General features: G+C 33.3%; 1 protein-coding gene across 1 annotated transcript; it reads left to right on the top strand.

The window, feature by feature from the left end:
- The first annotated feature begins 394 nt into the window (after positions 1 to 394).
- LOC149080218 (poly [ADP-ribose] polymerase 2-like) lies at positions 395 to 46,158 on the top strand. Its single transcript, XM_089239284.1, has 12 exons — positions 395 to 564; positions 9,275 to 9,815; positions 14,956 to 15,273; positions 19,973 to 20,069; positions 23,002 to 23,070; positions 23,227 to 23,311; positions 28,234 to 28,372; positions 34,873 to 34,936; positions 36,199 to 36,333; positions 37,340 to 37,663; positions 38,053 to 38,183; positions 45,654 to 46,158. Exons 1-12 carry the CDS (start codon positions 558 to 560, stop codon positions 45,808 to 45,810), a joined length of 2,067 nt encoding a protein of 688 aa, XP_089095410.1. The 5' UTR covers positions 395 to 557; the 3' UTR covers positions 45,811 to 46,158.
- The last annotated feature ends 11,178 nt before the right edge of the window (positions 46,159 to 57,336 follow it).

Below are 57,336 nucleotides of genomic sequence, written 5' to 3'. Positions count from 1 at the left end.
CTTTTTTTTCTTTTGATTCACTACAATTTAAAATGGAGCTTCATTTCCCTCGAAAGGCGGCTTTTCTGTGATTTTAGTACGAGTTGGCAACTTTGCTCACTTTTAGCATCATTTTTGGCAATAATTGGCAGTGTCCCGTATTTTCCTTATGTTGAATCCCAATTTCTCCAGAAAATATAGTCAGCTTAGAAACACTAGTCTAGACGCTAAAAAAAAGGGGGAAAATTCTGAAAATTTGATTGAAATACGGGTTATCATAGTAATAAGTTAATACCATGAGAACATTTTCATTCTTATGTAAATTAGTTTTTTTATAGACGCCTCAATGCAGATGTACAAGTCAACCTCCAACCACCAATCATAGTTCTTATAAGTGACATTGATATACACGGTTAAGGTTTCTGTGTTTTCGCGCGTATTTTACCTTGCGTCTTTGGATAAGATGATGTTAGTTCTGTAATTATATATATTGACAATTTTTGACGAATCTCTCTAGCACGTTTCAAAAGTGTAGTCATCGGTGAAGTTTTAAGAATCGCTCAGTACTTTCCTTCGTTATGTCAGGTGAATCTGTTTAGTACTTTATTTTTACCATAATTAATGCTTTTGATATTTTCAATCATACCTATCTTGAAATAAATGTTCAGGAGAGAATTTCTTCCACATTTTATTTCCTTTTTTATCCGATTTAAATGATCATGGGTAACATGAAAATGGTGTTAAACGTACAGTATAACCTCCTATAATTGATAATCCCGTAAAGACCTGTTTACACACGTTAAGTGAATTAGTGATTAACTAAATTTTAAGTTGGCAAGTTCTCAAAAAAAGTGATTACATGTTAAGTGGATTTAGTAAATGTTCATTAGATAATTTTTATACAAGGCTCACCTGGCGCACATGCATAGGTCTACTTGACCGAAAAAATAGAATCCGGTTTTTCACGTATTTACTTCTCAACTTGACAGCACGTGAACAAACCTTAACATCTGCATACATTTTAAAGTGTTTGGCAACTTAACTAAATTTTAACTACTAAACCCTACTTAACACGTGTAAAAAGGCCTTTAAGGCTGTGACATATCAGCTTGACAAGCATGCATGTTCAATTTTTTCCTACGAGCATGCACAATACTTGAATGGCTCCCATGGAAAATTTCCTGTGAGTTAGTACGTTACTGGTTGCAGGAGCTACGACCTGAAAAAACTTTTCCTCCCATTGAGTATGTTCTATAGATATTTGTTAGTTGGGTGTGGCTTTGTATGAAAATTATCCAATGAGCATTTACTAAATTACCTAATTAACTTGAATTTACCTAATAGCTTGACTTCTTCAAAATTTTTTTAACTAAATCACTTAATGCGTGTAAACGGGCTGTGAAGTATGAAGATCGATATGGGTACCTGCGTGTATTTCAATTTCGCTTGTACTAGCAAAATTGAAGTACATGCTTGTACAAGCATACAGAATCAAAATGAATCTTCAAACCATTTATATAAAATTCTCCTACAGACGCTCAAGCATGTATAAGAAAAAAATTAAACGTGCATGCTTGCAGTGAACATTCTAAGTTAGCAGACAATTGTTTCAATCCCCCATGGGTGTTCGTTATAGAAAAGTTCTCTATATAATTCATTGCATTGTTTCAGTATCTCCTAGCTAGACAGCACGTGATGGAAATAGCACAATTACAGTTGATCCCGTTTATAAAGTTTCCCAACTTGGTACAATTTATTTTCATTGTCTTGACTCTAATTCTCACTAAGATTTCTTGTTTAGTTTACTTACTAATGTTTTTTCATAGCTGTTTTTGAAAACGTTATAAGTGGAATCCTGCTGTATTTTTTCCGAAGTTAACTTAGTGCAAAAATGTTTTCAGCAATATTTGCAGGCTACGTGAAAACACCATTGAACCCCTTAGTATTAATTATAACTGCTCTTTTCGGGAAGAACTAGAAGTACCCTCCTGTAGTGACCCTAGGTTCTCGGAATAGTAAGCGTGCGTCAAGACAAACTTAAACAGGAATTTATTAGTAAAAATTAGACTAAGAATGTGTGCACTCTGGAGACAATCTTACTCTATTGTTTTTACACACCAATATCCTATTTATTTTCGAGTGTCCCCTTTCAATTCTTGCAATTTTTGTTCTCCTGAGGCTTATTCCTTCTTGGGCTCTCGAGCCTAATACTGTATTGTTATGTTGTAAGGTTTTAACTCGGAGATGCGCATACAGAACGCTACACCCCCATGTAAGATTGGATTTGCATATAAACATAAACTGAATTCTCTTGTTAGTTCTGTTCTTTAAGGAAACTGAACAGTATGGCACATACCTCAGTGATGGTCCAGCATCCAACTTCTCGGACGTCCCAACCGTCATCACCTTGAGGGTTTTGCACCAGTGCTCCTTGCAACCAAGCACCGTACCTTGGCTGAATGGCTTGCCAGTTTCTTTGGACCGGTAAATATCACATTTGTGAAGCTGTCCTAGGTCACCAGTGGCTGAGTACAGAGTTTCATGTATGTGGAACTGTAGGATGAAGCTTATGAAATACTTGATGTAAGAAACACATGCCGAGAGCTGGGAACCAGGACTCATTCCGCCTCAGAAAATGTGAGGCAGATGCGCGTACTAAATGTGTCCCGTCTCGTGGTGAATTGTGATGAAATCATCCTCGGTTGTGTCTGCGCACATCTTGATCCAGAAGTCCAATCCATCCAAGAGATCGTAGCCAGACGCCTGGCAAACCATATTCTCACCTTTTTTAGGTCTTTCGAATGTAGACTTCTTCCAGAATGCCTTCCTCGACTTCGGTCTCATCAAAATTAAAACCTCTTTGACCATTTCAGCACCGTCATATTTTTCGCTTTCAATGCCGGAGTAATATCTTCAAGAGGTCCATAGTCCCCATAGTTGGGTTCCACGTGTCCCTAAACATATGATCTGAAATGGGTCAGTGTTCTTGAATCTTGTCACTACCATAATAGTTCCTGAGCTTGCATTGGACTTAAACCTGGAGTTGCCTGTACAGGGGCTTCACCTGATCCCACAGCTTGGACATGGGTCTTCAAATATGCCACTCGTTGCTATCCCTCCACATGGTTCAGGCATCTTCAAAGTCATTAAAATTTGCGGTTTTGTTGCTGAGCTTCTCGATTTCCAGAAATGTTTCCTGACGGGCTTACTGGCGACATATATCAATATTTCTATAAGTAAGCCAACTCATCACAGTTGCAAGTTTCCGCCATGATCCTCCTTAAATCCAGTTCCATTTATAGATTGCACTTTTCTGATTTGCTTCTGTATTCGCCGCTGTGGTGGTCGAGTGGTTATAGTGACATGACGGACTCGCGATGCGAGGATCCGGGTTCGAACCCCACAGTGGTGGTCGGCTGAAATTGGTTTTGTGGTTCCCAGCTTCAAGGCGCGAATGCAAGCCGATCTCCCCGTTAAAGTCTCGCCACAGAGAGCAACAGGCCTACAACGCTACAAATATTCAATCATTACACTTCACTCACAATTTGAAGTATAGATGACAGCACTGAAATATCATACACAACACTAGCTACACACTCAGACTGTTAGGTACACTCACTTTGTTCCAGACTCTTCCACGAAGCTGGGCTGGAAGAGATCTCGGCAACGGGATTAGTCCGGTGGCAGAGACCCTGGCGTTCATTTATTCATGATTTGCTTCTGATATCGGTTGTATTGTGATGGCGAGTTTTTCCGACCGTCTTGCATATGAATTCGCAGATTTTGGTGATGCCTAAATTCTCAGTCATGTTAGTCAGTCACCAGTTCTACTTGTCTTTTATATTTGACACCTTGTCCTCTTCCTTTTTACCCATGAGCACGTCCTCCTCACTTCGTTTCTTCACAGGAGACTTGTGCTTTTCCCTTTCAGTGGGGGAAGGACAATTGCCCTTCGGTGTCTGTGGTATTGCAAAGTAATCCATATATGTTTGGTGGAATAATGCACTGTTCTAGCAAGAGTCAACAGGTTTACAAAAGTCTTTAGTGCTTCATTCAAACTAAAAAATAAAGAATTGAAGCTTCACCAGTGAAGCTTCAATTCTTTCTCCAAATGAACTCGTTAAGAGAATTTTTCCTTTCTTAATTATTAGTTTTGGTATGCAGTCAGAATGAATCACTAGAATTTGATAACCAGAATCCACTAAGCTGCTGATTTTTCTGTTATCTATGCAAATATCAGCATAATGTAAAGGGTTCAAATCCAGATTTGGTTCACTCAAATTAAATAATTCTGATCAAATTTCTGCGGTCAATACATTATCTTCTGGTTTCTCTTTTGTGTTAGCCTTATATCTTTGGTTACAATTTCAAATGAAATGATTCAATCCACAGAGATGTAACATTCCTTTTGGGGATTTTTCTCATATTAGTGTTTTCTGTCTTGTTCCAGCCTTTATCGCCATGGTATTTTCGAGTTGGTGGTTGATATGCCATTCCTGTTGATGGTCCTCCTCTATAACTGAAGTGCTGTTGCTGTAACAGTGACTTTTCTTCAAGGAAATTGTTCTGTCTCTTGCTGATGTCTGCCCTGACATTCTTGTAGTCATCTAACTTATCAGCGAGGATGTCCGATTGCTTGAATTGAGACCACATCAATAAAACGGTCTCTAATGGTACTTTCCATTTTATCTGATCTGTAATTATCAAATCAGACAGTTCATCAACAATGATAATCTAAAGGCCTTGGATCCATTCAGTGAAGAAGTTTGAGTTCATAAGCAAAATCACACCACATTGCTTCGGATTGTTTATTGTGCTTCATGAACATCTGTCGAAACATCTTGAGAATAACCTTATCTCTTCAGCAAAATAGATTTGACTTGGTTAGTCATCTGTTGTCTCTTCATTTTCTCTAGCTGTGACTTGTGCCACATCGTAAGGCAGGGTTGGTAAAAAACCCGGTTTTTTTTGGTTTAAATAGTATTAACATTGAATGATTTTTCAGAAATTTCATTTTTTTTAAACTTCTAATAATTAACTAAAATAAAATGTTTATTAATGTAATTCATACTATTCCCATACTAATTAATCAATAAATATTTCTTACATTTTAACAAAAACCCAACTTTTGCAATTTAATTATTTTTTGCTTAACTCAATAAATTACTGTGTTTGAAAATTCTTTTAATATTATTAATCATATAATATATAAAATTTTTTTTCTCCAGTTACTTTCAGTATGCTTAATTAGGAAGCTATTTTGTAAAAAGTAATAAAAATTAGGTGAATATAATGAAGCATAAATAATGCAGATTAATTAGCAATGATTTATACGATATACAGGGTGATTATAACTAAGGTTCTGATTTCAAAACACTGTAAAAAAAGAACGAATATCAAAATGACTTGAAAATTGACATGAATATTCCTTAAAAAATTCTATTTTATTTGGTAAAAGGGAAGAAATACTTAAAAATGTAAAATTAATGACATCATCTAACATGTGGGAAATTTGCTCGCAGAATGGAAACGATAGCCAGTCATGGCAAAATGATACCTTAGTTATAGTATTGCACGATTTCATAATTCATGGAAACATCACAAAAAAACGAAGTAATTGAACAAGTAACTACAACTTACTTAAGAAATGTTAAATATGTTGTCCAACCTGAAGTTGAAAGCACAAAAATTCTTGTTTAACAACAGAATCTGAATATGCCATGGTCATGATGTGGATGTGCTTGCAATTCAGCTTTATTAAACCAAACGTTAATAACTTAACCCCCCGTTAATATTCCTGAGGAACTTCTAACATATAGGGAATGTGCTGGAGATTGCAATTCACCAAAGTTTGTAATCTGACCACTGTTTATAACATTTTTAGGTACCCCCCACAGCCAGAAGTTGCAAAGGTTAAGATTCATCCTGTTATTGTCAAAATGGGTCTTCAGCAGCTGCTTTGCTGGTATTGCAATGTGCATCTTGATAGAAGTTCTATCCACGCACTGATGCTGTGGAAGTGCTGAAATGATGTGGCTGCACACAATAGATTAGACTTCTGGCCAAGTACAGAATCATCTACTTGCACTTTTTCCCCTTTTGCGAAAGAAACTTCCACTGCTTCAGGAGTATCCATGCAAATTTTCAAGTCATTCTGATCAGTACTTATTGTATAATTTGGAATGAAAACTTAAATTATAATCACCCTGTATATAGCTGATTATTATTTTTCATAAATCTGTTACTACTATACAGTAGAACCTTGATTAACTGGGCTTAACAGTGAAAGTATAAAAAAAAAACTATTGAATATTAAAACAGATGTATAGTAGATGTGCTACTTCTTATGGGAGAGAAAATGAAAATGTATGTGAGGTAATGTAACTACTAGTACACTAGTCTTTGTCCTTTAAGGACAGCTGGTGTCTTTTATTGGATTATAGGACCACCTGGATAGGAAAGAATGTATAACAATTTTGTTCATCCATCCCACAGGACGTAATGAGGGCAAAATTTCCTCATACGTAAAATAAATATGCATGCACGCACACACACATATCAAATTTTATAAAAGAATAAGCACATATATAAATTATGTTTTACATAAGCGTTTAAACATCCAATTCCCTACTGTTCACACAATTGTGTTTGCAATGCAATGAAATTGGCAAATTTTGTCCCCAAAGTAAACCAATTCTTTCTGAAATAGACAAAGCACAATATCCCAGAAGTTATGTAATGGGTGGTATTGGTGACAACCGTGTAGGTCAAGGTACAGTTTTCCATGGAAAAGATAACTAATATCTATAGTATATAGATTATATACTATAGATATTAGTTAATTAGGTCCAAATTTTAAAACACATGCCTGTGAGAAAAATTGTATCTGAACCATAAAGACATAACACCTTTTTTCTTTTTTACTATGACTATAATGCTATGACACTCTTCTATGGAGCTTCATAAATTTTACTTGCATTGTGACTGCAATCTGGTCTGCTAAAAAGTCAAAATTTGTATTTTCACTCTGAAATCTGCACAAATGAAAGTTGTGTGTTAAACTTTTGAATGTTTTGATAACACCTCAACCAATCGAAAGAAATGAGCTGCTTGTGTTTGGAGGAAAGGAAACAAATTTTTCAGCCGCGAGATGAACTTAATTGAAAGTTACTGACCAGGTGCATTGTAATCAAAGAGCAATACATTAAACAAATTATTTTTTAAACTTGGTGTTGGACTTCAGGTATAAAATTGTGACCACCTCTATGAAAATAGCAGATATCAAATAAGCCTTGGGATTCCATACTGAAATCCCGGCAAAGTTTTCATCTTCATGTACTGTAACCTCTCAAACATTGGTGTAATTTCATTTAAATGTTTTGATCAAATAAAACAATTTTTTACTTGATTATCACTTAATAATCTTCACTATCTCTGCAATAATCCAGTGATTATGCTTGAGTTTCTCAGAAATGTGCATTTTCCACAGAAAATCATGTAACACTGTAATCTCACAACTAAAGATAGTGTAAGTTGGGATATTACTGTGCAGTGAAACCTCACTATGGCGATGCTTGAGATACAACAATAAATCCCTCTACACTATTTTTTTTTCTTGATCCATAGAATATTATTATATCAAGGTACAAGATTTCACTGTATCGAGTTGGAGTTTTTGCCATAGGTGGAAAAAACCATTGTAAAAATAGTCCCGGCAAAAACAGATTCTTTCCTCATCTGTCTATGCATGCAAGATATTTTTATGCATTTATTTTTCCATTTATTATGTGAATTGGTAGGTTTTGACTAATTTTAGTTTAATAATAAATTTTTAGGGCTCGTAAGTTTTTGCTATAGCTAGAAAAATAGAGTAAAAACGTACTAACAAAATCAGGTTTTTTCTCGAGCATAAAACAAATTGATACTTCCCACATTTATGTCTAGTATCATTTAAAAAAAATAGAGGCAAAAGAATTGAATATTGTTATAATGACTCTGATTGTCCTGGAAGACAGGTGGTTATTGTATCGATAGGAGAAAATATAAGGATAGTCATTAAAAATTTTAAAAAGTTAGGACTTCCTACAGGTCATTCTAATGGAATGATTGCTATAACGTGGGGTCATTATAGCAAGCATTGACTTTGTCTCCATTTATGTATTTGTAAATGTTTATTTTTTTTTTACCAGACTGCATGATGCAACACTATAAAGTTGATTGTTGTAATGATTTCTAGTCCCAGTTAAAATCATTTGCTTTAATCTGAAGATACTGTAAGTGCTAATTTTTTCTGAAATATAAAATAAATGAGAAAACTGTTAATATAGATCTATTTATTAGTAAATATATACAGGCTCTCTCCCAAATTGTTTGCATATCAAGTATCTCTGTAACCGTTGACTTTTGAAACATGCTTTCAATTACAAAAAGTTTTCAAATGATGTGCAGTTACATAAAATCTCAATTTGTTCGAGGAGAAAATGCTCACCCCTTGTTTTCAGTTTTCCCAAAATGGCCACGGAAGAGTTGGGGGGGGGGGGATCATCCAATGCTCTTAGAGTACTCTTCATCATGAAACAAAAAAAAATTGTTTCATGATGCCATCTTAACATCATAGGCCCTGGGTAAACAGAATTTTCTGAGGGTTCCCCCCCCCCCCACCACCACCTAGCTATAAATACATTCCTGCCCATTCGCATACTTCAAAACTTTAACCAGATCAAATTGTCACAAGACCTCCCCAGCATTCAAGGCTCTCGAGCTGAGGGATCATATGCCTCGAGTGAAATTGATTCTCCCCACTTAAAAATACCTGCTTACCAATTTACACACTTATTCCTGAAAATTGTAAATGGATCTAATTGTTTTGGGTCATGCGTTAAGGTTAAAAGTAAAGGGGAAGGGCATCAAAATCACTCGTGTGCTTAGGGCCTTCATATAGGTTAATCCGGCCCTAGCCCTCTCCAAAGGGTCAACCTTGCATAGAAATAGAATCCCAAGGTTTGTACAACATCTGCCATTTTTGTAGAATTGTCATCAGTGACGTCTTAATGCAAGTGCACCAGAGCATGGCACTCTGGATGCTGTTAAGATGTCCCTGCGCTTGTGATTTCTTGAAGCTATCAAAAGTATTGAATATTCTTTTTCATTCGGTATGTTGGGCAGGAATAAATTAGTTTTTAATTGGAAAAACTTTTATCCAAAGACAGGTATTCCCCTCCTCTCATTTTGGTCGCCAATTCGTATTTGTATGTAAAATTGTTTCATTTTGGATTTTAATTGGTTTTCTTTACAGATATTGACAGTTCAAAAGCTGTTCTGTTGTGGCAGCATGAGTACCATTCAAAATGGATAACATATCCTGAAGATAAACAAGATGTCATAAACAAAGCCTTTAATAAGGGTTATAAAACTGTCACTTTGCCCGATAAAGATCCAAAGAGACAAATTGTTTTGAAGTTTGATAAGATGTTCCAAAAAAACAAAGTTTCTGGATGGGAGCAACGCATTCGATGTTGTGTATATGACAAAGGTTTTTATGTGTGGCAGTGGAAAGATGATGATGGCTATTACACATCTTATATCCCAGGTGTATCGGTAGAATTAGAGGCATGTTTCAAGCAAGGAAAAAATATAAAATTTTTTCTACATGATGACTATGAAGTTGATTTAAAGAAATTTTCTCAAACAAATAAAAACACTGGAGCTGTTAGAGATGTAAAGAGAGAAAAGATAACAGTTGAAATGACTCCAGGAATTAAAAATATTGCTCATTCATTTAAAGCATATTTAGAACAAAAATGTGAAACTGATTCCAGTAGTGAAAATGATCAGAGGTATGAATGGAAAATATTTATTTAGAATTTTGTATTTGTCAATTTTTCTCATAGTGTGTGTGTGTGTGTGTGTGTGTTCAATATGTGAAGTTGCTAGTCAATTTGGGGTGTTGTCCAGTATACCTGGTATCTAAGTATACTAATATGTTCTTAACAAATGGCTGTTGATGATTTTAAATTTTATAATTTGGTACTTAAATCTTTGTTCAAATCATCCATAAACTTATTCTAAATAAAATTTGAATCTCAAATGAATTGAGAAATATGTTCATTAGTTGTTTTAAATATTGCTTTGCTTCTGTTCTGTCATTTTGTTTAATATGGGTATCTATCCATTTTAGTTTCTTTAGTTTATTTTAATTTTAATCCTGAAAATGAGCTTATAAATTAAAGTAGACAAGACATGGGAGAAATGTTAAAATTCTACTCTCTTTTAAACATCTGGGAATGGAGGGAAAATTATACTGACATTTTTGGAAGGCCAGTGTGTGTGATCTTATCAAACAGCTGTATCAAAATTTTTTTTTTTAAACACATTGATAACACCATTAGAATAGTATTAGAAAAAAATATTATAATGCGTCTTGAATTGTCAAAAATATTCAATATCCTGGTTTGTTAGTTATTTTATAATAATGAAATATGATGTCTGTCAGGCTGTATTTTAGCTGTTTTATTAAAAATTCTACCTACCAACCATCTCGGGAGCTAACATTTACCTTCATGAATCAGTTTGATTTCAAGACTGTCGGATGTACATGGTGTTTATGTATAAAATATTTCAAATTTTTATATATATATGTGTATATATGTTTTATTTTTTTAAGCTTAAATTTGCAATATTTATACACATGTTTATGAAGGATGTGAAGTTGATTCACTTCATAACTCCTTTCCCATCTCCTTTTCTAAAGCTGGTCTCCTGAATCTTCTAAAAAAACTTAAACCCCACTCTACTGGCCCTGATGGGATCCCCAATCACATCCTAAAATGTTCTCCTCATTATTTTCAATGTCTCACTGAACACTTCTAATCTACCCTCTGACTGGAAAATTAATAATATAATTCCCATCCATAAAACTGGTTCACTGTCCCACCCTCTCAATTTCAGACCTGTCGTAATCACCTCTTGCTGCAAGCTCTTTGAACACATAATTGCCAAGATTATCTGTACCCACCTCGACTCGATTTAACTTTTTCTTTCCTAACCAACATGGATTTAGATCGTTATCTGTATCTACCCAATTAACACTTTTCATACATGACTTAACAGACTCCATTAACAAAAACCTTCAATCCAATATCATTTTCCTAGATTTTTCCAAAGCATTTGACATGGTGCTCCATAATAAACTTCTACTAAAAACTTTAAAACCTTGGTCTAAATCTTCAACTGCTGAAATAGGTGGAGGCCTTCCTTATTAACCGTAGCCAGTTTGTCACGTACAAGGGCCAAAACTCCCCATTCCTTTATGTCAAGTCTGGCACACCCCAGGGCTCGGTCCTCTCACCATTACTATTTCTAATTTACATAAATGATCTACCCAACTCCATAAACTGCCATATCAGACTCTTTGCTGATGACTGTCATCTATAAAACAGTGTCCAATATTTTCCGACCAAGAATCTCTCCAACACAACCTTAACATTATTTCCGAGTGGTGCTCAACCTGGGAATTACCCCTCAATTTCTCAAACTGTTTTTATGAAAGTTACCAGTAAATGAATTCCCCGCGATTTCCCTTATTCAATAAACAACTCTTTGATCTCTGAGGTTTCCCATTATAAATACCTGGGCATTTATAATCTCTTGGAACCTCCACGTTGATTTTATCTTTAATAAATGTCTCCAAAAACTTTTTCCTTTGCCGTAACCTGAAATATTCCACCTGTCATGTCCGTCACTTGTGCTAAAATAATTTTCTGGTGCATAGATTTTTTTGCAATTTATCCAGCCCTGTGATTACTAGCATTATATATTTTCTCTATCATACATGATAATTCAAAATAAATGGTGCAAAAAAAAAAAACCACGCACGCCTGTGACTAAGGAATAAATCTACTTTATACGTATGAACATAATGTGTGAAAGATTGACTCCAAGTTTCATTTTGCAACACTAAAAAATTGCCATCTCCTAAGGAATTTTCACCAAAAGTGTTTTTATTCAAAATGAAAGCATAGGCACAAAATAAACAGCTTACGATGTGCTAGAACAGGAACTGACAAATAAAAAAAAAATTAGGCTCTCAGCTAAATTTTTAAGGAGCCAAATGTGGTTATTTTAAAAAGAAAAATCTGTCTTAAAATGATGTTTTTTCCACTTTTCTTAGACTTATTGATCTTCTTCCCATGTTGGAAAAGACACCACCACAAAATCCAAAAAATTTTGGGTCATATCTTTTGGACTCCAATTCAGGAGAGAATCACCCATAGGCACTAGTATGAAGGTTGCCATCAAGGTCCATGGATTTGAATCCAGCCAAAAGAACATCAGAAAAAGTTCTTCACCTATCGAGCCTGGGGTGACCACCGATAGATAGTGCCATTACTTCCCATCCAACTCCACTAGTTAGAAATTACCATATGGCGATATATGATTGGAGTTGGTGTGCGGTAAAGTAGGTAGATTGATCGGGCAATTGAATTGACCGCATCACCTATCCGTTCCTTCAACTGTTTCAAGTGCAGTAGAAGTGGCTTTTTCACGTATTCTCAAAGTGGTATTAAAAAAAATCACAAGGGGTTGTTGAAGCTTTAACGTGAGGCTTGACAAATCCCAATTTCCATGGCAACTAGAAAATCTGTACTAGTGCCTATGGGTGATTCTCTCCTGAATTGGAGTCCAAAAGATATGACCCAAAATTTTTTGGATTTTATGGTGGTGTCTTTTCCAACATGGGAAGAAGATCAATAAGTCTAAGAAAAGTGGAAAAAACATCATTTTAAGACAGATTTTTCTTTTTAAAATAACCACATTTGGCTCCTTAAAAATTTAGCTGAGAGCCTAATTTTTTTTTTATTTGTCAGTTCCTGTTCTAGCACATCGTAAGCTGTTTATTTTGTGCCTATGCTTTCATTTTGAAATAAAAACACTTTTGGTGAAAATTCCTTAGGAGATGGCAATTTTTTAGTGTTGCAAAATGAAACTTGGAGTCAATCTTTCACACATTATGTTCATACGTATAAAGTAGATTTATTCCTTAGTCACAGGCGTGCGTGGTTTTTTTTTTTTTGCACCATTTATTTTGAATTATCATGTATGATAGAGGAAAATATATAGTGCTAGTAATCACAGGGCTGGATAAATTGCAAAAAAATCTATGCACCAGAAAATTATTTTAGCACAAGTGATGGACATGACAGGTGGAATATTTCAGGTTACGACAAAGGAAAAAGTTTTTGGAGACATTTATTAAAGATAAAATCAACGTGGAGGTTCCAAGAGATTATAACTGTGCCATTTTTAATTTGAATCAGTGGAAGTCATCCAACTAGAGAAAAGGTTAATCAGCTTCTTCACTTTTAGTACAGGCTATACGTGCATTGGGAAAATGTGTGTGAGCAGGAGTTTTTCCTTTTATTGATGTATGTTGTTATCAGTCATTGAAGATTAAATTTTTGATTGCCAACGGTTCCTGAATTAAAGTACAGGGCACATGTCCCTTACAGGTTCTAAGATTGGTAGTGAAAGGGTTAAACTTAGCCAAGTTGCTCAATGGAATAGGTTGTGTGGTCTAAAAGAAACAGGCTTGTATGTGTGTGGAATTTATATATACCAGAGTCCTAGTCCCTCCAACAAGGATTTTGTTATATCAACAAAGCTTTGGAAAGAAACAACCATCATTCATTGATGTCCCAGAGGGAAGTGCTTAGGCAATATTGCCCATTACTCTGAGACCAAGTAGAAGATAATTAGTTGTGGATTATGAAAATGTGAAGAAGTGTCCTCCTGTGGAGATTTCTTAAGTGTTAAACAGTATTGGGAGGAAAGAAAGATATGGTAACCGAGAATCACCAAAATGAAGAAAACATTGAGGACGCTGAAATTCTCCATTTGTCCCTTATATACGGGACTCAGGCCTGTACACAAGAGGCAGAATGGTGCATATTCATGAATTTTTGGGGGCACAGCTCCCTCACAAAGTTTATTGGAGGGGCTCAAATGGCCTCAGTCCCTTAGGTTCCCGGCACCTATGTGGTAACTGATACCGTTCTGTTGAGTATTGAGACTTGTAATTGATACATTTTGAGATTCCTGCAAATGATATCGGCCATATAAAGTGAATGAGGAACAACCAACTCTGTTTGAAAAGTTTGCCATCCAAGAAAATCTTGTCAAATCTTAGAAATGTCATTAAGTAGTCTGTTAGTTTGGTTGCTGACCCCTGGTGTAAAGATAATTAGTGATATGTGAATTAAAAATATGATAGCCTAGTTGGTGAAGTGAATGAATCTCAAAGAGTTATATACAAGATAAAACTAAATACAAACTTTGATGCTGAATGAATTTTAACCACCTTATCTTTGATAACAACAAAGAGTTAAATGCTAAATATTCAGCTGTAAAAGATGCCTGAAACAAGTTTAATTATGTAAAGAATGCAAGTGTAGTTACATGAACTCTTTGTGAAGGAACAGAAGGTGTTTTTTCCTATTTCTCTAGAAAGGGTGTTCATCTTGAATGGCTTTTTCAAAATATATATTTCTACAAAAAATTTAGCATGATGAATTATAACATTAACACTAATTAATAAATGCAGTGGAACCAAAATATTTCGTTTTATGGAATTGCACATCAAAACTCTAATCATCGATGGGATTGTTTTTTGATTCCATTTAAGATAGGTTTCTGTCTCGTACAGGGTCCATCTTTCAGGTTTCACTGTATTATTTTACCTCTCTTTAGAAGTTTTTTTATGAATGACTGCTTTCTCTTCAATCAAAGTCAGTATAGTATTTAATCTTCAAAAACATATTTTTACTATGTATGTTAACGATTGTGTTATTTCAGTTGGTTTATATTGGATTTCTCTTTATCATGCATTTTTTGTATGAATATTCTGTTTTGTAGAATATAATTTTTTTTCATATTTTATTCATGCGTGTTTGATACCATATTCACACATTTCATTCACAGGCCACCCAAAAGGATGAAACTGCTGGCATCAGATAGTACAGAAGAGTTTAATAATATTCCAGTTGATGAAGAATGTGAAGAATTACTTGACATAGCCTGTGTTTTCTGTGATGAATTTGGAGCATATGATGCTGTATTGAATCAAACAAATTTACAATTCAATAACAACAAATATTATCGTATGCAACTGCTTAAAGAAAAATGTAAAGAAAAATATTATGTGTGGTATCGTTGGGGTAGAGTTGGTAGGAAAGGAGAAAGGAACTTGATTCCCTTTCATAGTTCATTAGATCTGGCCAAAGAAGAATTCAAGAAGAAGTGATTTTATTTTCTTATTTTTTGTTTTTTATTTTGGAGTATTGTATTAGGAGATATTGAGAACCCCCCCCCCCTCATCACATGTTAAGGAAACAAAAATGCAAAGAAAAAAAAATTAATGAAATATACAAGGTTGTGAATTGGAGGTGGCTATGGTATTTCAAGGCTGTACGGGAGAGGGAGATTTCATGATGTTCAAAATATGCATTTAACATTTTGAAAGCAAGACACTTTCTCCAATTATACTACTTTTTAAAATGGAACTTGTAGTGTAAATAAATAAAATAAAACACATCCATATCAAGTCTTGATGAATTGGAAAACAATTCAGACACCAAAGCCAAATACTTTACACAAATACAAGGCCACAACAGACAAAATGCCCAACAAGGTGGCTGAGAAACCAAGCATATTTTCCCACCAAGACACAGTCCAAAATAGTATTGTTTTAGACTTTTTAGAGATTTAGTGACCTGTTTCTCTCAGGGTTGTCAAATTTGCCCCCCCCCCCCCGGGTTGGGTTTTTTTTGGGGAAAATGGGTTTTTTTGTAGGGAATATTGTTTGTTTTCAAAGAAAATGTGTTACTTTCAGGTTAAAATTTTAGTTTGAGCTTAGTTTATATATTCCAAAAATTGCTGCATAGTGCAGTGTTTAGAATATGTATATTTTGAAATAATTTTTAATGATTTTTTAGGAACAAAAATGTGATAATAATTTCTTGGAATCACACCTTTTTTTATAATTCTTCTACCTTTTTTATGTAAGCATTTAGGTGTGAGATCCACATATTAAAATATTTTACAAGAAATCGCAAACAGAAAATTGTAACCATGGACCTTAGTTTAAAAAATATACCTGATATATGTGATAAGCATACCTACAGAAATTTATTTATAATACACAATAATTTTTCACACACACACACAAATTCTTGTATAAATAAATTGAAGCATCTGTGAAAAAGTAAACCAATGTATGTAAACTGAATTTTCATTCAAAAAATATTTACATGTTTTTGCAATACTTTTAGTATTTTTACAAGTTTTATACAGGTACATCAGACTTGTGAATGACTTATCTCATCTTAGCCAGATCATTTTTTAATTGCATATAGAAACGTTCTCTCCACTTGTCAATGCAAGGTTCATCGAAAGACTGGTTATTTGTGGAGATGAAGATTACAGGGAAGAAAATTCAGTAATCAGTCAATCTTAGACCGGGGTTCGAGTCCCCGTGGCGGCAGTGATGAATTTTCTTCCTTGTAATCTTCATCTCCACAAATAACCAGTCTTTCGATGAACCTTGCATTTTTTAATTATCACTGCTCCTTTAAAAAATATTTCAGAATTTAATTTAATGAAGTAGGGATATTCTTTAACAGCAAGGAATTTAAGAAAAAGAGAAGCATGAGACTTTATCTTCTGAAAGTTTGGGTTCTGTTTAAAAAAAAAAAAAAAACCTATGGTTCTGGTTACATAGCTAAAAGGTTTTATTTTTGACGTATCAGGACACTTTTGGATACATTTTCTGCGGGGTCTGAAGAATTTGGAGAAAAAAAATTCAGGCACCGTTCTGATTTCTCAGAATTTTCATTATCTCCAAATTCATTTATTTTACCACACACAATTTTCTTGCTGCAGTTCTGCATACAACTCAAGGTTCAGATATAATTATTACAGAAGTGTGTGTGTTTTTGTGTGTGGACAATTGTCCACACACAAAAACACCCTTCCCTTACAACATTCCCTTACTTATAATTAGAGCTCGGATTATATGCAAATGCATATGCATTTGCATATTTTGGCCTTTTTTAGCATTAATGCATATAAATGCATAAAATCAAAGAATTTCCAGTATAAGTGCATATTTTTGAAGGTTTACTTAAGCTCACTCAATTTTTTTTTTATAATTTTCCAAATAAATATTGTTCATAATATTTTCATAACATCGATTTTTTTTTTTTTTTTCCCCGTATGTGAAATTTAGTGAATTAATACATATTTATGAAGTATTTTACGACTACTAACTGTTTTATTGTAAGGCTATTTCTAGAGATGTGTTAAAATGTTAATTTTGTTTTTAGAAATAGTGTTGAAATTCTTTTATTACTGCTATTTTCGTTATTGAGCAGCTACAACAAACTGAAAACTAAAAAAATGCCTGAATAAAAAATATGTAGAAGTTATTTGCATATGCTGTGTATATATATGAGGGGATATTTTTTGGTAAAAATGAAATACATATGCACTAATAGAAAACATGTATTTTAAAAACACATTCGTTTTTTTTTGCATGGTGTATTTTTTAATGATATTTTCTCTTTTTTAATGCATATTTTCTCTTTTTTTATACATATTTCGGAATTTTTGACTTTTTCAAGATTTCTAATGCATATTCTGGGGTGTTTAATGCATATTTTGGAATTTTCAGTGCGCATTTTATATTTTAAGTGCAAATTTTTTGCATTTTTAAGTGCATATTTTTACATTTTTAAGTGCATATTTGCATATTTTTAGAGCATATTTTGCCACTTTTTTAGTGCATATAATCCGGGCTCTACTTATAATCATGGTCAATTTTATTGATCAAATACATAGTTTAACATTCACCAAAAATGTATATTTAGACATAATATAAGATGTACACATAAAGGATATGCATTAGGGTGGGTCAAAAAAAATATTTTGTTTGCGAATCGCTATAGTGCGGAAAAGTAGCCTCCTTTAATAAAAAGAAAAATGACGTGAAAAAATTTAAAATCGATTGACATCTTCCGGTCATGCATCATACTTGAAGTTTATGAAAATTGACAAAATTGAACATTTTTCTTAAATTCTTTTAATATTACTTAAAATTTGATGATTGATATGCAAAAGTTTCTTATGCTTATTTTATGGTTCAATAAAGTAAAATTAAAACATCATTGATATTGCAATGTTTATCGGTCGCACAATGTGTTTGAAAAACTGGAATTGACCAAATTTTTGCAAGTTCCGTTGTACAGCTCTTCGCATGCTTTGTCAGAACAAAATGACCCAGAATTAACCATGAAGAGGTGGGTGCACATTGAGTTCCACTTACACTCTATCCAATCAACCATCCAAAGTAGGAGAGTGTATGTACTTTACAATATAGTTACCAAAATTGTGTGACTAGGATTTACTGGTTTACAGTTTCTTCTATTGTTTCTTTTCCAAGTGTTCACGTTTAAAGTCGAACTTTTGCACAATGAAACTTGCAAAAATTTGGTCAATTCCAGTTTTTCGGACACATTGCGCGACCGATAAACATTGAAATATCAATGATGTTTTAATTTATTTTACTTTATTGAACCATAAAATAAGCATAACAAACTTTTGCATGTCGATCGTCAAATTTTAAGTAATATTAAAAAATTAAGAAAAATGTTTAATTTTGTCAATTTCCATAATCTTCAAGTACTATGCATGACCGGAAGATATCAACTGATCTTAAAATTTTTTGTTGTTTTTCTTCTTATTAAAAGAGGCAACTTTTCCGCACTATAGCAATTTGAAAATAAAACTTCATTTTTTTTTTCAACCCACCCTGTTGTACATACATGTTTAAGTTACATATTTTGAAGTTGTGGAAAAAGAAAATTCAATTTTCCTCCCATTTTGCCCAAAAATCCCGCCTGGGCTGTAAGTGAACAATTATTCTCTTATTTTATTATTCCCAATTTTATTAATCAAATACATAGTTCAATATGCACTAAAAATATATATTTAGGCATAATGTGTAAGATGTACACATGTTTAAATTAGATATTTTGTGGTTGTGGAAAAAGAAAATTTGATTTTCCCCATTTTGCCCAAAAAAACCCGGGTTTTCTACCTAAAAAACACGGGTTTTTTTAGAAAAACCCGCCCGGGCTGGGTTTTTTACAACCCTGGTTTCTCTGCAAGTGAACATCCAACAAAAATTCAAAACAAAAAATTGGGTTTTCCTAAGACCCCAATTTAGTAATCAGATATAAATACAATTGTCACAACAGGCAAAATGTCCAGTGAGGTGTCTAAGAAAAGATGCCTGTAAAAAATATAGTTGTCAAATGTAACTAAAATACAGGAAACCCCCCAAAAAACCAATTATCACAAAAAACTAATTAAGGTAAAATATAATATATAACTGCCGATAAAAAATTATATGGTTGTCTTATCTAAGTATGGATAGCTTCTCCATATACTCCAGTATGAATATCGTATTTATTTTTAAAATAAATACAATATTCTCTGAGTTCTTTGAATTCAAATATCTCAGTGAATATTGCACTTAGAAATGTAGACTTTTTTTTGGCATCAGGAGAAATAGGGCGACAATTTTCGCATTGGATTTTTGAGCACAGTGTTTCGTATAAAGAGTTAATTTTTTTTGTTTTAATTATGCAACCCCTTGCAAAATACATGATGCATCTTAGTTCTACATGTTATTTGGATATTTTTCTAATTGGAAGTATGCCTCTAAGATCAACGGTTTGCGAGTAAAATGTGGTGTATGCTGGTGGCTATGTACCCTGTGTATAACTTAAGCAGCATCTTTTAAAAAAACGTCATAAATTCTCTCAAAAATCTGTTTTAACATTTTAAACAAATTATTCATGAATTAAAAGCTCTGTCTATAACTGCAAATATCAATTTAAAAAAAAAAAAAAATTTCAAATAAAATTTTTGTTCTTAGGTTCAAATCTAAAACCTCAAATCTATGGGAAGATAAAAAAAAATTCAATAAAGTTCCTGGGAAATATGACTTATTGAAAATGGAGTATAACAAGAAGGTAATATAACAATTTTCCTTTCAATTCATACTTCAAAATATTTTGTAACAAATATAATGAGAATTACTGTGTATTCTTTGTTTGAATTTTGTATGGTTGAATTTTCAAAGTTTAGGCTTGAAATTCCATTTAATCATTCATCTGAATACTCAGATTTTTGTTATGCTACTCATAATAGGCATTTAAAGTGGTAAGAGAAGCTGTTTTGTCCTCCTCTTTTTTTGTTTAGAATCTAGTCTTTTCAAATTTGTTTTCAAATATTTTTTCAATGAATACAACAAATTTGTTTTCCAGTATGGCGCACTGCTCAATATTAAATGCTCTCTCAAAATGAGCATAACTCTGGTCTATCCTCATGGCAAGTTACTGCTGCAATGTTTTAATTGCATTAAGGGTTTTTGTATACATCGCTGTACAGGACCAGCAAAGACACATTGACAGTGAACAAAACAATTTACTAAGTTGTACTTAAACTTTTCTGTTTAGAATTGTTTGATTGTTATTACCTTTTCAACAAGTACAGGAATGTGAAGGGGCGAGACAAGTTCACAAGCAATCTGTCCTTTTGACGACAAGTGATGATAAGTCAATTAGACAAATCGAGAACAAAGAGCGGTTGGTGATGACAAGTTCATAGGATCCAGTCCGTGGCAATGAGCGATTGGCGGCTACGTGTCCATACAGTCCGGTTAGCAGTGATGAGCAATTGGCAACATTGAGTCTAGGGTCCGGTTGGCAGCGATCAGAGATGATGAGTCGATAGGGTCCAGCCGGCAGTGATGAGCGATCAGTGATGAAAAGTCTGTAGAGTCTGATTGGCAACACCAAATCCATAGGGTCTGGTCAGTGGCGATGAGCATGTAGATTCCCAATAGTATGACCAGTTAGTTCATCTGATGAAGATGAAGCAAGGGTGTTCAAGAACAGCAGATTAGTCCAATGTGATAGATCAGCATGATGAATATTATCAGACAGAAATTCACCATAGGCAACTTCTGGTGGAGACGGTCCTCAGAGAAGAGAAGTTTGATCCATATATATTTCTAGAGACCTCTGCAATGATTCGGCAGATCACTTCCAGGGATGGAGAACTCCAAGCACATCAACAGGTGTTAGTATGCTCACCTCACAAAAGCAGCACAGCAAGAAGAAATTATGCCTTATATGAGTTGAAGTGCTCCAAGCGCCATCTACACTAATTTGCATACTAAAAAGAATTTCCATCACCACACTGGTGCATAAGTGTAGCCAAGAAATACGTACGTTGATGTCGCTCCTCAGGAGATATACAATCTAGGATGCTTCTCGGGAAATGTGTGATCTAGGATTGGAGATCGTCGTCACACTACCAATTGAGTTGCGCAAAAAGTGTGTATGTGTACCTAGCAATCTCTATGCGTCATCTAATGTTTAGAGCCCAGGAATTCAGGCAAAATTCTATAAATGCCTTTTTTTCTTATTTTCAAACATTTTTTTGTAAAAATGTCTTTTTTGAATTTTTTCTGCTGTAAATGCCTATTTCAATATTGTTTCAGGTATATTTTTGTGAATTTTAGAAGCCATGTTCTGTAGAATTTAGATATTTTTAGCATTGAGAACTTAAAAATAGTATTTTTTTTTAAATCTTCAACCCTTAGTATTAATTCATATTAACAAGCCTCGTGGCTCCATTTAACGCAAATAGGCATAAGTGCCTGAGAGATGAGAAAATTATTGTAAAAGTTCTACACAAAAGCAACCTATATAATAAGAGAAGCTGAGAATAAATTATATAAAGCATTGTGGAGAAAGAAACTTTTCTAACGTGTCTTGCACACATATTGCACAGCAAGATGAATAGCTGACTGATGACTGTCTCAATAGCCCATCAGTGGACGTCAGTGCACACAAAGGGTGGGTTAGTAGTTAACAGGGCCCTGGGGGCCCATGTTTTGGTTTTATTTTCTAAATCATAAATGCATTACAATCAACCATGGCATATATTTTAAATATGCAAAAATCTCCAGAATTTTGGATCTTTTTCAAATCAATGAAAACCAATCAAATACAAAGCTTGATAATTGAAAATTTTGAGAAAAATATATAGTTGTTATGAAATTTTTTTTAAACTATTACATATGAAAACATAGTTTTATATAATTATTCTTTAATTTCAGCTATCATTATTTTTGCATGTCAGAAAATTACATACAGTAAAACTTTGGTTATCTGTCACAGCCCTGGTCTGGACAGTGGTGGGTAACCGAATAGAGATAACAGAAATCTCTTAATATGTATGTACAGTTACAGTAACATGATTTCACTGCGGGCCTGGGAGGAAAATGAAAATAAAATTCCTTTAAAGCGAATAATATATATTGTATTTAATTTCACACGCAAAACGATCGATATAAATTTCAATATAAGGTCAGCCCAGGCAGTGGTAATATTGAAAATAGCATCCATTATGGTGTATCTCTTCCGAAATTCTTTGACAGTCATGGCATCAGATCGTGAAAACGTCAAATTGAGGTTTGCAAAATTAATTATTTCTACATTAAAATAGTAGGAATAGGAACAAATTGTGACTGAAGCCAAACATCGTATAAATGTGAAAGTGCCGTAGCTGAGTGATGTATAAATGAGGTTTCACTGTATATGTGTTATAGCAGAAAAACCTGTCATAACCAGGTGGCTGGTTTAAAAACTCTGTATCAATTGCATGAACTGTTTCCCTTAACTCTTAAACTGCACAAACAGTTGGAGACACATACCTTTCCGTATGTGCATGAGAAAATTTCTTTGATTTTTCCTTGTATTGCAAATCATCCACAAGTAATTCATAAACATGCCAAGTTCACTGTATATTCGCAATGGCAGCAGTTTTTAAGGGTTAATTATATGAATATTTTTTAAAACATTTTAAATTGTTTGTTTAATGTAATTTTTTCAGGAAGAAAAGGAAGCACCTTTGATAGAAAAGCTTTCTATGCCACCCAGCAAACTACCTGTAGCTGTTTGTGTAAGGTCTTTTTTGATTTCTCATTAAATTTATACCATCTACCAAAGGTTTTCGTTGTTTTTTCTGTCACTTGAATTATGTTTTTAACAACTTATTTTTGTTTTTTATTCTATTCATCTTTACATTGAGATTTTTTTATTCTTTTTTTTTTTTCAGAATCTCATAAAAATGATTTCTGATAGAGATATATTCACAAATCAAGCTGCAGAAATGAAATATGATGTAAAAAAGAATCCATTAGGTGAATCTCAATTTTTTTTTTTTCAAGAGTTTAGAAGACAGAATTTTTACATGATCGCATTGCAGACAGTATTTCATATGTTTTACTGTTTAACCAAGAACTACAAGGCATCCATAATTAAATGACCCTATTTTAAAGTAGCCTATAGGTGAAACCAGTCATCAGAAAATTGTGAAATTTTGTGGAGGACTTCATGAAGTGATGGGAATTTGTTTTGGGGGAAAAATTAATTTGCCATGTTACCACCAGAGGGCATTTCAGTTGGAATACCTGTAGTAAAAATGTAAATTTATGTAATGCCATGCAGTAGTTATAAAAACTAGAAACATTTGTGGAGATCTTGTTTCTCAATGTGTTTGCTGCTCACAATGACAATAAATTTACAAGATCACGCTTTCTTGGTCAAATTGTTTTACCAAAATAGCAATTCTGCAGTAACTGCTCTACGGAAATATTGGACTTGGAAGAGGATTAGAAACGGTCCAATAAATGTTAAAAACCTTCGGAGTATGATAATGAAACTTGAAACCACAGGATCATTGACTGTTCGTCCTGGAAGAGGAAGAAAACCAGTATCTATAGATGCAGTACAGGAGGTTTCGCTTCAGGTGGAAGAAGACAGAGCTTCAAATTCTCATGGTATTGTGTCACGTAAACTAGTGTCAGGCGTGTAGCACAGGCATTGGATAGGCCACATTCAACTGTCCATAAGATCATGCGGAATATCCTCCGATATTATCCATACAAACTTTCACTTGTGCAGCAGTTGCTTCCACATCATTATGACGCTCGACTCTGGTTCTCACTGCAGTTTCTAACTTGCGTTGAAGTCAATTCAGAATGGCCTTGGAATATCCTCTGGACAAGCAAAGTGCATTTTCACTTGGATGGTGCAGTCAGTACTCACACCTGCTGAATTTGGGAACCAGAAAATCCGCACGCTATCTTGGAGGTTCCGTTGATATATTCTCAGATTTCTACAAGGAGTTACGTTCTACAGGTCCAGTTACATGTTCAATCACCGGGAAGCGATATGCATTGCTGTTACAGAATGAAATTGTTCCGGCTCTGCAAGCACGTCACTGCATTGTATACACAATCTTTATGCAAGACGGAGCTCCTCCACACATTGTAGTGTATGTTAAGAATGTTCTCAAAACATAATTTACAGAAGAACATGTCATCAGCCGGCACTTCCCTAATCTATGGCATCCCCGGACCTTAATCCATGTGATTTTTGGCTTTGGGGGCATTTTAAACGTCTGGTAAGTCGTGACAATCCAAAAACTTTACCTGACCTTAAATTAAAGGCAGCATTTCACGCCACATGCGGAACGTTTTCCCGCACACACTTTGGTCAGTTGTGGAACATGCCATCTTGTGATTTCACATGGTACCTGAAAATGATGGCCATCATGTGGAACATGTTTTGTTGCAGTAACAATTGTAAAAGTGTTTAGCAATTGTTAAAATTGTAAACGTTTGTCTAAATACATCATTTATTAATAAAACACCCTCTATTGGCAAAACGTGCAACTAATTTTTTTCCCCTGAAACAAATTCCCCCCACTTCATGAAGTCCTCCACAAAATTTTCTGATGACTGGTTTTGCCTGTAGGCTACTTTAAAATAGGGTCTTTTAATCATGTGGAAGCCCTGTAATTACTTAGGTGTTATGATTCATACAGTGACTAGATTTATAAAATAGTTTTGTAATTTTTTTTTGAATAATTTTGAATTAAATTTTAATTTGTTTTAATAATTATATGTCAAATAAATGGTACACTTGATAAAAGTTTTACTTGATAAAAAAAAGTTTTTAGTATAGAGGGAATTTTACAAAAAAAAAAATGAAAAGTTTCAAGAATTCAAATAATAATAATTTATTGATAATAATAATTAATTAATAATTATAATGATTTATATAATAATTTAAAATGAAGGATTGAAATTTCTTTTGAGATGATGAAAATTTGATTTATAGAATTTATCTTTATGGAAGTTTGACTTAATATTATTGATTTTAATTTAATCAGGGTTGTTTGGTTTTAACCAAGTGGTTTTTTAGAAAAAATCAAATAAAAGTGGCCTAAATATAATTTTTTTCTTTGAAAAATATCATATTGGTTTATTATTAGCCAAAATTTTTCATTTTTACCACATTTTATATTTTCGGGTACATTCTGATGGTATATCTTTAAATGGTATAAGTGGTTTTTTTCAAAAAGTCATAAAAGTGGCCTGAATATATATTTTTTCATATGAAGTATCTCAGTTATTTAAAGTTATATACAGAAGCTAAAATTTTTCTCATTCTTACCACATTTTATAACCTTTGGCTAAATTCTGATGCTCTATCTTAAGCAAATTCATGAATAAGGATTGCATCACTTCTAAATGTAGTGGTGTATTATCTCACAGGATTTCTTTTTCCCTTCACAAAGAAGCAGCAACAGTAGTGACACCATCATGCTAGGGGCAGATGGTCCTATAATCCAATAGACACCAGCTGTCCTTAAAGGACAAAGACTAGTATAGTAGTAGTTACATTAGCTCACAGACATTTTCATTTTCTTTCCCATAAGAAGTAGCACATCTCCTACTGTATATCTCCCGCAGTCTTAATATTCAATAGTTGTTTTTTATACTTTCACTGTTAAGCCCAGTTAATCAAGGTTCTACTGCATAGTAGTAACAAATTTATGAAAAATAATCAGCTATATACAAAGTGATTATAATTAAAGTTTTGATTCCAAAACTATACAATATATACAACTACTGGTCAGAATGACTTGAAAATTTGCATGGATACTTCTGAAGCAATGGAAATTTCTTTGGCAAAAGAAAAATGTGCAAGTAATGAAAAATGTGCAAGTAGATGATGCTTTACTTGGCCAGCAGTATAATCTATTTTGTGCAACCACATCATTTCAGCACTTCCACAGCATCAGTGCATGGATAGAACTTCTATCAAGATGCACATTGCAATACCAGCAAAGCAGCTGCTGAAGACCCATTTTGACAATAACTGGATGCATCTTAACCTTTGCAACTTCTGGCTGTGGGGGGGAGGGGGGGGCGGCACCTCAAAATGTTGTGATGCCATTGGTGAATTGCAATCTCCGGCACATCCCCTATATGTTAGAAGTTTCTCAGGAATATTAATATGGGGGCGCGTTTGGTTTAATAAAGGTGAACTGCATCCACATCATGACCATGCCATACTCTGATCTGTTATTGAACAAGAATTTTTGGGCTTTCACCACATAGCCAGAACACGGTGGACAACATATTTAACATTTCTTGAGTACGTTGTAGTTATGTGTTCAATTACTTCATTTTTTTATGATGTTTCCATGAATTGTGCAATGCTATAATTAAGTTATTTCCATTCTGTGAGCAAATTTCCCAAGTGTTGGATGATGTCTCATTAATTTTACATTATTAAGTATTTTTTTCTCCTTTACCAAATACAATTCTATTTCTTCAGGAATATTCATGCCAATTTTCAAGTCATTCAAACAATCGTTCTTTTTTACAGTGTTTTGAAATCAGAACCTTAGTTATAATCACCCTGTATATAGTAAATCATTGCTAATTAATCTGCATTATTTATGCTTCATTAAATGTTATATTCAACTAATTTTTGTTATAGTTTTTACAAAATAGCTTCCTAATTAAGCTTACTGAAAGTAACTGGAGAAAACATCTTTATATTATATGATTAATAATAACATTAAAAGAATTTTTTCAAACACTGAGTAATCCATTAAGTTAAGCAAAAAATAATTAAATTGCAAAAGTTGGTTTTTGTGAAAATGTAAGAAATATTTATTGATTAATTAAATATGGGAACAGTGTTAATTACATAAATATTTTAGTTTAATTAATTATTAGAAGTTTAAAAACAATAAAATTTCTGAAAAATCATACAATGTTAATATTATTTAAAACGAAAAAACCGGTTTGTTTAACAAACCCTGATTTATCTTATGGATAATTTTTTTAGATTGTTTAACCTGGCCGAAGCTGTACAAGGTTCAAATTATGGCATAAATTTTGTGTGCCAAAGTTATATAAATCAATTCAGTTGAGTCTTCAGATAATAAAGTTTTATCATTTCATCAAAAAAAATTCCATCTAAAATTTTTTGGCAGAAAAAATCCATTTCATCAAGAAATGATTTTCTAAAGGTGATTTGCAAGAGGTGCTAAGGGATCTATGGGATGTGTTTCAGAATGACGAAGCAAATAGAATGGCAATGCAAAGTGACTATTACTACTTAAACTGCGCATGCACCTCGTACAGGATGTAAGTGACTATAACAGAGCACCATTTTTCCTGGATTCCCTTGGTGTTTGACATATATTACTCAGGGAAATGTTAATTAAAAAAGACTGATATAGAGACTAATGTACAAGAATGTGTGATCAAAAAAGTTCCTGAACCATCTCCATAGCAAATGAATGGGTTTATTACTGAAATAGGCCACTCTGGGAAGTTTTTCATAAAATTTGTAAAACATACCGCTGGAAGGCTTGATATACTAAGGAAAGCGTATGGTTACCGTACTTTGAGAAAACCAGAGTTTATGAGTGATATGCTCACACTAACTATCCTTAGGAGCAACAAACATGGACACATTTCGATGAGCTTAGGCTTTGAAATATTTGGGATATTTACTCCATCTTTCATTACCTTCTACATATAATCTCTCTTCCATTATATAAAATTTTTAAATACGATATAATTATTTCTGGATAACATGTTGTGTTTCATTACAGTAATGTATGTTCGCATTTTTTTCAGTAATCATTTCACTTATTTGTATTCTCATGCTTGTTCGTGTTTTTCTCGTGAAATATTTTTTATGTTTTAATTTGACATTGAAGATTGAAACCTCTCTTATTTTCAATTATTAGGAAAGCTCAACTCTCAACAAATAAAAGATGGATGGCTAGCCTTACACAGAATTGAAAGCATTTTAAAAAAAGGTGGCTCTGGATCACAGCTTGTTGAAGCATGTAGTGAATATTACACTAGGATACCTCATGATTTTGGGTGTGTTATTTTGTCTTGAAAAATACCCAAAACTATGATGTGCAATATAAAATTCATTCATATACTTTGTTACAATAGTCAATATTGTTTCACATACTAGTTTATTTCTTAATTTCGACACAGCACCAAATCAAGAAATAAAATTTTTATTGCATTCCATTCGAGAAAAGGGAATTTTATGCTCTAGCTTTTCTAATGCAAATGCACATGTAAATGGTATCTGGAAAATTGGGATTGGTACCTATAATGTTGTGTTAAAATATATAAGAATCTATTTTTTTTTTTTGTAAACATTTGAGGCAATAAAATTCCTCTATAATATGCTTCAGCATTAAATTCATAAACCCAACATGACAACTTGAGTGCTAATTCATTTGCATAATACGTGCTCCAGTTCATTAACACAATTTGTGAAACAATCACAACTAACCTTTCGATTTGAATGTACACAAAACAAGTTATGGTCTTTAAATCTTCGGGTCCCTAGTAGTGATCCTTATCACTAATAATGAAAAGTTGAGGGGGTTCGTAAGGACACATTTCTTAGGAAAAACGATCCTTCTATTTGCATTTGCCAACAATCTGATATCTTTGAAAAAAATCACATTTATGGAGTATTTAAAAAGTGTTTTCATTCCATATAATAAAGGGTTAGAAAAAATATTAGTCTGTCATTTTTTTAAACTTTACAGGAGATGTGATGAAAGTTATCACTGGAAAAGGGGAATTTTTTTACCTCAGAGTAACATAGACTGTTTTTCCATCTGCGAAGGTAATTGAGACGCAATTGCAACATAGACCATTGTTCTAATTATAGAACTCATGATTGCAGCTATTTTAAATGGCATAGAAACAAAATATGTGGGTTTTTGCGGGAACTAGCTTAAGGAACCTGTAATGGAAGCTATATGAACATTAAGTCAAAACACCAATTTAGCAAAAATGTAACACAAACTCTTCAAATGTGGAAATTTATACCCAGAAATACTCTAATTATAATCTGGCCGGTAATGACTGAGGTGGGTTGACTGTTTCAAAGAATATATGAAAAATATTCACTGGAAACAAGCTGGGGTTCTCTGTTCAAATATATTGTGCAAGTTGGTGTATTTTTAATTTTACTTTAATTCTAAATGAATATTCTCAAGACCCAACATAATAAAACAAAGAATTTGAAAAAAAAAGCAAAGCAAAGAAAAGAACATTAACATCAAAATTTAACACATACGTTATGCGCCTCCAAGAAGCAACAGTCCTTTCAGGAGGCCAAAAATGTTGAATATTTGACATTCACGCTGCTGTTTAAGAAACCAAGTGTATGACATTTACTTATATTTTATATGTAGAATAGAGAGTAATATAATTCTCTATTTTTATGCCTTAAAACACACATATATAAAATTATTTTTTCATTCTTTCTATAACAATTCTGTGATATATATATAAACAGTGTGACAATGTACCATGTACAAAACATTTTCTTTTTTTACAGTAAATGTGAATATATATGTTGCGGTAAATACAATAAATCAGTTATGTATTATGCATAACTTAGTTTTACAGTTTTGGTTGGTTATTATACATAATAACCAGATTTATCACGTTTACTTTGACATTCATAGTTTTTAGTTTTTATGATTGCATTTTTAATTAAGTTGCTGTATTTTTTAAATACAATGAGATCCATATTTGTTATGGGCATCTTTTTCTCAGCCACCTGGCCATTTGTGCATTTTGCCTGTTGTGGCCTTGTATTTGTATATACATCATATGCTTAATGAATTATGTTAATATATTTTCATTTTTATTTTATATTGAGTATTTTCGGAATGATATGGAAGAGCAAGGGGTTTCACTTTAGGATTCTCACCTGTTTCACCCCACTTGTTGAGTGTTGATACCCAACAAGAGGGATGAGACAGTCTTTCATGGGTTCGTGCTGTCTATACCACTCCTGTAGTCGGTGATGTCTTAATGGATAGACCTCAATCAAACAAGGGCCTTTAAACTATGGATTTAATTAATACACATATGCATAAAATATGGTCTTTCATTAAGTTAATATAAAAAGAAAGTCCCGAAAAATGCTTGAGCCTGGCTTCCTAATTTATTAAGACCACTTTGCCCATGCTGAAAGAGAGAAAACAGTCATTTTTTTTTAGTTGTGATCAGGTGAATCTCGATAGACAAGACAAAGCCTCATAATAGACTAATTCTCATAGGAGTCTTAGGTATATACATATTACTCGTATTGCAAACATGAAATTGAATTGAAACTATTGAAATTTTTTGTTTACCAAGTAAAAATCTGTCAAAAATCTCTACAATTTTATCAGTTTTGCAAATCACTTGTAAACTGAATTTCTTCTGTGTATGCATTGTTTTACATATTGCTTTTCAATAAAAAAACCACAAAATATTTTTTTCCCAGAGATTAGTTTCATATTTGTGTCAATTTGTTGACGTAAACTTGAAACTAAATCCTCTGTGTGAAAATTATAATTTTTAGTTAAAGTGCCACTTTCATAGCATATTCATTTCACTTCAAAATTTATCATTGACTCTCAATTCGTATAAGTTAAGATTCTGTGTATTCAGAATTCCTTAATAAATTAGTTACTGAAAAATTCAATGGTGTTTGTTATAGAGTCTCTACTGTAAAAATAATAAAGTAATGCAAACACAATAAAAAAAAAAGAAAATGGACAAGATGAGATAAAAAAACAATTATAGCCAGAGTAATGAGGTAAGGGGTAAAAACAAAAGAAATGGTGAAAGATATTTTTTTCCTTCGGAGAAACATTATTGACGGCATGATTGCCGATTGCCTTTTCGGAAACATTTGTATAAAGGTTGATGACATCATGGACATTTTGGCGGTTTGGCAAAAATTGGTAATCTGTATATTGAGATAAAGCCCAAAACTTCAGTAAAATAAACTGACATTTAAACAACTTTTTTTTGTTTATAGTTTTGTTAAAACATAAGCTTTTCAGCACTTTCCATTACAACAAGAATGCTTAAAATAATTAAGAAATAAATATTGTGTGAAAATGGTTCTCTGGAGCATAATTTGTTCTATGAATGTGCTAGCATTCTGAAACACTTCAGTCAAACACTTCATAAGAAATGATAACTCAAATGATTTGTTCCACTACTGTCTCCCTCATGCCAACGATAATCATTTTAAAAGACAAAGTGCAAGTTAATTTATTTTATATTGTATTTTACTTTATATTTTGTATTCAATGTACATGAATTTTTCAGAATGATACAAAAACAGTATTTCTTATGGCATACTGTTTGTATTAAATATCTTTTAAAGTTCGAAACGGCCCAGATAGGGAGTATGGGTATGTTTTGGATTTGTGAAGGTGAGGAAAAGATCTTGTCGGAGGCAGAAACCTGAAAACAAGGCTAAAACACACTATACTGACGTGACACGATTTCACGTCATGTCAGAGACATTGTGAATCCTGATTCATAAAAGTTCTGTGGCGTGGGATTTCCATGAATCAGAATTCATAACTTCTCTGACGTGATATATTGTGTCACGTCAATGTAGTGTTTCAGTCTAAAGTAGCATAGAAGGGTGAAAAGAAAAAGAGCAAAAAGTGGGAAAGAAAAGGGGTAGTGAAAACTTTGACGAATCTACTTTGGGGGGGGGGAACCGGCTGTAAAAGAGTTAACACGTTAGTTGTGATTATGTGACCTTCCCCAGACGATACAAATATGTGAAGCCTCTTATACTATAGACCAGCCTATTCTCAACCTATAGTCTATGTAGATGGGATAGATGGTTCTCAGGCAGACTTGAAAGTTTTATTCAAAGTGCAAATTATTTAATTGTATGCAATTAACATTGATGTTTACATACTGCATGTTCAAATGAAAAAATTAGCCCACATAACAATCCTAACCTGAAGAACCAGAGGCACCATCATTATGCTATTTTGAATGCCTGCATACGTACACAGGGTTCGTACAGGTCAGGGAAAACCCGGAAAAGTCAGGGAAATTTTTTTTTTACTAAAAAAAGTCTGGGAAATTAGGGAAAATGGCCCATTTTTGTTGTAAAAACCTGAAAATTTCAGACAACAACCTGGAAAATAGTCACGATTGTCGTCTGATCTGGAAAAAGATCGATCGAAAAAAATAATAATGAAGAGGGAAAAAATTCCGTCTAGATAAAGGGAATTCCGATAACATCATAAATATTGATAATCTGTAAAATATCGTAAAAAACGTTAGATACTGCTTAGGAGGAACGAGGATTTTGTAAGTCCACTTGGAAAAGCGTATTGCTACGACTTTATCGTAACTCTTTCTAGTGTTTCTACAAACATCATAACTATGCATCGTAGAAAGCCATGGGTACAAAGCTCAGTTGCAATAATATCGTAAGTTGACTTCAGTTAGGAACGCGGATGAATCACGTGTATATTTTGATTTTCCATGTGGGTATTTTTATTTAAAAACAATTTTGTGTTGTAAGAAAACTTGTGTGGGCGGATCGAAGCAGTCAAAAATGACCCGTATAAAGCATGGTAGCAGCTTTGTGGCAAAATTCGCAACACGGGCAGATAAGTTATCCAGAACCATTCCAAGCATGTGAAAGTTCAGTGAACAACCCCTGATTGCTAAACTTCTCGGTTCTAGCACGAGATAGATCTATCTCTAGGAGGTACTGGTGCAAGCCAACTGTAAAGAATTTTGATGCAGTGAAACCAACTATATCTTTGATTAATTATGTCACAAAGGAAACAACTGTAAAGGCTTAAATCTTGTGGGCATTGAAATTGCATAAAAGGGAAATCTCATTTCTTAATTGTGTTCCATTTTTCTTATCCATCAGGCCTATTTGAAAGGCATAAATGCATGAAAAAAAATCTACGATTATGATGTCATTATGATATTGTAATTAATATAAATAATTTTATAATATAATTAATTTTTTGTAAATTTTTATTAATTTATATCACTTTTTTGATTTTAAAAAAACCTGGAATTTCTTGAAAATTTGACTGGAAAAGTCAGGGAAATTTTTTTACGAAAATGAGTATGAACCCTGATACATACTGTAAATTAGTGTTCCTTGGGATTATTTCAGAAGTTTCAGTGGTGCTTGGCTTCAGAAAGGTTGCGAAACACTGCTATTCCACATCTAAGAGATTTTGGTATAATACTTGTATTGCAAGAAATTTCTTGTTTATAAAGTAAAAATCTCTTTAAATTTTTCTTATTACATTTGCTTGTAATAAGAGTCATCAATCGTTTATTAAGTCTTAATTTGTTTAAAAAAATTGTGCTTGTTTCGTAGAACACTTGTAAACCAAGTTACTAATAATTCAATGTTTCACTGCACGTGATAACATCTGCACATCAGTTCTAGTTTTATGATAGTCTTCAGAAACGATCTGAAACAGATTAGCCTTCCATCAGTTCAATTGAAAAAGTTTAATATAAACACTAGTTATGATGTATGTGCCTATGACAGACGTGTTATTTCCACTGAGGTTACGTATGCATGTAATTTAGATTAGATGGGTCTCGGTTTGAATGCAGATGAATAGCTGTGAAAGCATAGGTGCATCAAATTATCTTTGATCCTATGGGACTGTACGTCCCAGTATAATTGGCCCTTACGTACGTAAAATGGCCATAGCAAGCAAAACAATTAAAATATATATACAGCAGCCTCTTGTTGCATCAAGTCTGCTTTTCATTAAAAGCACTGTCAAAAATTTAACATCAGGACCTAAATAAATTCTCAAGTATATTGCACGTCTTTCTTTCCTGACTTGCACAATATAACAAGAAGTTGCTGTATACAGTGAAACCTTGCTACGATACTTGATATAATAATTTCTCTACAAAGATATTTTTTCAAATCTTGTTTGGAATGTGGTCTATAGTCTAATGTTAAACACCCCTCGATACAATGATATCCTCTACTACGATAAATCACTCTATAATGATATTTTTTTGAGAGATTTTGAAAACTGCTACACAATATTTTTTTTATATTTCACTCAAAATTGTCTAGAATTTAATTTTAACTTCATCATTTGTTTTCATTCTTCCAAGAGCATGTAATAAAATCTGTTTTGCACCACATGATCACCGAAAATGTTGACAAAGGTTTTGGCAATACAGTAAACCTTTTTACAGGAGCAATGCATTTAAATGAATTTAATTAATCAACTAATTAAGAATAATAAATACTCTAAAGCATGTTTTCTGATGGTTACACAGATTTAGAAAATTTGCAGGCAACAGCATAAATTTAGTGGCATGTGATGCCAATGTTTCCTGTCAATATAACGATAATTTCTCTACAAGGATATTTTTCTTGACCCACAGAGTATCATTATATCAAGGTTTTGCTGTACATGAATTTTACTATTTTATCATTTTTTTTTAATTTGCTGTAACATAGTTCTGACATTTTCATTGTGGAATTATTATTTTTTCCCTGAAAATGTTCTTTTATTTTTCAGGATGAAAACACCACCGGTTATATCTTCTACTACTTCACTTATGCAAGAGATGCAGCTTTTGCAGGTGAGAAATGTCTTCATACTGCAGAATGTGACATAAAATTTGTGAAAAGATTTTTTTTTTTTTTAATTTGGATGTATAAACAGTAAGAAAAAATTACACTATAATGTCATTTGTTTTGCTGTCCTATTTAGCTAATGCTGTGCTGGCCATTAGAGGTGTAATTGCTTTAAACATTGTAGAGACAAAGTTCTATTCTATTTGCCACATATCATTTTGCTTAACAATGCCCTGAGCTGAGGGTTGTTCTTGTATGGTAACATGCTGGCTGAGATGGTTTTTTGTGGTTCGCTAGCCTTGTGAATGAGCATGAATAGATTTTTCTTAGATGATTGCCACAGTGATCCAATTCCACAACACCTAAATATTGCATGGGTTAATTACACTTCGGATTTGGCAAATAAAACAGCAGCATATGAGAAAATTATAAACATTTTAGTAAGAGCAAAGAGTCTGATTAAAAAAAAATCCAAGTCCACAAATTTTTAATTATTAATATTTTGATGTGAAATGATTAATATTTTGATGTGAAATGATTAATATTTTGATGTGAAATGATTAATATTTTGATGTGAAATGATTAATATTTTGATGTGAAATGATTAATATTTTGATGTGAAATGATTAATATTTTGATGTGAAATGATTAATATTTTGATGTGAAATGATTAATATTTTGATGTGAAATGATTAATATTTTGATGTGAAATGATTAATATTAACTGTGCTTATACTGGTAATATGCATATTTCAAAAATCACCTTTTATTCACTATTTAACTATATTGAATATTTCCGTGCTTTTTTTATGAGCATTTAACTTTTTCTCCCCCTTTGTAAATCCTATTATCATTCATCATTGATTAAATCTGTATATTTGCTTTCTGAACTTGTACACAAGTCAGAAATGACATTCAGTTGACTGGATCAGAAGTTTTATTTTAGAGGGTGAGAACTTAATGGTTATTTAACTGAACTTTTCCAGTGAATTGTGTTCCAGGCCATGTATATATATTCCAGGATATATAAAATCGTTGTTCATAACTAGAAAATCCCTCAGAGGTTGGTTGTTTTCTTGTGAAGGGATGGTATTGAATTCAGAAAATTCATAGAATATCAAATTCAAGTTCCAAAATTGCTGATTGTTGACAACTACATGTAGATGCATGCTTCATAAAAGTGAAAACTGATTAATTATCATTGAAAACCACTTATTTTGTTAAAGTTACAACTGCTATCTCAGATTCATGAAATTTTCTTTTCAAGGTGTTAAGTGATGCTGAAGTAGCCTTTAAAATTAAAGAAGAAATTCAGTTTCAACTTGGAAATCCTCTTGATAGCCTTTATGAAAGTTTAAAATGTGAAATTAAAGTTCTTGACACAGGAGATACTATGTATGAGGTATACTATCATATCTTTCATTGATTTTTATGCTTGAACTTGCATATGGCATAAGAACTTTCTTTTTTGCTCTGTGTAATTGTATGGTTAGCCACTTCAACCTAATAGGCCTAATTAAAATCCCAGCATAGGCATCAAAACATTTCAGCAGTGAATACAGAAATATCCTCTCCACTTGTTAATACAAGATGCCTCGAAAGACTGGTTATATTTTTATAGCGATATCTCTGCCTCCACAGGGACAAAGATGAATTTTCTTCCTTGTAATCATCATCTCCAAAAATATAACCAATCTTTCGAGGAATCTTGTATTAACAAGAGGAGAGGGCATTTCTATATTCATGTCACCATCTGGTGGCCTATGTCATTCATGATCTATTAGTTGACTGCTGCCACCATCCATGTACGGAGCCTTTCAACATATACATATGCAAGGAAGAAATATTCTATGTGTTTCCCCATAGCTTAGTTGGTAGAGCACTCATCCAGCATAGAGAGACTGGGGTTTGGGTCCCTGTGGAGGTAGAGATGAATTTTTTTCCTTGTAATCATCAGCTCCAAAAATATAACCAGCCTTTTAAGGAGTCCTGTATTTCAGCAGTGATCAGAAATCAGCTTTGAAGTAAAAGTTCTGGTCTAATTTACTTCCACTTGCAGAAAATGACCACGGTGAGAAAAAACAATGAGATTTTTTAATTTTCTATCTAAAATATTTATCTTTTAAAACTAACTTTGAAAGTTTAATACCTTGCCCACTTGGGGTAATTTTTGCTGGTAGAAAATTATTTTTTGCATATGAAAAAATAGATTTATTTTTATCCAAATCTGTGTTGTTGCACTTATGATTAATATTTGTGACCCATACACACGAACCATTTTTAACTAAATAATTTCAAACAGCTATATTACATTGATATTATGATTTCATTAAAAATGCTATTTTTTTTTTCTTACCTCATTTTTATAGTGCATTGTAAAGTGTAATGATTACTCTCAAATTTTACAGGTTATAAAAGATTATCTGCAGATGAATCATGGACCAACACATACAGCTTATAAAATGGAAATAATAAGTATATTTGAATGCTGCAAAACCGTAGAAAATGATATGTTCAAGGATGTAGGTAATAAATACTTGTTATGGCATGGATCACGATTAACAAATTTTGTTGGAATTTTGAAAAATGGTCTCAAGATTGCACCACCAGAAGCTCCTTCAACTGGGTACATGTTTGGTAAGGGACTTTATTTTGCTGATGTTAGCAGCAAAAGTGCGAATTACTGCTATCCTACAAAACAAAAAAATGAAGGCTTGGTGCTTTTATGTGAAGTAAGTATTTTGGTTATAATGGTGTTTTTCTTTCAGAATAAAATGGTTGTATATTTTGTGCATGCCTTTACAAAATAGTTGACACTATCTCCCACCCCACAGTTTATCATTGGGGGAACTTGATTTATCTAGTTCTATAGCTGATTCCCCCGATATCAATGTGTGGAACGATAAGATTTTTCACTTCTTTTTTGTCGTTTTCGATTAGAAAGACATTTATTTGAACCAAAGAATGTTAAAAAGATATCACATTACTAGACATGCTAAGAATAATCATGAATGCTTTGTTTTGGTTGTATGCACTTATAGCAATAGGAAGTTCTATATTATCTGAAAAAATTTATAATTTATACAGTTAACTGTCATTTAAAACACTATTTATTCTTTAGGTTTCTCTTGGAGAAGAAAATATTCTTTATTCAGCTGATTACAATGCTAAGAACGATACAAAAAAGAAAGGAAAAAACAGTGTTAAAGGAATGGGTAAATTAGTTCCAGAGCCTGCTAAAATGCGTAAAAAGTAAGAGATTTTGATATTTTATATAATTTTAAATTATTTTTCAATTTATCTGGAACAACCTTTTCCCATCATATAATTTTTTTTTCTATACTTGTAGAAAAGTAGTGACTTATACACAGAAATCAGAGTGGATGCTTGCTTCTTAATATCTTGATGGCATGTAAAGCACTTTTTATCCAGGAAGTGCTGTTTGGGAAAGGCAATAATCAGTAAAGGCAATATCTAGAAGACATGTTAGATGTGATGGAAGTTCTCATTCTCACTTCAAATTTTATTACTAGTTATTATTGTACAGCTCATTATTTGACAATGAAGCCCATGGGGTATCGAAAATCCTCTATTATTCACTTCACCAATTTAATAGAATTGCATGACTGTGGTCTTGTGAGTAGTAATATCTCTGGGCAACTCCAGAATGCTTGCATGTAGATTAGACTTTGCTAAAGCCTTTAAAATTTCCACATTGGCCATTGATGGTCTGCCACTTCTCGAAAAGTCTGACAAATAAACTTCCTCTCTAGAAACTACCTGAAGCAGTGGCATGGGATTAACATTTTAATTTTTCTTAACATCGATAAACAAAAATGCATACATCAACATTGTTAAATATGCTTTTTTGTCATCTCCATTTTTACCAGCGCTTAAAATCAACAAATTTTTCTTAATCATGTGCAGTGGATACAGAATGGTATCCAATCCAAAAGTCTGAAGACTGTGGCCACCGATAGAATACACAAATTAGTTAAAGTTTGGATGTTTAAAATACTTTCAGCCATCTTCCTCTTATATAGTTACAATGAGTTTACTTGTAGAGCATGATTGAACAGTGTGCACAGTATGTTTTTCTGAAGCTAGTCATCTTTATTCTTCAATATAATTTTTTGTGGGCTTCAATGAGCTAGATTATTTTCATCAATAAATGTTTTCAATGAAACAAAATTTCAAAAAGCTCCACAAATTTTTGGCAAATAATAGAAGCAAGTGGTGACTTCTAAGTGGCAAAAAAATTATATCCACAAAAGGTATGAGAGAAATATATCACTGTGGGGCCATCATATGGAATTGCAAAATGAACACTGATTTTTAGGTGAGAATTTGAGCAAAAAAACCTTTAAGAATGTTCTTTGGTTTTATATACATTTAATCTTGCAAAAGGTCTCTATGAATGCATGAAGGAATATCATATGGAAGGTAAGATTGAATCAGAATATTATAGTCATAAATGTTAGCAAATTGATGATGATGTGTGGATTCAAGCAAGTACAATCTGTCTTCCTAAATGGAATGATAAATAAAAGTGCAGATAAGAGGATGAAATGTAGAGATGGCACAAGGGAATTGCTATGAATGTGATTTGGTTTGTGATACAGTAAAACCTCTCTTTTGCGGTCACCAGCAGAGGACAAAAAAATTGCCTGTAAAAGATTGGTAACTGTTAATCAGGGGTTTGAAATGCATACTTTTATTATACAAGGAGAAAATATTATTTGGCTGTAAAACTGGTGTCTGTTAATAGGGGTTTCACTGTGTTACTGATCTGTTATTCGCATTTGTGAAGCTGTTATTCAGTAGAACCATTGGAACTTTGATTTTCAGCAACAGTAGCATAGCTGGAGGGGAAACACTCCCTCTGATTGCTTACATTGGTGCCTATTTTCCTAAATAACTTTTGATTCCCCCTGAAAAAAATTTACAAAGAAATTGAACTTTTTTGAAAACATCATTTACATGCTTCCTGTTGTATTTTCGTTGTGACTGGGTTTGTGCTATTCATTTGAGAGAAGAGAGAGAAAAGTGTAGGGTTTTCCTAACTATCATTTTTTTTTTAAATTGCTTTCAAGATCTTCATCCAATATCATGGTCAAAGCAGCCCCCCCTTCTAAAGGAACCTTGCCTACTTTGTGAAACTTTTTTTAGTCCGCTGTTGATCATTGTGGGTAGAGCTCCTAGAATCGCCTTTTTTAGGAAACTCAGTTCTAAAGACTAAATGATTGATCTGGCCATTCTAGTGTTAAACGAAGCTCTACAAGACCACCTCACAACAGAATGAGCATTTGGACTGTTTTTGATTTTGAAAAATGTTGCGATCTCAAAAATATTTGAAGTATGCAATCAGATTCCCTGGACAGATAGTAATGATCTCTTGGGAATACGTGATGATCACATTAATATTTCAAGAAAAAGAAAAGGTGACTTAATTATTTCTAGTTGTATATGTATAAATTGTATATGTTTCCTCTATGTGGCATGCTTTTATGTATTTGCTTTTGGGTTTATTCCCACTGAAGACCAGGGCCGTATTTATATTTCTGCCGCCTGTGGGCTATACAAATTTTGCCGCCCCCTACTATTTTAGTCTAACTTTTTACCCCCCCCCTCTTCCACCCCTCCCATGCCATTACTAATAAATTATAAACAAACAAAAGACAAAAAAGTGGTACTGTATATAGTTGCTCCTAAATTTCACTTTTCTGTCCTGTATTCGTATCCTATTCCGATCTGTAATGATTGCCATATAACAGGAGGGAGGGACAGCTCAACCTCCTGCCCGTAGGCGTCCACACATCGATGAAAAACACTGATAAATTTTATTAAATTGTATGGTACATACATTCGCATATGAATTTATCTTGGCACCATTGATTGGTGCGTACTTGGTTATAGTCTAGCAACAAAATCAATAAAGCATTACATAATATCTATACATATTATCATTATCCGCACATCCTAAAGTGTATTTTGAAATAATAAAATACTTTTTCAAAATTTTTACGTGGACCTATTAAAATTTTAGACGGGCCCTACCAGTGGTTTATGCACTCGTGTGATTTGAACGTGCTTGCATTACTTGAATGTACAGAGTGTCCCACAATCATCTGACAGTTTTCAAAATGGGAATAGCAAGAAAACGGGGACAGATATTTGAGTCATTCTTGTGGAATGTACCGTATATACTCATGTATAAGCCTAGTTTTTTTGTGGAAAAATTTGTTCCTCAAGTGGAGGGGTTGGCTTATACTCGGGTCAGTTTTTGATGAGGAAATATCGACCCCACAATCAGTGGTCATTTTTGTAGCAGTGTTCAAGAAACCAGCATTATTGGTATGGGATATATTCGAACCCCACAGAACTGATAATGTCAAAGCCGAGGCAAAGAAATCGAAAATATCATTGGCTTTGATACCAGGGTGGGCTAACGTCGATTGTAAAGTCTTTAGATGTGAGCATCAACAAGTCTCTCAAAGACTATTTGAGGAATTTGTGGATCGAATGGATGACTTCTGATGATAAAGAAACTACAAAAAGTGGTGCTTTGAAGGAACCTGACATTGGCCTAGTGTGCCAATGGGTACATGAGGCGTGGAATTCTGTTTCCACCTAAATTATCATCCGATCCTTTAAAAAGTGTTGCATCAGCAATGCGATGGACGGAATTGAACTATGCTCTTTGAAAGTGACAATGGCGATGACAGCCCAGATGAAGATAAAAACGGAGATGCCGCACCCCCCTATGATGATCCGATGGATTACCATGAGCTTGGAGACTTAAAAGAAACGGATTAAAAAGATTGAATAATTTTATATTATAAATTTTCATAAGCTATTCATTTTGCATGAAAATATAAGAATTTTATTTCTTTGAAATATGCACGGATCTTTTTTGATCGGCTTATACACAGGTTTTCAATTTATTGCGGATTTGATGGTCCTGAAGTGGGAGTTCAGCTTATACACGAGTATATACGGTAAATGTGCTTACTCAGGAATTTCTGCTACGTCATTCATGTTTCAAGGGATTGTATAGTTATTAAAATTTGAAAAAAAATTTACTTTATATATGGACAACCTGCACCCAAAAACCGAATTAAAAAGTTGTTGTCCTGTGTCTTCTGATGCCAATGAATAAATTTCCACGTTCCTAAGTGCAATATCTGCAAAGATATCTGAATTCAAAAATCGGAGAAAAGTTGGGAAAGAAGCGTTGTTTGTTAGTTTTTGCTGCTTTTTCCCAATTTTCCTCTGGTTTTCGATTTCAAATATCTCAGTGAATACTTAGAAACAAGGAAATTCTTATTAATTAAACTGCTTTTGTTCTTTTTTTTTCTATGCTATTGAAAGCTACATAATAATGTAAAAAATTCTTCGAAAAGTTAATTTAGTATTTAAAAGGTTACAGTAATAAATATTTTATAGATTTTTCTCCTGTGCTACAGAACTCAGTTTTTGCGAAAATTTTTTTACATGATATTCAAAAATGAGCCACGTTCAAATCAGTGACCAAAAATGCATCATGAAACTTCATGATTTCCAAAACTTAGCATGTTCATCGATTTCCAGAAAAATTTCCATAATTTTGATTATAAGAATAATAAAATTTATTATATTAAATTGATTCTAAATACGAATTAATATGGGATTTACTGAGTGGCAATTAATTTTTTTTATTAGAATTAAAAACAAAATGAGCAATAACTAACATATATTTTATTGTGGTCTTTTGTTTCGATATTTCATTGCGTACGTTGTTTTATTGCGGTGCATGTAGTTTAACACAGTACTGTATTTCTTGGAATAAGCACCAGATGTATGTATGCGTCGCTGTATCGGAAAAAAACCCATCAATATATGAATGGCATTATGTTTATGAACTTAACATAAGGCCCTGCATCCGCCGCACATTTCTGATATAAAATTCATTAAATGCTTATTTTTAATTTCGGAAATAATTGCTAAATGCTTAGTAATGCCTGTCAAATGCTTGCCGATTTTAAAAACGTGACTCTGTTAATTGACAGTTGAATATAATGTGATTCAATAGGCCAATCTCTTGGAAATTTTTTTTTGAAACGAAAATGAACATATGCATCACATCTCTCTCAGTGTAAGCACCACCAGTCTCTAAAATCATGTTTTTCAAAACGTAGACAATGAGATGCTCGTTCCATGAAATAAGAGATTAATATAAGATACTGGACCGAATTGCCTCACACGGGTAATAATAATTAACTATAAGATAAAACCCCCGAAACCATGCTGTCAATCCGCTCATGACTCAAAGATTTGAGCATTTTTAAGTTCACGTCCTTATTCTGTAGAACTTGGCATACTCTTAAATTTTTCATTTTTGTAATTGGTTGGCAAAGATAATGATTTTTTTTATTAATGCGTAGGCTTCACCCGGACACAACCCGAGGACCTCGTGACAAGTAGATCTCTTAACAATTTGCGAGAGTTGGTGTACAAATTGGTAGGCAGGAATTCTTAGCTGGTAGAGAGGGTCGCTCAGAAAAATCAGTTTGTCAAAATGGCTCAAGCTAACTTTATAGAACTGGCATGAAATCTTATCCCAAAAACTCAGCATTAATATTGGCTCGCTTCGTTCAGCCATTTAAACATTTAAAATAAATTTTATATTTGCTTATGAGGTAACTTCTATTAAAAATATTTTTCTCCGATTCATTTCAGTTGAATTTGTACATTAACTTTTATTTTGTTGCTTGAAAGACAACTCGACACACAGATAATTTCAATTTATCTTCTGAACTTTCTAATAATTTTTAATTACTTTTTTTTCATTTGAATTAGGTGTAGTTTTTAAAAGCCTTGGACTTTATTATGAATTCAACTACAACATAAAACATGTAGTGCAAATATATAAAAAATTGTAATATAAAATGTTTGAAGTTATTATTTTGAATGCTAATTATCAAAAGGCATTATTACTTACCAACTATTTCTTTTACATTTTATCCATTTCTTTGTTTTATTCTCTCTTTTTGAATGCATTTCTTATCCCTTTTGAAACATTTAATTTTTTATTTCTGATAAAAGTCCTTATCCTAGAGCAAATGTGGATAGCTAGCTTGTGGGCATATATCAAAGAATTCCATCTCTCTTTAGAAATAGGTTTCTAACATGACAATTTATTGACTGACAATTTTTTTTTTTTGTTTCTAACATGACAAGCATCAAAAACTGGTTTAAACCATCGAAAACAGTAAAAAACCTAAATAAATACTTTTGGATAGTGTTTTGAACACAATAGAGGTATATAACATGATGAAAAACTTAACTTTTTTGAATATTACAATGTTTTATTTTTAAATACTAATTTATTACAAGAACTAAAAATATTAATTGTAATGTGCAATTTTTTTAATTTTTCAACACATGGAGAGTCTAGAACATTTTATCTAAACTACTGATTACTTGTTTTCAATTTACTAAGCAAAATAAAGCTGTTTATGGGCGCGGTAACCCAGGTTGATAAGATACGCTCCTTAAGTGCCAAAGGATGTATAGAGGTGTCACGAGTTTGACACCTGGTTCGTCCTTGTCAGAAAACTTTCCTGACACGGGTACAACAGAAACTGCAATATGACCACAGAAAAAATTGCTACCACAAGGAGTCCCCCATCGAGGGGTTAGCGCACCAACCTCTCGATGAGTGTAAAAACAAGCCGTCATTTAGGGGGTCAGGGCAACAACAGTCCTGAATCATTCTTCATGTCTCTGACAGCACCGTTAATCCACCAAAAGAAAGTTTTTATCCAAGAAATTTATTCGAGAATCGTTCTTGCATGTTGTAATCGCAAAAGTCACATTTGTTTGTCACTGATTTACACCAGAATCACAAAAAATATAATATCCACGCATTCCAGTGACACTAAAACTACACTAGAGACAAGAAATCTCTCACTTAACATTAAAATAAGCAAATAAAATTTAAAATTATCCCCTTCAATACAGTATGTTTTATAAGCTGATATCATCTGTAAGAAAAAAAAAGTAGCAGCGCCGTGAGATGCCACACAGCAGCTCACACCCTACTGAGCCAAGGCAGCAAGTGCAATATCAAAACAGCCTTTGCTATATAGTCATGGGCCAAAGTAGCTTGCATTTACGGTATACTAAAATATTAACAATTTTAAAATTGATTTAAGAAATAAAAATTAATTGAATCAGAAGTAAATTTAATTAACATGCAAAATAAACATTATACAAATACAAATACAACGCCACAACAGGCAAAATGCCCAACGAGGTGGCTGATAAAAAAAATGCCCATAAAAATATGGATGTCAATAAAAAAATTAAATACATTACATTAGAAAAATTTAGATTTTTTTATTGATATTTAAAATACTTAATGAATCCTTAATTTTAAATTTAAATTCGTGCATTAGGAATAGAAAAAGGTGCCTTTTCCAATTTTGCTCCCCCATTGACAAAAGCCTGGCTACGCCACTGCTCAGTGAATTGTGTTGCCTCATTCCTTGAACTTCTGGAATGCTTCATGAGACGGGTCAAAAGAAAAATGTTAAAACAAAGTTGAATGGCATCTCTCCTCCCCAAACTTTAATATTACAGCATAACCTTTTGAGATGGACTGTATTTATCTTATGAGTTTGCATAAAAGTTAGAAATATTACTGAGTGATTTCTTTTATAACATTTTATTTATATACAGGTCTGGTATTAAAATACCAATTGGTAAACCTGTCAAAGTATGTGAGAGTCCAGATGATCTATCCAAGTATGAGCTCAACTATAATGAATATATCATTTACGATGTAAATCAAGTAAAGCTTCGTTACTTGATAAATCTAAAATTTATTTTTGCATGATGACCTACTCAAATAAATCATTGTATTGTTCCTATGTTTCTTATACTTTTTAAATTTAAACCACGGTAAAACCTAGTCCTTATGTAGATAGCAGCTGATATTTTTTATTTTTTTATGAAAACTTGGTGGATTTTTAAACTTTTGAATGAGCATGTCATGTTTTTTCCATATTTTATTTTGAGTTTCATGTGTGCTTTTTAATTCAAATTTTGTCATTTGTGGGTTAACATTCATCATGATAAAAGTTACTGGTTGAACTTTTTGTTTCTAAAATTGTTTTTGTCCTAAAAGAAACATTTTTGGCTGAACTTGAACTACCCCCCCCCCCCTCCTTTTCCCATAATACAATAGAGAACCTCAGACATTCAAACATCTTGTATCCAGAACAGCCAATGTAATTTTTTACACATGAATTTTCTAATATATAAGCAGACTGAAAGGGTGTTCACAAGGCTGGCAGCCAAAGGAATAGTGCAAATAATTTGTGAGCAAATTTTATTGCACTACTTAACTTTTTTTTAATTATGTCAATTAAGCGAGCAAATTTCTACATTGTTTTTCCTTAGCCTGACTATTTCTACTGAAATACTGTCAAACCTCATTAAGATGAAGTGGAAAAACACTAGAAATATTATGTACTAACTGAAAAAACAGCAATTTGTATTAAATAAGTTCATCTTAACAAGATTAAACTATATGTGCTTGCATCGGAAATGGGTTTAGTTGTGATTGTGTTGAAGTGTTTTCCAAAACCAGAAGGTCACAAAATAAGCTATAGATGTTTCATCAATATCATCCATAGTTTGAAAAAAATAATATTGAATGCTCATTTTTTTGGCAAGCAATGTTAAATTGTAGGAAACTGAAGTTTTCTTGACTTTTTCTTCATTTTGTGACTATTTAGTATTTAAAAACCCTCAGAAGCCATCCATATAGAAAAATGAATTGGCAAGCTTTTTTCACTTGTAAATTAAATTCAATAGTTTCTTGTTGGATAAATCCTTGCATGGATGCATCAAATGCTTGGTTTTGTGAACAGATTGTTTTTTATTCTTGTATGCTAATGAAAATATGAAAAATATTGTTATAACGGCACAGATAATTTATTAGCATAGAAAAAATATATGACAGAATGTAAATGTATGAAACTGATATGTACAATGCATATATTCAAGATCATTTTGTAACCAGCAGGATTTATATTTCAGGTTTTATATAAATAGTAACAGTTTATTTTATGAGAAACAACAATTCAGTTCAGAATAAGAAGGGAAAAAAGAATTCTCAAAATATAACTTGACAATTTCAATGCACAAAAGATAATAATAGCTAGATACTTGTATTCACAACATAAGTAACTGCAACCAACAAGTATATTAACAATCATATTGACAATTGTTTTTTAATTATTATTTTTTTATTTTTGTGCTTGATCCAACTTATAAATTTTTCTTATGTTAGACTTTTGAAATGGTATAAGAGAAAATTATTTGTCTGTTATATGCATCTAATGCAAAATTGCACATATACTTTATAGGTTAGCAGCAAGCGCGTTAATGTGTAATACATTGAACTTACTAAAAGATAATAAATTGATATTTTATGCATGAATATTTGTCACAAATTTTTTGTTTTGTATGCTGTTTGAAATTGCTAGATTTTTTCTGTTGACTCAGTCAATTACAAAAAATTAAATTTTTGATGCTTTTCAAAGCAACTTTTGATGCTTCTCCCAGCCCACATATTTTGCATAACATGTTACAAGATTTCTGAAAAACAATCGTTAGTTATAAATTATAAATAAAAATTTATTAAAAAATATATATTTCTTTGTGTGCTTGTAAATTAAAATAAAAATGCATAACATCAGAATAGTAATGGGACTCTCACTGTATTTACACAAACAAGGCTCCTCTAACTTAATCTAATACCTCTTATAGTATAATCATTGGCTCCCGTTTGATGGCCAAAGCAAAAGAAATAATTTCTATTCATCACAAAACAGCCGTAACAAGAAACAAACTTTGTTGCACTGGGCAAGTATCCATTTTGGCATTCCCCCTCCTCGTAATTTTTAGTGAATAAAAAGCAAACTTGGTGCCTTTCTGGTCCAATGCCCGGGGCATCAGACCTCCCTACCTTCCCTTAGTTATGGCCCTGGCTCAAAATGAGAAATAACATTTTCAGAGTTGCCAACTTGTCCGTAGTTTCTACGATTGGCGCAATAAACTATGGAGCTACAGGAGACACTCTTAATAGTACGAAAATCAGTTTTAAAAAAATTGGGTCTTTGAGTTTTTCTTGCGGTGTTTTACATATTTTTATTATTTTTTAAAATTGCACCAATCTTCACTATAACGTTAAAATCGTATATGCTTGTGAGAGAAATCAAGATAAAACAAACTCTTAGCCGGTCTGTTTTGTCTGTGTGCGGAAGGCAATCAGTAAAGCCGTGTCTAAACCTGCCACTCTACTTGATACCCAAACCCACAAAAAACTGAGTTTTTTTTTTGTCAAAACCGCTCCACGCTGTCGGCTAAAAACAGGTTTTTGAGTGGTTCAGCACGGCGAGTCTGAACCCTCCTTTATTTGCATAGTGCATGGTTGAGCTCAAGGAACTTGTGTCAAAGAATGTTTCGTCATAGGTACTGATACAAAGACGATGGGGAGGGGGGGCCTAGGGTTGCTAGATGTCCATATATGCGGCCCACAAGGTTGTATGCAGGTTGGGATTGCATTGAATATTCGTGAATTATTAAGGGATTCTGCACACTCGGAAATTTATTTTGGGAGGTGGGGGCGCTCATGTAGCCTGAACTGTCTAGGTTCCAGTGCCAATGAGGTGCTGTATTTAATGAACTTTGAATTAAAATTTAAAAAAATAAATTTTTGATTATTTTTTATTGTACTATGATTATGGTGTCCTGGGGAGTATCCCCATGGCAAGACTGAACATTCATCACTACTGATAAGCTTCAAGCTAATATTGGCATGTCTGCTTTTTTTTCCCCACGAAATGATATGCGAAATGCAATAGTGGTGGGAGAGATTGAGGGAAGGCTTTAAAATTTAATTTGTGCAAATGCCGAAGAATGCAAATTTTTCTTATGACATCAAAACGATTTTTTTCCCATTAGCAAATAGTTAGCAATGTTAATTGGTGCATTCATTCTGATGAGAGCAACAGACATGCTTCAAATGCTAATGATAAATGTGATGCCCAGGGACGTCTCAAGAACACAAGTTCTTTGACCTGGATGAAAACACCAGCCTCCGAATTGATATCACTTATTCCTGAAACTCTTGGTACTTGTAGCTCTGTAATAGCAAGAGAAAAGAGGATTCATATTTATCACTGCTGACATACTCTGAAGTACGATATGTTGGAATGGTTGAAGTGATGCCACGTGAGCCGTTATCTTGATCATTTATGTACTATCAGCAACTCTTTGAAACAAGGTCATATACAGGGGAAAGGATCTTTGTTTTTTCCCCAAAACTTAAAGAAATATAGCTGATATACAATAGGATCTCTCTTCCAATCCAGCCCTCCTTTATCCAGATTTTCCCCAAAAAGGCTTGGAAAAAAAAAACCCATTTTTTTTTCTTTGTCAGGGCTGTATTGAGAGGAAAAAAAACTTTTCACCGCACTTGCTGATGAGAGCATTTTTTTTTAAAGCCAAATTTACTACTATAAAGGGGGAAAAAATTAGGAAAACGTTTCTTTCGTGGTTTGTAAAATATACTTGAAATTCTACCCTTGACAGTATATAAATTTCAACACCACATGTAGCCTATGGGTTTGATACTCCTGTTGTGATTTTATTAGTAATTCACTATTGGTTCTATAAAACTCAATATTTATATTTTTGATTGCAATTTATTTATATAATATTTAAAAAATTATTCCTATATATATCAATGTGTAATGCAACATTTTTCTATGAAGTACCTTAACAGATTCAACATACAATACTTATTTTCTCACTAGTTCCCTAATATCCTCCTTGTTTATCTGGATTTTTCTTTAACTGGCTGACCCTGTCTTGATTAGGCCGGATAAAAGAGATTCAACTGTATATATGAAATTGAGTCAGTATATCAATATCAGTTTAGATACTCAAATAAAATTTCTGGCTACGACCTTGAATGTCAGCAGTGTGACACTGACTGTTCAGGGACATAGGTATGAGATTTATAGCTACAGCAATCAAACACAATTTAATTTTTGTGGACAATGATGGATTATTCTAACTGGGTAAAAAAAAATTTGATTTAGTCTGCATATTTCCCCCACAATGAACCGCATTAACCATGTCTCAGACATATTGGGTAATAAATATCTGTCAATTTTTGCCTCCACGCAGTCTATCCATCAGTTAAAAACTGCTCTTCTGCAGGAGTGAGAACAATGCGATTCATTTATATCACCCTTTTAATTACTATTACTCACCTTATGGAAATTTTTTTCATAATTTTTTGTAGTGTATGATAATATACCCTTAAAAATACTAACTTAATTACCTAAATACTAACTGAAAACTTTAATGTGCACAATTCGACCTTTTTTGGGCCAAAAATAAATGGTACCCTTTTAGGAACGTTGGATTTATCCATAGTGAAGTAGATATGCTCAATCTAAGGCACCTATAAAGGGCATTTCTAGGGACTCTAGATAGACTCAACGTTTATAATTAGAGATCTCTCTTTTTTTAGTGGTTAAAGGTAAATGATACTGGCTTTATACTTTGCATTCTTTATTTAACTTATTGAACAATACACCTATATATGCTATTTACAAGCTGCTGTACTTCAGTTATGTTTATCTTTAATGCATAATCTGAATAGGTGGTTAAATGTAATACTTTTATAGTTACATGGCCTACTTGTAATATTCAAATTTTTCACAATTAGATACCCAAGTTATTTGAAATCATTGCTTACTTGAAGCTGACTAATATTGAGGTGTTCACACCGTAGAATCTTTATAAATATATGTTGATTTTTTTTCTAACGTAAATAACAGATGTGTGGATGTGATGTCAAGTGACTATACGCTACAAGACAAAATTGCTCGCAATCCTCCTTAGCGATATTAAATGTGGAAGTAATTGCTTCAGTCCTAAAACAATGATGAATACTAGGGAAAAGAAAAGATGGCAACGCATCACCGATTTAGTACAGAACAAAACCCTGCGTATGTGAATAGTAATTTGTCGGTTCTCATCTATGCCAGTTCACTAATGACAATAAGTAGTAAATTATGAAGGTGTGTTCTATATTTGTGTATGGCATGCAGTGTGATGTAAGGTGGGAAAATTCAGAGTGGAGCCAACAGTGCACAAAAATAAAAAGGTTTCCCCTCACATGTTTATTCAGAAAAAACATAAGTTACATTGCGACCACCTCCTATTTTTGACATCATCTGCGTATAGCTAATGAAATAAGGCAAGAGTTGCTAGCTAACTTAGTGCAAATACATATAACTTGAGTTGTAAGCATTCTGAAAAATGTAATGGTCATTTTTTTTTTTTCAAAGGTTAAACAAGTTATTTTTCAGATTTTTAAAGGGGGACGATGGTCTGCTTTCTAGCCATGCATCATTGTATGTACAAAACTCTGCAGTCTGTGAAATATTCATATTGGTTTTCTGTGGTTTTCGTGAATGCGAGCCAATCTCTCTTTTGAAAAGTCTTGCCACAGAGAGCAACAGTCCTATAATGATACAAATATTCAATCATTACACTTCACTTCTGAAATATAGATGGCAGCACTGAAAAATCAGACACAACACTAGATATGCACTCAAGACTGTTAGGTACATAGACTCACACTTCTGGCACAACTCACTAAGTAGTAAATTGCCTATGGCGATAGGCCTGAATTGTGCTCAGTTTGAAAGAAAAAGAAAGCTATTGAACTGACTGCAGTCTGCTTGTCTCTTAGATAAATCTAGCAACCTTCCAGAATCATCTTGAAAAGAAGAAAATTCTTTCAAATTCATCTTCAATTCAGAATTTTCTTCCAAATTCATTTTGCTGCGTCCCAGACTAAATAAAACCCTTTTTCCTGGTAAACTGCTGGTGGTCATATTAATGTGACTCAACTGTGTTATATATTTTTTCTTGAGTTTTTTGTTTATTCATAAGCATGTTTTTTTTAATGTTGAAAATGTTAAAATTTATTGAAAACCGATTGTATCTTTTTCCCCATTTCAGGACCAAACATAAAGAAGGACATTTTGTTCTCTCATGAAGGGCAGAAAATCTGCTTTGAGGACAGAACCTCACCCAAATACCAAGGGCTATGTGAATGGGGGGAGGGGGCATGCCCCCAAAACTATGATTTTCGGGAATGTATTCCCCCAACAAGGTTCTAGAAAACATATCCTGTAACAAATGAAAAACACATAACAAAACAAAAGTCTTGAATATTTGTTAAATTATAACAAAAACGAGAATGCATGCCGCAAAAGTTTAGTCACAAATTTTAAATAATCTTTTTTTATAAATCATGTAAATAATTTAGTATCGTATATGATTGCCAATTGCTTTTTATAGACGATCTTCCTTTGAAAGTACAAGATTTTAGCAATTCTAGACAAATCAAACTGCTTTCTCAATGATGTTTTCAACCACTGAAACCGAAAAATATTGTTTTTTATTGCCATACGTGACATGTGTAAGGCCGGTATTACACTATAAAAGTTTGATAAAATCCCTCTTATAAAACTTAAAAAGTCCATGGGTTACATTACAGCAAATGCAACCGATAAGCTTATTGGTTGAATTTTTCATGTTTTATAGTGTAATCTCAGCCTAAGGGTACCACATAAGTTTTCTATGGAGTTGACGTTTGGACTGAAGGCTGGCCAATCTAGAACAGAGACATTTTTGGCTCTGAACCATTTTTTCGTTAAATCTTAAGTATGAACGGAAGCATTATCCTGCTGAAAAGTCCAACGTGAACCACCTAATATCCATCCAAATGGTAATAAATAGCTTTCAAATGTTTCTTGGTAGATTTCTGAATTCTGACTGCCATTTAGGCACTGTAGCCCAGGTCGATAAGATACTCGCCTAAAGTACCGAAGGATGTTTAGAGGTGTCGCGAGTTTGATACCCGTATCATCCTTGTCAGAAACTTTCCTGGCACATGGATACAACAGAAACGGTGACACAACCACAGAAAAAGATTGCTACCGCAGTGAGTCCCGCAACGAGGGGTATAAAAAAAACTGCCGTTCTCTCTGAATCAGCAATAAATTGTAGGCCTCTGTCTAATCAGCAATCGTGTACAGAAAATGACTGTGGTGCGGCAAAAATGATCATAATGATCAGAACTGACTGCCATTTAAGTCTGTCCATCATAACCAAACGCTCCCCCTGCCATTACCGAACTTCCACCTTTCTGCCTTCTGTTTCTAGTTTTTGGACTCTCTTAGATCATGCCCATTATAAGCATAACCCATCTGGGCCATCTAAATTCCACTTTTCATCACTGAAGAGTATACGCAGCCATTCATCTAAATACGAGACATGGCCTCGAGCCCAGTCCAATCGCGCTTGCCCATGATGAGGTTTCGAGAAGGGTATACGAATCATTTTGCTCTTAGTGAATAACCGACTTCGTGAATTCGTCTACGAACAGTTTCTCTCGAAATATTCAATTCTGGTCTATGTTTTATTTCACAAGCAGAGTTATTTTGTTGCGAAGCTAGTTTTTGTATTTTTCTGTCGTCATGTAAACTGGTTACTCTGAGTTTTCTAGATCTCTGGATTTTGGTTTATAATGCTTACCCATGTGCTAGCACTCTAGATACTTCGTTTACATCGATTGAATTCAATAGAAATTTCAGAAACAGATTTACCTTGTGACTTGAGTACCCATATCCTCAATAATTCCTTATTTGAGAGCTGAGTGGATTTTGGCATGATGCTTGACTCGCTTAGGGCCGTATTCACCGACATGATTTAAACTAGTCACGATTTTTGGATAAGAGATCAATATAGATTGGTTAAAAACCTGAATTTAACCAATCCGTGTCGATCTCTTATCAAAAAATTGTGACTAGTTTAAACCACGTCGGTGAATACCTCCCTTAATCATTCAAAGTTCGTATACCAACAATGAGAAACGCCCGTTGTGACGTAAATCTACGTGGCATATTCAAATTTGCATACATCTGATTGTGTGCCTATATGTTTAAGGCATGAATTTTTTTTTTTTTTTTTTGAAGTTTTAGTGTTTTATAAAACCTTCACACCTCATTTACTCTAGAATGCATGGTTTCTGATCTTGGATAAAATTATTAACAAAATCCATCAGCTACTTTTAATTTTATTAAAGAACAAATTGTGTGCTTGCACTTTTGTGCTGCACTGTAGATAGTTACTGTTTTACTAGCCTGAATAGTGAGTACGTAAAGATGTTAAAATACTGTATGTATTATAATATACGCTTCTATCATACTTTAGCATTTACCACTTTTTTCGAGAAAATTTTTGCTAGCAATCTTATAAAAGCAAATCATTTTTCATTCACGCAGAGTGCATGTAAAAATCGGTTATGCCTATATGTGCACTTCAACTTTAAGTACGACTGATCTTTCCTTTTCGTTTCAAAGTTGGAGCACCAAAATTTAAAATTTTACCGCTATGAGAACTGCAAACAATCCTGCCTAGCATAGAGCTATGCATCACGTTCATAAATTCAGCTCCCACTCACGTAAATTTCACTACCCGGTGTAAACTTGCTATACAACTTGTATATTAAATGCATCGATTGAGCAATCTTGAAAACAATGTAAGTGCCATATGGGCTAGCATTTATATAAGAGGATAAATAATAATTATCTTAATTGAATCGAACATTTTTTTTTTCACTGCAAGCTTTACTTCTTTCGTTACGACAAAATGCTGTTGAAAGATTGTTTCTGCATCGCCTTATTTCTCGTTTCGAAAGCATCATATACCATTTGTTTCGTCTACGTTGTTAATGCGTGGGAAACAAAATGTTTTTGTAAACCATTCCCACAAGTTCTTACAGGGTGTCTTGACTCAAATGAAAAAAAAAATAGTTTCGGTTCTTAATCGAGATTAGCCCAATCTTGTTTCTGATTAATTATAATACGATTTTCAAGAGTGTTTGACAACAGATTACACAGAGACATACCCGAGCGCATTATTCCATCCTATGCATAGAATTTTAACAGGAGGTTACGCTCATTGGCCAAGATCTTATTTCCTAAACAAGAAACCAGAATTTTAACTTTAAAAAAACGTAATGCCTTAGAAAGAACTAATATTCATTTTTTAATTATATTTACACTACTAAGCAAGTAGAAAAAAATTTACAAAATAATATAATACGTTAAAATGAAAAAAAAACCATAGTTTTTAACAATTATTGTTAAAAATTATATTATTGAAACTGCTGGCTATTTTTCAATCTCTATTTGAATGCGACAGTTGGAATCTACATATTATTAAGAACTTGAACTTGCACGATACGATAATAGGTTATAGTTGAGTGCCAACCTAGATGGTGCTATAAAGTTATAAACAAAAACCACACACACAGCTTGCTTCGCTTGTAATGATATAATTGTGGTCTTAGCCAGTGAGCGTAACCTCCTACGTACAAGATGCAGACCTGCCAACTCTCCGGATTTAGGCGGGAGACTCCGGATTTTTCATCCTTCCTCCCGCTCTCCGGATTTTTAAAAATTTCTCCAGATTTTCGCAGAAAATTAGATTTTAGAGAGCTTTCACGTTTGTCGTGACGTCAATGAAAGTAGTCGTTGTTAGGGAAAACACCCATAGAGGACAGCCGTGGTCATTTCCATCGAGCAGCCTTATAAAAAAGTCTTGGTGACCGCATTTAAGCAACTGGCAAAGACGTGACTTTGTTTACATAGCGTTTATCGGCAATCATTTATCAGGGGCATGACCTTGATTGCCGAAATTCCTGTATAATCGTTATTGTATTCCATTAACAGCCAAGCGGTAAACACAAGTTTTTTCGTCAGCAGCTTTGTATTTTGAAGTTTTTTAATTGTTTCCTCCGATTAAATATGTCTTCAGAAAAAAATATAAAACTTTAAGCTATATACAGCTAAATATAAAGCTTTTGAGAGTTAATATACTCAAGATTATCAATCACCGATAGCATCCACGAAAGGAAACTTATGTTTTATGAACAGTATACGTAAATGTGATTTCTCTATTCTGCATGGACAGACTGACATGGAATTATATTCTGCTCGGGGGGGGGGGGGGCAATGGAACTTTTTCATAATTTATTTTAAAAAAATGTTTTAGATTTTTTCTTTTCCGATCGAGTCTATGAGTGCCGGGGGGGGGGGGGAGGTACTGAATTCCAAAAGTTGGCACGTCTGAAGATGGAATAACACCACACATTCGAACGCACTCCTGTAGTGAAGGAAAATTACCACCTGAGAGTTGCATGTATGAGACAAAGGGATATTCAATCCAAGAAATGGTTAATTTGTTGATTTGATTCGAGAGATCTCGTAAAACTGGAATTGCTATGCAAAAACATTACTCACGAATAAACACCGTAGACAAAACGCATGGCCCCCACAAGGACAGGGCCCCGGGCCAATTTTCATCACTTTTTGGCTTTTTCCCGCTATAAATTAACTATAGAAGGGCCCCTGGAAAACTGTGACGGGGGCCCTGCTCCAGACTGTAGGAGCCATGACAAAACTGAAGGCATATGATGTTTGCGGAAACGAAAAATAAGGCGATGCAGCAACAATCTTCAAGAAACATTTCGCCGGGACCAAAAGAAAAAAAATAATAAGGCTTATAGTGAAAGAGAGGAAAAATAAATGTTCGATTTAATTAAAAAGTTAATCGTACTAGCTCTCACGACACAAGTTCAAAGGACTATAGTAGGTAGCAACATGTATGAGTTATTTTAGCAACCATGCTGAAATTGATGAAAAAAGCGTGAGTTTGCTGAAATGAGAGCAAATATAAATGCAGAAGATAAGAAAAACTTATTAATATACCGCCTTTACTGACATACACATTCATATACACATTATTTTTCTCTCGTAGGTATATTCTAATTTTTTTTCTAAAACTTTTGCTGCAAAAATATTTCCAATGAACACAGTATTTTATATTCGTTTAAAAAAACCGTTTTGTGTTAAGCAAATTTTTGCTCGATAACTCTCATTATTTTAATGCAAGACGTGTTCAATTTTTTTTAATGGTTTACGTTTTTCTTATAAATTACCAATCACTAACTATAGTTTTTACAAATTGGAAAATATAGGCTACGTCATTTTTTGTGAAGATATTACTTTGAAATGTATTTGATATGCATTGATTACCTTCATGTTTATAAGCGTAAACTTGTATCCGGCCCATGGGCAGGAGCTCCCTCCCCACCCACAACTTTTACCACCATCTCCATAGAACCGATAGAAATATATGGTTTGAGCCCTCCTAATATTTCTAATAACTTTACGCCTATGTTCATGTCCTTGAGTTT

The sequence above is a fragment of the Pholcus phalangioides genome, unplaced genomic scaffold (genome assembly GCF_987345545.1).
Source record: "Pholcus phalangioides strain wild (caught in Gottingen) unplaced genomic scaffold, Ppha-v1.0 ptg000011l_1, whole genome shotgun sequence".
Classification (NCBI taxonomy): Eukaryota; Metazoa; Arthropoda; class Arachnida; order Araneae; family Pholcidae; genus Pholcus; species Pholcus phalangioides.
This window is presented reverse-complemented; position numbering and strand designations above follow the sequence as displayed.

Bases quoted from the DNA above. Each gene is read 5' to 3' on its own strand.
- LOC149080218 (XM_089239284.1), top strand. The intron at 34,937-36,198 runs GTGAGAAATGTC...TTTCTTTTCAAG, and splicing joins AAGAGATGCAGCTTTTGCAG to GTGTTAAGTGATGCTGAAGT. The intron at 37,664-38,052 runs GTAAGTATTTTG...TTTATTCTTTAG, and splicing joins GCTTGGTGCTTTTATGTGAA to GTTTCTCTTGGAGAAGAAAA.